The 58,717-nt window shown below is 28.5% G+C and overlaps 1 protein-coding gene across 2 annotated transcripts; it reads left to right on the forward strand.

Moving 5' to 3' along the window:
- Window positions 1-5,121: 5,121 nt before the first annotated feature.
- LOC136083510 (uncharacterized) lies at window positions 5,122-42,400 on the forward strand. 2 transcript variants are annotated; one of them, XM_065802912.1, is made up of 7 exons: window positions 5,122-5,465; window positions 27,176-27,330; window positions 31,233-31,338; window positions 33,027-33,225; window positions 33,722-33,737; window positions 40,178-40,237; window positions 41,701-42,400. In XM_065802912.1, the coding sequence occupies exons 1-7, from the start codon at window positions 5,222-5,224 to the stop codon at window positions 41,935-41,937; spliced, it is 1,017 nt and encodes a 338-aa protein (XP_065658984.1). In that variant the 5' UTR covers window positions 5,122-5,221; the 3' UTR covers window positions 41,938-42,400. The 2 variants fall into 2 exon arrangements, with proteins under 2 accessions (XP_065658984.1, XP_065658985.1); XM_065802913.1 differs by lacking the exon at window positions 40,178-40,237.
- Window positions 42,401-58,717: the final 16,317 nt, after the last annotated feature.

Raw genomic sequence — 58,717 nt, forward strand, 5'->3', positions numbered from 1 at the left:
CTTTTTTCTTACTTTAGACAACTTTAGATAAGTTTTAGCTTCATTTATCTTTTTTCTTACTTTAGACAACTTTAGATAAGTTTTACCTTCATTTATCTTTTTTCTAACTTTAGACAACTTTATCGAGGAAATGAGGGAAATAGGTAAAAAAATTATAATTGTATATTTATTTATATGTAAGTATTATTTTATCGATTATTCTGAGGTATATTTTTTTGTCTCTAGTCTTTAGAAGCATAACTGGTAGGGCTGTGTTTTATACTTTATATATTTGTATGGATAAATATAGGTGAACTTTTTTGTATGGATTAATTGTATTTTATTTATTGTATTTTATTTATGTATTGTATTTTATTTATTGTATTTTATGTAGTGTATTTTATGTATGTATTGTATATTATTTATTGTATTTTATTTATGTATTGTATACTATTTGTATGGATAAATATAGGTGAACTATTTAATAAATATGATATTTTTTAACTGTTCGCGTTTTACTCATATTTTTAATAAATTAAATTTTTCACGTTTAACTCTTTTTAATTTACTCTCATTTTTTTGTTTTTTTTTTAAATTTTTAGCATTTTCTTCATCCTGTGAAAATGGTGAGGTTATGCTTTATATTTTGATTAAATAAAATTGCAAATATTTATAATTTTTATTATATCCTTCTATATGTAATTTCAGAGTTGTTAACATTTAAGAGCTTTTATGATTTTAGATTCGTTAACATTTGAGCAGTACAGAAATTATCGCTCCCAACATCTAGGGCCTCTCTCTGAGAGGTCCTTTAAAAGGTGGTGTAGTAATGGCAGTATGGATGAGCCCTCCTTCAAATGGCTCATCCATACCGAGGTGTTGGGAGAAACCGAAGAAAAAACAGCAACCAAAAGGTTGTAAACGTCTTCTATCAGTGAAGATATTTGTATAACTTTTTTGTTGCTGTTTTTTCTTCGGTAATTTTTTATTTATTTTTTTTTTAGTTTTGTAACTTTTTTTTTTATTTTATAATTGTTTTCATTAATATATTATGTTGTATATTTGATTTGTTTTGGTCTTTTTTAACTAAAATTTTATTTGTTTTTTACCAATTAAACTTAAATATATTTAAATTGATTCATTACCCAATTATAATAATATAATGATGCTACATTCTATTGTTAAAAATAATTAATTTGTAGTTTAATTTGTTGAACTCACTGCTTTTTAAAATTTACTATAAGCCAAGACAATATATTTAGCTATATAAATGCAATTTATTTATATCTCAATTTGATTTTTTATCTTTAATGTTTATAGTTTGGCTCCTTGAAGTATATGTTATTTTGCTTTTTAATTAAAATATTTAAAATCTATTTTGATGTCTTAAAATTAAACTAAAGGTTACTATAAGCCAATATGAAATAACCTCATAAAACAACACCGACAAGCTGCATCATGATAGCAACTGAAGTATGACAACAGGTTACCGAAAGCAAGTAAATTGTTTACCAGTTTTTTTTTTTTTTTTCTTTTTTTTAATGTCTACTTATCTGTTACAATTATTATTTTAGGTTTGTCATATGACGCATTAATGCAATATAAAAGATCAAAGTTTACATATTTTTTTCAACTTGCTATACACATGTTTGGTTGTAAATTAATGTTTTTTTTGTTTGAAGCGTATTTATACTCAGTTGCTTAGTTATTTTTAATAAGTTTAACTAGTTGTGTGCATTTAACGTTTTAAAGACAATTTTCTTTTTTAAAGAAAAATGTATCAAGAGGATACCAAAAAGTTTATAACTCCTGTATAATATAAGTTAACTTCATATTAATCATATTAATTAATTAAAGTTCATGTTATAAAAAATATTACAAGAATTTAGTTGATATTCGTCAGTTTAAAGCATGATGAGGTGTTATTATTTTGTGTCAGTAACTGAAAACGTATTTTGTTGACCTATGTCAGTTGTAAATTACTCAAATAATGTTTAATTTTTTCAATTTGAAAGCGTTTTTCTAAAAGCGTATTCGTTAAGGTTTCGCAACTTTAAATTATAGAAAACAGCCACTATAAATTATGTAACAGACCGACCATAACCCTTTGTTATGGTCGGTAAACACATTGACTTTATGATTGAACCAGTACGAGTTGTAGTAGAAGTAGTAGATGAAAATAAAAATTTCATTTTCATTATTCCACTTTTTTATCTTTACGAGTTGCCTTAAGGTCAATACTCAATTTTTTTTATAAGTAACCTGAAAAATACTTATATTGACAGATTACAAAAAATAAGTCATTATCTTCTTTTTTAAAACAGAAAAATTCAGGTAAATATAATTGAAAATAAAGTCAAAAATAATCTTCAAAACAAAGTCTACAAACAGTTATCAACAATTGACAAGAAGTGTAACTTTTACTCAAACATTCCTTCCGTTAAAGTTTTTAACAGTCTCCATGACCTTATAAAACCAATTGTTCATCATTGATTTAATTTCAAAACTGAAAAAAGATAAAAAAAAATTCCAAATAAAAAGATACAAAAAAAACGTGGTAGATACAGAAAATTATGTTCACAAGATGAACATTTACCTCTTCTGTTGAAATTACACCTTGGATTGTAAAGCAATGACATAGTTGGTAGATTTAATATTTCTCTTTGTACTGTTTCGATAATGTTTAAATCATGGATAAGAGGCATGTCATAATATTTTAAATCATTTGTTTACATTCCAGATGAAGAAAAGGTTTATTTAAACTGCCCTCATTGTTTCAAAGATAATCCAAGTCTGTTAGGAATATTTTACTGCTCTGAAATTTTTATAAAAACACCAAAAGATTTAGAACTAAAAAGAACAACATGGTCTGAATACTATCACCACAATACAATGAAGCTCCTTGTATCAGTTCCCTCTAGTTATTCTATAAATTTTGTTTCAGAGGCATATACTGGAACAATGTCAAATAAAGCAATAAAATTGGATTGTGGCCTACCTTACTAAATTCACTCCTTATTCATTAATTATGGCTGATAAAGTTTTTAATATTGCTAGTGAGTGTGCTGCTTATAGGATTACTTTTATTTCCCAACTGGCAAACAAGAAACTTTTCAAATGATACCCAAAGAAGTAGTAAAAACAAGTAATATTGCTAATCATAGAAATCTCATTAAAAAGATAATTAGAAGAATAAAAATTTTTCTAATAACTGGACAAAAATTTCCAAAATCAACTCCTGACAGTCTTATTGACATTATTTTAATTTGGATGGCGTGTTCAAATTTTAAATGTTTTATCATCAAATAATACTATTTTATATAACATTATTTAATCGTTGCTTCAAAGTATATATATATATATATATATATATATATATATATATATATATATATATATATATATATATATATATATATATATATATATATATATATATATATATATAATCAAAACTTGTACTTATAGTTTTGTTTTCCAGCGACGATATATAGTTATATATATATATATATATATATATATATATATATATATATATATATATATATATATATATATATATATATATATATATATATATATATAGTATATATAGCGACAGTATATATAGTTAGTGATTATTTTGGAAAGTTGGAAAGTATTATTCAAGCATATTTGTAGTTATATTTTTGTTTTATAAAACAATAATAATAAGTTTTATATATTACAACAAAATAATTACACTGTTATTATTTTTGTTACAGTTTTGGTTGACGATTAATGTAATAGAATCTTTTTGTATCCTGTTGCTCCTAATCCTTTTTTAATATTTAGAGTTTTCTTTATAATTATATGGTGACTTTGAACTAATATAGACTATATTAGTTCAAAGTTACCATATGGTTTACTAAATAAAATAACAAGAAAGGTTATTTTATCTTCTTATAAATCTTTAATAGGCTGAGGGGTGGGGTGGAACAATAATATCCTGGGTCTAATTAGCAGGCTGGGAAGGCTATTGAAGGCTTGAAAGCAAAGCTGTATACTTATGTCTCGAGTAGCTGTCTTCTTCTTGCTGACTACACATCTCCCATTTCCTACTCAGGATATTTAATGTCCAGAAATAAAATATCCTGAATCAGATAGAATATCCCAACATATTTGAAACCAGTTTTGACCATATGTGCATCATTGCAATCATTTTTTAAGTTGTTGCTTTTTTTAATTATTTAGTCCTTTTAGAAGTTCTAACGATCTTACACCAGAGCACTGAGGAACAACACTTAACCATGTAGTTCAAACCTCATTCCTTACCAATGGATTGGTAGGTAATGAGGTTTGAACTTTCTTGTTAAGTTCTATCCAAATTATCTTAAATTCGATCCAAATGTAGATTTTTTACGTACTGGTAGAAAAGACTTTATTCCTATTACACTAGATAGTTTACATTCATCAATAGATTGTGTTTAAAGAACTAAAATCGTTATTATTACTCATTTTAATCAGATGTTTTGCGCTTGTTTTAACGGTGGTAATAGGTTTGTTTACTCGAAATTTTTTGTTCTGTATATTCTTGCGTCTATATTTAGCATAACAAAAGTTGAGTTTTAAAAATCGTGTATTAATAAATAAAAAAGGTAGAGATTTTGAGTGGTTTTATAAATTTAAAAATTTATTTAATAAATATAATTTTATAGATCATTATCTATAAGTTTAGAAATGATTTCTTTCTATAGAAATCTAACATTTTTCAAGTAATTATTATAACTATTTAAGTTTTAAAAATATGCTAAAAATAAAGTGTTTTAAAGATTTATTTCGTTTAGAATACATGCTTTTTTGTATTTTTTAATTTTACTATTTGACCGCTTAAATATTTTTACTCAATAAAAGAGGCCTGGTTGCTTAGCTTGGCGCAGTTTTGCGTTTAACTATATATCTGCGATATTTAAAATCGATAAAACTTTTTAAATCAATAAATAGTTTTTTTAACGTGTCAGTTTGACCATTATTTAAAATCTTTATAATTTAACTAATTTAAAACTATTGATTATAATTTAAAATTACATCATATTGTAAAGCACTTAGATAGTACTTAAGTTTTTTACGACAACAATGCATCAATGACGTTATTTTCCAAATTTATATCATGTTAATTTTTATATCTTTGACAACTTTAAAGATCAAATTGTTTTTTTGCTTAGATGATAGGGATTTGTTCGACATAGTCGAGTATAAATATATTTATGTTTTTGAGAACACGATGTATGCTTCATTAGCATTATTAACACTGCTTCAATTCGAAAACTCAGAACTGTTTTATGTTGAGAGGTATTCATCAAAAAATGATGGTGATTTCCTTTATTTGAATGAAAAGCAATGCAACTTTGTCACTAATAGCACGTGGGTAGCCAAATTTAATGTCTGTGTATGTTTTGCTGGAAGCACTTTTCATATTCTTAAGAACAAAATGGGGTGCTATACGTCTTCAAATGAATTTGAATCAGGTAAAATTTACTAAACAAATAGCTTAACAAATAACAATTTTTTTTGTATTTTTGTTAATTTTTTTTTTCCTTTCTTGAATTTTAATGAAAAATTAATAATTTACTGCAACAGAGCAATCAACCTACTATTATTTGTTTAGACAAAGCGTGTATATTTGATGCCTTTGCTTATTTGTTTCAAATATGTGACTATTCAATTTTTTAGCAAATCGTTATTAAAAAAATTACCGACTTATTCCATTATGAAATCATGTAAAATTTTGAAAATAATAAAAATGCATTACGAGTTTGATAAAAAAAAAAAGAGAGAAAATTTTTTTGAACTAAAGATAATTGTTAACTGTTACAGGTCTTGTCACGAGATTTTGCTGCGTAACAGGAAACCGTAGCACATTTGAAACGTCATTAATGTAACTCGGCTTTAATCTTTATTATATTAAGATAAGTTGCGTCATTGGTGTATTCTAATGTACCGCATTGTAATTAAATATATTTTAAAACCCAAGCTAAAGTGCATTAAAGCATAAGTACAATAAATAATAATAACAAAATTACAAACTGAATCTGAATTTGACATTTAAAAAAAGTCATATTTTTGTTATTGCTTATTTCTTACCTATATATTTTCTTATATACGTCATTGTTATCATATTTTCGGTTTAATCAACCTGTACAAGTTTCAAAATGAGTAAAGCACTTTATAGAAAAACACAACTTCATGGACTGTATTTAGAATATTCCAAAACTGATTTTCCGAAATTGAAACCAGAGGTTTTAAATTTAGATTATCAAAGTCGAATTCGGAACCGGAGCTGAAACTACTGGTAGAGCTTGAGTGCTAAATAAATCTCCACAACCATTACAAAGTAATAAAAAAAATAATTGATCACAAATCGTGATTTTCAATTAAAACATTTAACGCATGCGCAATCTCAACATTCTGTATTATTCAAAAAAGGTTTTATTATTTATTTAAATTTATTTTTTATTAATATTATATTAATTTATTTTAGTTAAATGGAATTTATTTTAATTTTAAACGGATGTCATATTTGATTTAAATGGAATCAAAATCCAGTTTATGTGTGTACTTAGAAAATACACTGAGAGGCTTGATGTTAAGAGATGTGTGTTTTTTAAAAAAAAAAGGGGAATGATGTCACAGCAAATATACGAGAAACAAGGTATTTAAGAAAAAGAAGTAAAATTGTCCAATTCGAGATTCGGTCCACGGTTCTTTTCGAGTATGATAAGAAAGCCTTACCCAAACCAGCTTAACGCGCAATTACTGACTCAGAGAAAATAAATATTATTATATAATAAAAAGGTGTTAATCATCATGCATGTTTTAAATGAACATCATGGTTGTTTTACCAATAAGATAAGGCCATGTAAAAAATGTGTACCTAAACGGCATGGAATAGTTGAAGCCTAATAAATATGTAAATGATGAAAAACCCGGTAAGGCGAGCACACGCCTTACCGGGTTTTTCATCCATTTAAACAAACATGGCATCCATTTAAATTTAATATAAATTCCATTAAATTAAAATAAATTAATATTATATTGATAAAAAACAAATTTAAATAAATAAATAAAACCTTTTTTTTTTGAATAATATAGAATGTTGAGATTGCGCATGCGTTAAATGTTTTAATTGAAAATCGTCATTGTTTTAATTGAAAATGACGATTGTTTTAATTGATTGTCACAATGTTTTAAATGAATGTCATGGTTGTTTTAAATGGATGTCATGTTTATTTTAAATGGATGCAAAAACCGGTATAAGAACAACTTTTATAAAAAGCATTGTTTTTTTAACGGCTACCCTACCCGTACCCGCCCGTTTGTTTGACGGGTACCCAGGCAGGTATTTTTACAATTTTTGAAAACCCTAATTGTTATTTGAAGATTGTTTGCTATTAAATTTTTGTGCCACTTGAATGGTTAAGTTTACAAAACTAAAAAGATATAAATTCGGAACACGAACAAATCGCAATTTACGAATTAAAAAAAACTCCATAAAATTATTCATCTCAATCATAAAATATTTGACAAAAAAAAAAAGGTAAAAAAAAATTGTCGAATCGTTTATGCGCGAAGAATTTTTTTTGTAAGCAACTTTAATCTTTAGTAATATCAATCAACAGAAAATTGTGGATTATCAAAAATCCTTTTATTCATAATTTTAATAAAAAAAAGAGAGACTAGAGCTGCAACTCGCTCATTTGAGAACAACCTATCTAAAGAAAAGAATAATCCAAAAAGATTTTATATCAACATTTTTAGCTAACAGACAGCCATTAATCATATCAACATACTGTGTTCACTTTCTGGTGAACTTTGTACCTATAATGCTTTGATCGCCAACACACTGAACAAGATATTCCAATATGCCTTTACTATTGAGCATCACAATTAAAATCTACCTCAATTTGCTCAACGTATTTCGTACTTCTGCTTTTCTTTTTAAAATTTTGTTTGATTATAAATTTGTACAAAAATAATTTGAGGCACTTGACTGTTATAAATCTACTAGAGAAGATAAAATAAGCCCATACGTTCTTAAACCATGCGCCAGCACAATAACAGCTCCGCTTGCCATAATTTTCCATGATGATGGAGCAAGCAATCGTACCAAAAGCATGGCGTGTTGCTAATTCTCCATTGTTCAAAAATGGATCCAGGACTGACCAAACAAACTAAAGATTAATTTCAAATACTTCAGTATTTGAAATTGTAAAATAATGAAAAAAATCGTTAAAGATAAAATAATGCATCATTTAATATCTAAAGATCTTCTCTCCCAATGTCAATACTAATTTTTTAGCAAAAATTACAAATCCTTCATTATAAATTTACTTGAAACTTTGGATCTTTTGACCTACATGGCCTAACAAAAGTTACTTTTTCATGCCCTATTTCATGATTTTGCGAAAGCATTTGACAAAGTTCCTCAAAAAGGGTTACTTACAAAGCTTGAATCGTTTGGGATTAAAGACAATGTCTTAAATTGAACTAGTGCCTTTTTTTCCGACAGAACACAACGTGTCATCCTTAGAAATGTTGCGTCCGATTCGGAATAGGTTACTAGCGACATTCCTCAGTGCTCAGTTTTTTCGTTCCATCCTATTTATAGTCTGCATTAATGATTTACCAGAACACATAAGCAGTAAAATTAATTGCAAAATATATGCAGACAATACAAATGTTCTCAGTGTAGTTAGCACTTTAAAAAGCAAACATTGTCGCAAGCTGATAATGATAACATTGTTAATTGGACCCAAATATGGCTCATGCAACTTAATGTCAAAAAATGTAAATTTATACATATCAACCAACCCAGATCTGTACCTCATATCTATTTCATCAGTGATAATAATTCCAATAGTGGAGTCAAAAGAATCTTGTTACATACAACAAATTTATAAAAAGATCTTGGCGTTCAATTCTGATGATCTAAAGTACAATAATCAAGCTTTCACTGCTGCTGCTAAGGCTAATAAAATCTTATATATGTTAAAACACACCTTTGTTAGAAAATATATAATAGTCTGGAAAAACCTCTATACAACTTACGTATGTCCACATTTATAATATGCTGTGATAGCCTGGTGCCCTTATTTTAAAAAAGATATTAGTGAAATTGAAAAAATACAACGCCGTGCAACAAAAACATCTTATGAATTAAAGCACCTTGATTTCAAGACAATATGTGGTTATTCTTATTTTAACAAATTTTTGAAAATCACCTCTACAAAAATAATTTTAAGCCCCAAAATTTTCATGTCAAATAATATTAGACGTCCAATTTGCGTAACAAACTTCAGAGGCCTGGTGGGGGCCTTAAAAATCAACTCAGAAAGCCAAATTATCTTCTATATGGTATATTTTGGACTAGTTATTAATAGTACGGTAGGACCCAAAAGAAATTGGTGGTTTTTATTCCACATGATCTGGAGAAGGTATCAAAAAACAAATTTTTACGCTTGACGCGTTAATAATGTATAACTATGTATAACTGACGCTAGTTTATTCTTCATATTTAAGCAAAATTCTGAAAGTTAGTATTAGAGCTAAGCAATATTAAACTTTATATAGAAATGGGCATGTCACTGGCTCCCCTTACCCTCACCTGATTATCGGGGATTTTATTCCCCAACCCCCCTCTTCCTTCGTTATTGTAGGGCGACGCTCCCCAAAATTATTATGAATATCTATTGTTTTATTTATTTTTAATCAAAATTCTGTTTAGACTAAAATTTTCAGAAACTAAGATGCCGAGATTGAAAAGACTGAGAACAAAGACATCTTTTTGAAGAAGATTGAAATATTTTCAACAAATAAAGACATTATTCTCCACTTTCAGTTTAGAAGATCTGGTGACAAAATAACTCCAACAAAAAAGCTAGCTGCTGGTACCATCAACATCATACAGAAAAGTGTTCTGGTCTTGATTATGTTCTTGGTCTTGATATGTCCTTAAAACTTTCTATTTGCAGTTTAGAAACATTGGATAGACGGAGAATAAAAGAATGCGATACTAACTGACCTCTTTATAAGGTAGGCCAAACAAAATCTAATTCATATTAAAGGGATAGATTACCATAAAATACACTTCAAAAGTTTAGTATAATACAATATTTTATAAACCTTTACATATACTATTACAGGTAGCCTATCACCGATCTGATCAACAGCTGGGAGAATGTAAAGAAAAGTAAGTGTAAGAACTCAAAAAAACCAGGAAAGAACTCAAAATGCTAGACAAGATTTCAAAAAGAAAACTAGAATGACATAAAGGAAACTGTTGATCTTTCTAATTTGATAAGATTTGGCACGTATTCCATTAGTAATACTTTCTTGGCAACTCAGATTGAGAATACATAACTCTCCAAACCAATTCCTGATCAGTTTCAGCATTTAGAGAAGTCAAACTTGATAAAAAAGTTGATTTTTAAACAAAAACAGCCACTAGGACTTGCACCATTAATTAGAGAGAACTCTTGGTATGTGGTGCTATGTTGAGCAGTCAAATGATTTTCCGATACTTTAAGTAAACTTAAATTAATGAACTTCTGAAAATGATAGTTCTGAAAGAGCTGTAAAACTTGTATCAGAGTTTGTGAACAATTTTCACTATGAGGTTGTCAAGAACTTCTAATAGCTGCGCATCAAAAAAGAGATCAGCTCTGTGGAACAGAATCCATGGAACAGTTGCAGCTAGCCTATTAAACAAATGACATATTATACTTATGCATGGCATTATATTATATTTACTTATTAGGATTTTAATACTTATATTGCATGGCTATATAAATATTATATAGAGATGTATTTTTTTTAAATAGCAAATAAAGCGATTTCAAATATAATTTATAAAGAAATTTCAACTATTTTGGGAGCGTGCCCACTCCAATGAATGAAGAATGGGGCGGGGAAGAAATCCCCAAATATCAGATGAAAGGAGGAGGGAGGGATGGGGGGGGGTAGCCATATTTAGTGATACATATATATATTACTATGTATAACTGACGCTGATTTATTCTTTATACTTAGGCCAAATTTTGAAAAATAATACTAATCGTTATTATGGCAATATGTCCGTCCATAAAATTAGCGCAAAAACAAATGAATATTCCAAAATATTCAGGAATCAAAATGTATTCATGATTTCAATATTTATATTGTCTTTTTTTTTAAAGAAAATATAGTAATTTTGAATAATATGATTTGTAATGAAATTTAGATAACTTTGGGGGCGTTGCCCTCCAATAAAGATGGAGGAGGATGGGGGGGGGGGGAAGGTAAATTACCCGAGAATTAGGAGCGGATGTGGGTATATCAATTTCTATATAAAGGTTATTAATGCTTAGTTCTAGTATTAACTTTTACAATTTTGCTTAAATATGAAAAATACATAGTAATGCCTCGTAAAAATTCGGATTTTTTTTACACTTTCTCCAATTTACGTGGAATAAAAACTGCCATATTTCTTTTCGGTTCTACCCTACTATTAATAATTAGTACAAAATACACCATTTAGAAGAAAAATAGGTTTTCTGATTTGATTTTAAAGGTCCCGCCAGACCTCAGAAATTTGATATGTTTATATACACAAATTGGACTGGCGGGATTTTCAAAAATCATCTAACATCAAAATTTTGGGGCTTAAAATTATTTTTGTAGTGGTGGTCAACCATTCCAGCTTGAAACAACTTGATTTTCAAAAATTGGTAAAATATGAATCACCCTAATGGTTATCGCAAACGCTTTCATCGGGAAGTTTATCGCAATTGCCTAGTTCGATTTAACTTTTTTGATAATCGGGTTGCAGATACTTGGAATGGTTTGCGAAATAATGTTGTCAACGCTTCTACTATTGACATTTTCTAAAAAAACTCGACCAGCATTTATCATAGTTACCACAGTGCCTCGTTTTCCGTGTCTGTTACTGCAGCTATACGAGCTAGCTTGCTACATAATGATGAACATACTGTTAATTCTGTTCCGTGTAACTTTAATTGTGTGTATACGTGTGTATACCGCAATTGTAATAATAATCATTGAGTATTTGTTGTTTACTCATCTTGAAAAGTAAGTGCAAGTAGCTTAAACAACACATGTTACAAAACTGAAATGCAAACTGATAAAGAAATGTCTTTGTCTTTTATTCATTCAGTGATAAAAAACAAAAAAACAAAAAAACAAATAAAATAAATCTTTTTATTGTTTTATAAAGAGGTACTACACCAGGCCTCTCTATGCTGAAAAAAATAAAAACAAAGAAGCTACAAAAAAAGCTGCAATTGTGTCTCTAAAAGTTACTTTGTTATGCTGTCTTTGAAAGCATTAATTGATGGAGTGTTCACTATTGCTTGGAAAAGCGCATTTCACATGGGACAACAACTCTATTTGAAAAAACGTTTCGTCGTTCTTCACAATTTTGTACAAGCTTGCATTATAGTTTTTGGTTATGCCCTTTATAAATATACTTGGCTTTACTGTTTGAAAGTTTTTGCGGGACGAAAAAACTGACAAGTTTGAGTTGACTTTAAAAAATTGGTTTTAAATTGTTCAATAAAGTCTGTTTTTCACGGCGTTCTTAAAATGTTGTTAGACGAGGTGTTTAATAGATAATTGTTTTTGTTTTTGTTATTCAATGTTAAATATTGTTTTTGTTGCACAATGTTGGACATGCAGCGACCAGGCTTGCACAGCAAACTCAAGGTGAGGTTGTATGTAAATATGATACATCTTACGTTTCTTAATTACAACTTTTAAGTTCTCAAATACATCTTGATAAGGTGTAGTCACCGCAATGAGTTATACTCATTACGATGTGACCAGTAAACTCGTACTTCGGCACTGGAGAAAAAAAATTCTTCTCCATTAGCAAAGTACGAGTATACTCGAAGTGCTTATTTTTTGTCAGTTATATTCAGAATAAAAAATACTATATAATTATTTTAGATAAAAATATTTTATTTATTGAAATGATGAAATCTAGCCTTGGCAATGAGAAGGAAACCGTGAAAAAACAGCCTCGGCAAAAATTTATTCATTGCAGACATTATGGCTCGGCAAAGAAAGAAAGCATAGTTTAAAATAGCTCGGCAGCGAACGTGTTAAACTCAAGAAAAACTGCCCGTAAAATAAACTTGTTTTTATTTACGCTTGGACTTTTTTTTTTTTAAACATCTTCGCTTCCAACAAGGCTGCAAGCAATCACTAATTAAAGTTAGAAGTTACTGGAAGAAAAATGATGAAGATTGTAAAACAAGATAACGATTGACAGACAACTTTAAGGATTGCAAATAATATCAATCAAGAAAGCAAGATAAAGGAAGCGAATTCCGAAGAACTGATGTTCGAGGAAAAAAAACTAGACAAATAAGAGTTTTTGGAGCACTTAGGAACAGTCACAGAAAACAGATGAGACTTAATTAAATAAAAAGTAACATGAGAATAAATTTTAGTAGACGGCACAAGAGACGCTAGCTCTTTAGAGCTGTGCCCATTACAGTATTTGTAGAAAAGAGAAAGAGAAGCAACATTACGACAATGTGATGATGATTAGAGGTTGGCTGCTAGAGCAGGTCCAACAATGTTTACAATGCGATTTTGCACCTTGTGAAAAAAGAAAGGACATTATAGAAGATCCACCCTAGATATGGCAACAGTATTCCATACAAGGCTGGATTTGAGATTTATAGAGATAGAGACTAGAATCCGGAGTAAGAAAGCTTCGAGCTTGATAAAGAAATGCAACCATAGCAGATGCTAATTTTGCAATGGATTTGATATATGGTTTCCAAGAAAGAACAGAAGAAAGAGTTAACCCTAGAAGATATAGGTTAGATGTCTCATTGAGTACATTACCGTTCATAAATATAGGAAGATCTAAATTATTGCGATAACTATTAAAAAAAAAGCTATTAGCTGAAAAAAAAAGGTTTTATCTAAATTAAAGTTCACCAGCCACTATGAGCCCCATGCTGTAGCAGAAGCAAGATTCTTTTCAAGCTCAAAGGCCCCATCCAAGCAATCAGAGAGTGTTGTCTTCTTACCATGACAAGAATAAATAGTAGTATCATCAGCGAACATTACCACCTTAAATATCAGAACATCTGGATGCTTGTTAACGTAAATTAAAAAGAGTATAGGGTCAAAGATTGAACCTTGAGGAACTCATAAAGATACAGAATAAGAAGAAGAGTGCTGTCCATCGAGGACAACTTTTATACTACGATTGGAAAGAAAGGATTCAATAATCTTAAAAATGCTACTAGATACACAGTAAAAAGAAAGCTTATGGGGAAGTCCAGCATGCCAAACTTTATCAAAAGCTTTATAAATATCGAAAGCCATAGTCTTAACCTCTCCACCTTTATCTAATGCACGATAAAATCTATCTGTTATTACCATTAACAAATCAGCTGTAGAACGAAAATATCGGAATCCATATTGATGATCAGAAAGTTATTCTAATCAAGATAAGTGTTTGTTAATTAAAGATTCAAAAACCTTGCTTATGATAGGAAGAAGACTAATGGGACGGTAGTTAGACGAATCGAATTACTCCTCAGAATTTTTGAAAATAGGGATAACAGATGCCGCTTCTAGCAGTCTGGAAAACAAGACTATGATAAGCACTTGTTGAATAGTTTTGAAAGTATAGAAGATAGCTCTGGAGAACACTTCTGCAAGACTATAACAGGTATGTTGTCCGAGCCACAAGCGGTAGAAGAGACAAAGTAGGAAATCACTTTAGATACAGAAGCTGGAGTGATACGAATATCAAGCAATGGATCAACCTGTTTCACAGTTACATCAGGTAGAACGCAACTAGTGTAATCAAGAGATGATATTGATGAAAAGTTCTTAGCAAATAATTCAGCTTTGTCTTTAGGTGAGATGACAAAGTTTGAACCATGCAAGAGAGGTGGAACTTCAGATTTGCTCTTATTATTGATACTATTAAAGACTCTCCAGAAATCACGAGAGCCCAATTTTTGAGATGAAATAAGAGATTTCATGACCTGAGAATCCCGGGCTTTGGCGTTTGACAAAATCTTTATACATTGGTTTCTATCAATGATAAACAGACGTCTGTTTTCTGGGGATTTGTTTTGCTGATAGATATGGAAGTAATGGTTTCGATTGGCAATTGCAGCAGCACAATGTGATGAAAACTATGGAGAAGAAAGAGATTGACCTGAAATTATTGAGAGGGAATAAAAGATGCTATGCCAGCCTGAACCCACGAAGTTATGTAAAAAGCACATTTGTCAACAGGAAGATGAAAGATTTCTACCCAAGGGTCATCACGAAAAAAATTACGGAAAGAGTCACAATCAGCGTTAAGGTAGTTGTAAGAAGTACGATGATAGGGGAATTCAGATGATGAAGAAGAATGAGATAATAGTTTTAGAGAGATCAAACTATGATTAGAAGCACCTAAGGGTGAATGTGGAGAAACTGAGCACTGACTAGGATCAGAAACAAGACATAAGTCGAGTAGAAAAGGTAAATGATTTGGGTTGTCTGGAAAGCGAGTTGGAAAGTTGACTACTTGAGTTAGAGATTGAAAAAGGCAAAAGTTGTGGGTTTTAATGCCTGCAGAATCACTGAAACTATAGCTAAGCCTTTCAGTGTGATGAGCATTAAAGTCACCAACAACGACAATATTGGCTGATGGATAAAGAGAGTGGGCTTATTCAATTTGATCAGAAATAACATGAAAAAGAGTGAAGTCTTGAGATGAAAGAGAGCGATATAGAACATAGAGAAAGGTGATAGAGTGAAGTGGTGCTAAACAAAAGCACACAAAAGAATAGTCTGTGGATTCAAACCTAGTTTCCCCACAAATGGGCGAATTGTTACGAATATAAATGTCCAGACTAAGCATGTGACCATTAGAGTCTTTACGAATTAAAGGAAGATAACCATTAACACTAAGATTGATAGATGAGACAGCTGAACTTAAATTAGTCTCACAAAGAGCAAGTAGGTCCGGTGAAATTTGCAAGAGATAAGACTCAACAGAAGAAAAGTTACTTCGAAGACCGCGAATATTAGTGAATGATAGGTTTAGAGAACTTGGTAATAATGGTGGTTTTTTGTGTTTTATAGTTTTTGGTACTTTATTCATTTTTAAATTTGTTAAAAAACTTGACTCAAAGCATGGATAGTACTCAGTACACTGCTTAATAGCCCAAACAATTGCCTCTTTTCTGTTAATAAATCCTAAGCTGTAACAAAGATTACAAATGCGGCCTTGGCAAAGCACACCAAAAGTACAGACAGGGACACCATCCATGCGCATCATGGCACTGTTAATATTTTAATACTTTTTAGCTGTTAATGGAATCAGCCCCTATGAGAGCTGATTCCATAAACAGCACAGAGTTCAGGAAACCTGGCTACCAGCCGTCCTCAGAACGATAAAACTGAGTTTTAGAGCTATACCCTGATTAGGAGATAATAGAATGAGTTGTCTAGTCATTAAATCAGAGACACAAGCAAAACCCATGCATTGAGTCAAGAAGTTTCAGCATTCAACATCCTAAACTGGAAACAATGTATTAAAAATTCATCTGTGCCAGCCTAATAAATGAAGAAGTGGGGTGTGAGGCTGGTCAACAGATAGAATCTGTTTACCCCTTAAATCTTTGCCTATGAGGCCTTCTACAAGACAGTAGCCGGATGCATTTAACATCTGCCCAAGATAAGTATTTTTATCGAGACATCATCTCTAGCCTTTACTCAACCAAGAGCCTCAAGTCAGGTGGTGTTTTAAGTCGGAGTTGGCATCTCCTAGCCTTTGTCTAAAAAAGCGTACCCTACAAGACAGCAGGACACGAGGCAGATTGTATTGGGTTACATGTTACCAGTAGCAGGATAATCTGACCTGACAATGGTGGATTGTGACTAATACGTGCCTATAAAGGTTTTAATTCCAAAATTGAAACTAGATGTGCCGGCTGGGTTTAGTCTTCTGTATGGAAGAAACAATGAGGCTCTAGAGATATTTTGCAAGGAGACAGTTTACCATTTTTTTCAACCATACCCATGGTATAATAAACCTCAGGTTTTACACGAGTTGTTAGTTCACTCATTAGATAGTTCCCCAAAAAAGCTATCTTTTAAGTCTGTATAATGAAGAAGCACTGGAAATCAGAAAAAAAATTGTAAAAAATTTCAAAGAATTATTTACATTTAAGGTTTCTAGAAAGGAACAAAATCTGATTCAAAAGGAAGACTTCTGGGTAGTTCAAATGAACTGACTTCTGGGTAGTTCAAATTTTAGCTAGCTGCAGAGTAAAAAGAAAAAAGATTTCCCAAAAAACTTTTTACTTGTATAAAACTTATAGAAGTAGAAAGTTTTAAACTTTAGGGAATAACCTTTTCGAGTTAAAAGTTATGACCATTTTAAATTTACAATCTCCTCATTTTGAGGATATCTTTCGAAATATAAATGATTATTAGATGAATTTAAATCCTTGGGTGAGACAGTAAAACAATTTATCTTATTAACATATTGGCATCGCATTCGTGGTGCGAGGCTTACTTTTTTACGTAATTTTGTTCCTAGGCTTTAATCGCCATAATTCTTTTTTCAAAACATCATTTGACACAATCATAAACATATTAGATGTCCAACTTTCGGGGCTTTATTGGACGAAAACCAAATAATTGACATTCGTAAGGAAAAATGCGTGAACTTCCTAGTTAACTACCTCACCGCGGTGCTCTGTAATTTGACCGTAAGTACTTCTGGTAGCACCTTAATAACCACAAAAAAAAACCGTTATTAATTTTTATAATAAGTTATTAAGGTGGTGCAAGACGACCCGATGACCTTATTACAGAGCACCGCAAAAAAGCATTTAACTCCCCATAGCACCCGATGGATGTTATGTTGCCAAAATAAGAAATAATTTAATTGTGTAAACAATATAACAGCATTGCTGCTTTTTTGATGTTTATATCTTAACTGCAATTTTCAAGTTTTTATCTGTTTCTTATCTGTCAAATCATAACTGTGGCTTGTAACTTATTATTGAATCTCCATTTTCTAAAAATCGTTTTCACGAATTAAGACAAATTAAATAGTTTACCGGGCCAATAAAGTCATAAAATAGTTCATTTATTTGGATTATAAATATTTCCAAATAATTAAAGTAGGTTTTACATTTAAAGATTTATTTGGGTCAACCCTTTTATCACTTTAAAGTTCTCCTGTCATGAGATTTGTTAATGCAACTCGCCACTCTTTAATAATAGTTTTCACCTCTAGCTCAGTATTTCTTTTTTCATAAAAAATTCTCAATACAAAATTATTGGAGAGTGGGATAAACTATTGAAAGAGACTAGCAAATGACAAAAAAATTTCTTGGCTAAAAGCTTGCTGGATAAAATTGTTCACCACGCTTATACCAAAAAAAGCAAACGCATTTAGAAAGTGACACATTAATGTTGGTGGACGTAAGATTACAAAGTTCTGGACGTGCATCTGGTACCATCAATGTTGAACACTTGAACCCAATCGTAGAAACCTCATGAAATATGAATTTATTCAATTCATTCTGCCTGTCCATTATCTCTTTTATCTTGCAATTAAAGATGACGAGGGGGCAACTAATATGGTAACTGATACTTTTGGTGACAAAGACACATATTACTTTATGTTAAAAAATGTGGTCTGAAAGGTTATGTGCGTCTAATTATCATTTATCAGTTTATTATAAATAAAAATGCATCTTTAATCAATAAAAAGTTGTTAGTTTACATAAAAACTATATGTAATAATATGTGAATCAAATATGATGACACATTGCCCTTCTGGTGGTGGAAAAAAATATCTGCACTTCAAGTCAATCGCCTCAATACATTGTCATAGCTATTTTGCATATGCCATATTTTCACTCATATATTATTTCATCGTATTTAAAATCATAAATCTTCTTTAGTTCCAAGCATATAGAATTATACAAATCACCACTAATGTTTGAAGGAAACTGTTTGTTTAGCAAGCGCTAAAAAAAGAAACTAAAATTAGATTTTTGAACTGGGTATTAGCGAATAGTAGAACGAATAGAAAATGCATTGACCAAGTTTTATAACGATCTTATACTATTCATTAAACGAATAGTACTATTTAAATTCAATAACTGGTTTTGTTAACACTGCCGACAAATCTTAATGGATGCTAGAATCAACCTATAAGGAGTGTTTTATTTGTGTTATAAAAAATATTCAACCATCAACTCAAAAAATGTGCTGTAGATACAAGTGGATAATCTTGAGATCATGAAACAAGTGTTTCAACAAACTTCATGAACTTACCATTGTAGGATTGTGTAACTGTTACAACAATTTCAACCCATAAATTACAAAAATTTTACAAGAATTAAAATTAGTATAAATGTAAGCATTTTAGTTAATTTTGTAAATCAATAAAAGTTCTTACATTTTTGTTAACTCACAAAGCACTTTAGGGGAGAAAGTAGAGAGTATACGCTCTTCTGAAAAAGCTTGTTTTGAAAAGTGCAAAGGTGTTTCTAAAATAATCTTCCATTCTAACTAATACTCTAGTTAATATTGCTCTTTAAAATGATCAGCTTTAGCAAGAGTTAAAAAATACAAAGTCTTTTAGGAAAAATATTATCAAAAAAAAGATCAGACACTCAAAAAAGTTTCATAAACATTTGATAATGAGGCTATCAATAGCGATATCAGTTTCAATAAAGGATGTTAAAGGTTCTTTATACACTAATAAAGTGATAACAATGTTAAAGGTCATTTAAATACTTATGGAGGATTTATATCAAATAATGACTTGTGTGCTGTAAGAATGAGAATAAAATATGAGAAGAAACCCGTCAGGACAATGAACTGTGGTACTGTTACAGATAGTATGCCAGGTGGACACATAAAGCTTGCACAAGTACAGATAATATTTATTTTAAATAAGTTTTTTTAAAATGAGATGTATCGGTAAAAATCTGCGCATGTTCTCATGTGGTGTTTACGGAAAATGTGAATTATTTTAAATAGCACATTGTTTTAAAATGTCATTGTATTTGTGTTATTCAAAATTGAAACAACTTTCCCAGTAAACATTGAACAGTTGGTAAATAATTGGCCCGATTCTAATAACCAACTACTAGTTACAGTTGGCTATTTAGTTGGTACCGTGAAACGTAACGCTTTTACCAACACTTAGCCAACTGTTTTATAAACTGTTGACTAAGTGTTGGGCCGTTAATGGTACATTAACGCCCAACACTAAGTCAACAGTTTATAAAACACTTAATGATTTTTTTCGCGATTTTTTAAATTCGCTTTTGCACTTTAATTTAAGTGCAAATGTTATAAATGTTTACAACTATTTTTACAACTTGAGGTGATGGTGAAAAATGAGTTGCATATTTGAAATCAAAATGAGAAATGCTATACAAAAAACAAATTGTTTGCTCGGCACCAGAAAAAAATTTTTTTGTGTTGACCTGTGTAATAATACAGTAATAATCATTGTAATAATAACAGTACTAATAACAATAACAACTACAACTATAATTATAACAGTAGAAATTTACAACAGTAGCAATAATAAAAAAAAAACTAGCAGTAAGCAACCCTTAATAGGGGTTATGAGTAATTAAATCATTAATAACAAAAACATATTAATAACTTGAGATATTATTTAAAAAATTAATTACAAATTTATCTATAAATAATATTTTATTTGACCTTAAATAATATTTATTTTTACCTTTGTTTTAATTTCCAGCATTTCTTAATTAAGCTCCAGCTTCTCTCTAACTGTTTACTAATGATTAATAGAGTAAATTTCACATTATATTAAATTTACAAAATTAAAACCATGTTTCAACAGTAAGCAAACAAATCAAGTTATAACAAAGGCAACTAAAAAAAAAAAGAACATAATTATGCTTGAAATTGTAAAAAAAGTTAAAATCATTTAAATTCAAAACTGTTATTAATTGTTACTATCAATAGTAAAACTCATACTTTGCTTTGTTCTAAATTGTCTAAAGGAAAATCAAATTAACAGACATTAACACTGCTTGACACTTAATTCTGGCAAGTAAGTTTTCTGCTCGCTGAGTAGAAAACTTACTTATTAAAATTTTTATTTCTTACATTTCCACAACGATTAATTTCAACTTGCCTAGACCTATCTCTTTTACTTAAATACAACTATTTTCAAGTTGCCTATTAATATTTACATTAATAACTTCTTTGAGCCTAATAGTATCCACTTCAATTTCACTATTATCATTTAACATATTATTAGTAACCAAATACGCCATGGCCTAGGGACCCGCAAAAAAAGGGGCCCCAAAATCAAATTGCAACAAAATTAAATTTTAATTTTTGGAAAGTGTATACATTTTCATTAGAAAGTAACAGTGTAAAAAATTTTACTTTTTTAGTTTCGTGATTAAAAAAAAAAAAATACTTTAGGAAGAAAATTAAACAAAAAGCATTTTGCAACATTTTGTTCATTAGTATAAATAATAACTTTAACGAACAATCAACTCAACAATTTTATTTAACATTTTTTTAATAACATTACGTTTTTTAATTAAAAGTTCAACCAAGAACCTTAAAAAATATTATTTTCTAGAATTACTTGGTTCAACCTATCAAACCAAGAAAATAACTATGATTAAGGCTGTTTTTCTAATTAATTAAGGTTAACAATAGCAGTAAACATTATTTATTTGCAAAACAGCCTGATTAATTTTCCAGATTGGTATTAAAAACGGCAGTTAATAAATTTTTTTTTAATTATTTGTGCATAATGTTTTAAAATATTTGATTTAAAATAAAATGAATGCGTTTATTTTAAGAAAAATTTTGCACGCTTTTAAGTAAAATATCTTAGTAATTGAAGAAAGTAATTGTTTAAATTTTAAATTGCATTAAACTTAAGCGATATTTTAGACGCTTTCAAGTAAAGTAAATTAGCGCGCTGGGAAAAAAGTAATCATAAATTTTTAACGTTTGTTTTCCTGTTTATTTTTAACAAACTTTCGCTTATTTATGTAGGCTATTTTACTTAATTTTAATAATAAAAAATAGTGGAGTGTTAATGCAAAAAACAATAACAATTAAATTAATTAAATGTGTTCATTTTCAAAACCTTTTAACAGATATGGGAAGAAGCTATGAAAGCTGCAAAAAGAAAGAAAAATAAATAAATAGAAAAAACATAAAGAAACATCGAAAACTTGATAGTTTTTTATTAAAAACAGAATGTCATGGTAATTCACCAACTTCAGCTAATCTTGCAAACTGTGGCATAAGTAAAGAGGCGAAATATTGGATTTTGTAGAGGACTCAATTAATGAAACTCAAACTTTAAACGAGCAATCAGAACTCAATAAGGAGAGAGTATGTTTCCCTATCGATTTGCCATTGAATAGGAAAAGTGATCCAGGACTTTGGGAAATTCTTTCAGCTGAGGATATACAATTTTGGATAGAGAACAGTCCGTTAAAATGTCAAAATGCAGATTATGACTTTAAATCCTTTAAAATGATGTATCAAGATCGCGATCAATATTGCTCAAAAAGCTTGTTAATGGGCTAAAAGTAAATGGTGAAACATTTAATAGAGAATGGCTCATATATTCCCCAGCATTAGGTTGTGTATTCTGTATTGTCTGCAAGCTTTTTGAAAATATGTTTTAGCTTCAACGGGATATAAAGATTGGAAAAATTCAGGGGCATCAATTCAGGGGCATGAACACTCATCAGACCACAGAAAAGCTTCATTAGCATACATTCACAGAAAAAATAACAAGGTTTTTTTAAATGATCAACTTCTCAACGAAATTTGCAAAGAAAAAAAACTACTGAAGAGAGGTTGTAAGAAGAGTTATAGCTGTAATTTGCACATTGATTGAAAGAAACTTAGCTTTTAGAGGTTCAAATGAAAAATTTGGGTCTGAAAGCAATGGGAATTTTATTGGTCTGCTTGAGTTGATTGCTCAGTTTGATCCTTTATTGGCTAAACACATAAAAAATTATGGTGACAGTGGTTCTGGAAAAACAAACTACCTCTCAAAGAATACATGTTTTGAATTAACCGTATTGATGGCAAAAAAAGTTTTGCAATCAATCAGCGACGATGTTTTAAAATCTAAGTATTATGGATTATCAGTAGATTCAACACCTGATGTGAGTCACAAAGATCAACTATGTGTGATCTTGAGGTACATTGATCAAATTTCTAATAAGCCTATTGAAAGATTTGTCAACTTCATTCACATCGATAATCACACCGGGGAAAATTTAGCTAATGCAACCGTGGACTTTTTAAACGTAAAATTGAACTTGGAAATCAGCAACTGCAGAAGCCAGTCTTATAATAACTCAAGTAATATGACTGGAAAATATAAAGAAATGTAAACTAGAACTTTATAGTTAATAAGCTAGCAAAATTCTTACCATGTTCAGGTCATTTTCTTAACTTGGTAGGAGAGGCTGCAGTAAATTGCTGCATTAAGGGAATCAATTTTTTTGGTTTTTTTCAAGAACTGCACAATTTTTTCTCTGCTTCTACAAAGTTGTGGAGTATTTTGGAACAGTTTGCAAGTAGTTCATTGAAATCACTATCGAATACTCGGTGGAGCACTCATGCTGACTTGGTCAAAACCATTCACCAGAACTACAATAAATTACTGGAAGATTTGGTCAAAATTAATGAGTGTGAAGGTTTTGAAACATAAAACAAGAGCTGCGGCTGGAAATTTACTATCGAAAATGGAAACTTTTGAATTTGCTTTACAAACAATAATATGGGATCAAATTTTGCAACGAATGAATGCTGTTTCCAAATCATTGCAAAGTGCATCTATTATTCTAGATACATGAGCTGAACTTTATTCATCTCTTGGAGATTATCTTCTTGGATTAACTAACACATTCGATTTAATAGAACAAGATGCAAAATTACTGTTACCAAACATAGATTATTTACAAAAGAGACACAGTAATAAGAAAGCGCTACTAGGTGAAAACCGATCAGAAGAACCTTAATTAAGTCCACGTGAAGAGTTTAAGACAAACGTTTTTTTAAAAACTATCATCTTACTACAAGTTTAAAAGAAAGAGCTCAATGCTATCAGAAACTAAATGACAAATTTGTATTTCTAATAGACACGAGATTCAACAAAGATAAGCTGAAGACATGCGTTAATCGTCTGGTGGAAGACTACACGGAAGATATTGATGATAATTTATATGCAGAAATTGAACATCTACATCTGTATTTGAAAGAATATTTTAATACTCAAGCTCCTGAATTGTCCCATTTGTTTTTGTACAAACTTATAAAGGAAAAACAAATGGAGGCTACATTTCTAAATACTGAAATCAATCTTAGGATTTTCAAATGTTTCATGATATCCAACTGCTCTGGAGAAAGGTCATTTTCAAAATTAAAATAAACAAAAAATGATTTGCGATCGACTATGTCACAAAAAACATTAAACAATTTTGCATTATTATCAAGCAACAAAGACAAAATGGAGTCAATTATTATAGATTTATTGATTAAAGATTTCGTTAATGAAAAATGCAGAAAAAGATTATGTAGATTTTATAAAATGAAATTGAAATTAAACTTTTAATTACGCTAAACTAAGATTATATTTTTAAACTAACATATTACTTCTAAATATGGGGCCGCAGGCTTATTTTTGGCCTAGGGCCCCTAAAACTGTAAATCCTGCTCTGCCAGTAACATTACTATTGTTAAAGCTGAATAATAAAAAAACGTAAAAGAATCTTACAAATTGTGATCTTTTCTAATCTACATTTAAACTTAAGATTTATTGAAATCCATATCTTTTTATGTTTATATACATATAAGTTGTTTATTAAAAATATTAAACAATATTTTTTTACATCAATTATTTTTAATTTAACAAAGAATCTAGACTACAATGCACAAAATTGTTTAAGTAAGTGATCAACAAATTACTGACTGTAATTTGTTGATCACTTTTGTGTCTCCAAATTACAGTCAGTTTTCCATATTAAATACATAAAATTTTTATCTAATATAAAATAAATCCAATAGAAAATAAATAAAAAAATAGTAAACTTACTCAAATCAATACCAGTTATACTGTGTGAAGTGACTAAAAAACACTTCAGTTCTTTCCAATTGCACTAAAAAATAGCTTTCAGCTCTTTCCAATTGCACTAAAAAATAAAACAAAACTTGCTTAGCTAAGTTGCCTAGTTCTTAAGAATCTAAAAACAAATAAGTAAAAAACCAAGAACAAACAAACATTTATTTATTAAAACTACTATATTTAAACAAATTAAATTAAACAAAAAACAACATCATTTCTCGTTAAAGGCTAAAAAAAATTTTCAGCTCAAATTTGCTTGCAGACCTTGCTTGTAAAACCGTGTGAATAAGAAACACATTTAGAAAAGCCTAGAAACTACTTAAAAATGACATATGCAACATTGAAGTTTAGACGTCAACTGGACTAATTATTAGTAGATGTTTTTAAAAAATTCATACAAATTTACAATACTTTGTTCTTCTATATCGCATAAATCCATCATATGATAAATATGAAATAAAAAAAGTAACGAATAAGTAAACATAAAGAAAAAAATATCATATCTATATATATATATATATATATATATATATATATATATATATATATATATATATATATATATATATATATATATATATATATATATATATATATATATATATATAAATATATATATATATATATATATATATATATAGAAATGCACACGTAAACATACTACTTTATACTCACATATACATTTCAGCTGTATTTTAACTCTTATTAATAGTTAAAATAGAGCTAAAATGTCTAATACATAATAAAATCATCATAAAGTTAAATTAAAAACTCTAACAAATGTCAAAATTTATATCTGAATGTGTAACAAATGAATAAAAGTAAAATATTTGTACTTATCAGCAAAACGGTTATATTAAAAGGTAAAGGAAAGTTTGAGTTTAAAAGTTTAATTAAAAGATAAAAAAGCGTTGGAAAGTAAAAAATTTATAAATTGCTTCATATTATTACTAACGCGACTAAACATTTACATAAAACATAATTAAAAAACTTACGGGAAACTTTTAGGATTCAAAAACACGCGGTATAGAGTCAGTTAATGGTTGGCACGGAATGCCAACAGTTAGCCAACTATAGCCAATACTGGCCCGTCAGTTGGACCAACTAAAGCGTGTTTACTGGGTTGTTATCAAAACAATTAGTTTTATTTGAAATGAATATCTGTATGTAAAATATCCTGGTGTATCAAACAAAACAGTTTCTAAAAAGTTGCGGATTGCTTTAAGAGCAGGGTAAAGCTTTATGAAACGACATAAAGACACTGGTGATTTCAAACGGTGATTATAAACGGAAATCAGGAAACGGAAGAAATAAGGTTTTTGTTTGATAAGATATTGTTAAAAATGTGAAAGCTGCCTCAGACAGATATCCGAAAATATCTGTTTCAACTTTAACGAATAAATTTGAGACTAGGACTTCCACTATACAAAGAGTAAAAAGATATTTCAATTGTATAAAAAGAAAAAGTTACTCGAAGATTTAAAAGTTGATGTCGAATGTAAAACACAAACTGCGTGAGTTCTCAGTAACACAATTTCCCAAACTTACTTAAGTGAAATTTTACATTATTAATATATATATTAATACATATATTTACTCTTATAATATGTTTATAATATTCAATATCGAAATACAATAGTTGAATAAATATCCTTTAAAATATCCACGCAGATTCTTTCTGGTCATTTCTTAAATCATTTACCGCCTTTTTTAACCATGTTTTATTTGAACAATGTTTTACAGCTTTCAAGATTACTCACTTAAGACATCGATCTTGTACTTTGAAATAATATCTCCGCTGTAATTATTAACAAAACAGATATTGATCGTGTTTATTAAAAAAAATCTAATTTTTGTGGTCCATTCAATACATTTTTCCGCCAAAAATAAATTTTACAATTGTGCTTTTTTTTTTTATTTAAGATATTATTTTATAAATTTTTTATTACATTATTTTTAAATTTTCTTGTTTTTCTAATTATTTACTTGTTTTTACTATATATAGTTATTTTGTAACTTTTTTTTCAGAATGCTCAAATAGTGATGTTTCTTTGGTTTCTTGGTATGCTAATGATCTTTTTGTCTGTATAATAATGCCTATCCTTCAGCAAAACTTATTCAACGTTTATTTATATACAAACAACTCTTGGCAACTGGTGAATAGTTATCCTAAAAAAAATCAAGTAATATTTTAATTGTTTTATAGTTGTATTTTTTGTTATCTAACTTATAATTTAGTATATACTTTAAATATATATATATATATATATATATATATATATATATATATATATATATATATATATATATATATATATATATATATATATGTATATATAAACGCGGTAGTGGTAGAGTGGTAGAGTGCTCGCCTCATAAGCGAGAATATTCCGAGTTTGATCTCCACCACGTCCCTGGTAGTACCGCGCTCAACTTGTTTACCCGTGCAGCGGCCTTGTTCGTCGACGTTTAAGTGCAGAAGTTTAAAGGTAAAATTAAAATGTTGTTTTAGTTTAAATTCAAAATATTGGAAAAAATATGCCTAAAGGTAAGCTAATAAGTGTAGAAAAAAGGGCAGCAATACTCACTTTGCTTCAAGAAAAATATACAGTTAGAAAAATAGCTGAATAATTAAACCTGAGTAAATCAACAGTTAGCTATACAATTCGTCGATATCGAGAATCTGGAAGTTTCAAAGACAGAAATTGTCCAGGCTCTTCAACAAAAACTGATGACCGACCTATAAAAGTTATCAGTAAACGTAATCGAATGTTAACTGCTCCACAAATAACAGCTATTTTCAACCGTGATCGAGAAAAAAAAGTTTCTGTCAGTACAATCAAACGAAAATTGCAAAAAGCTAATTTTCATGGTTGTGTTGCTTTCCAAAAACCATATCTACGAAAAGGTAATTAACAAAAGAGATTCCGTTGGGCACAGTTCAACAAAAATTGGACGATGGATGAATGGAAACAAGTACTCTGGACCGATGAGTCAAAATTTGAAGTTTTTTAAAATAAGTAAAGAATTTACGTTAGAAGATCTGCCAAAGAAAAAATGCTAACTAAATGTCTGGTTCCAACAGCAAAGCATGGTGGAGGCTCTAAGATGGTTTGAGGTTGTTTCTCTCTGGGTGGAGTGAGAGATTTGCGTAAAATCGATGGTATGAGAAAAGAACATTATAGAGATATCCTGGAAACAAGTGTGACCCTTTCAAGACTTTAATTAATCGGAGATAATTTTATTTTGATGCATGATAATGACCCTAAACATACTGCATTATTACCTAGAAATTGTTTAGAATCAAAAAAAGCTGAAAATGTATTACGTATAATGACCTGACCTTCCCAAAGCCCAGACCTCAACCCCGTTTAGTTACTTTAGGTTAAACTGGATAGAAAAATTAGAACTGAATGTCCAACATCAAAATCTCATTTATGGAAAATTATAGAACAGGAATGGAGTAATATTCAGAAAGAAACAATTAGAAAATTAATTGAAAGAATGTCGAGAATAGTTAAAGCAGTTATTAAATCAAAAGTTTTTTTGACGAAAACAAAATTTGATAATTATTATGGTTTTTGTAAATTTTTATTGCCTAAAACTGACTAATAATATATTTGTTGAAAATTTATAAAAAATATAACTTTTATTAATATAAATTAAAAATTCAATAACGTATTTACATATTAATATTGCTTTTTTGAAAAAATCTCCATTGTCCTAACTTCCGTGAGCGACAGTGTATATAAATAAGTTTCCATAAAAAGTACCGACTGGTTCCTAAAAGAAAAAAAAATTTCTTCAAAACTAAAATTCACTTGACTGACTAAAATCATTTTCTTTAGAGAGGGAGGGGGTGGTACAATTCCTCCCCCCCCTCCATCCTCCCTCATACACACACAACTACAACGTAAAATCGCCTCTGTATATATATAAATACATATATATATATATGTATATATATATATATATATATATATATATATATATATATATATATATATATATATATATGCATATATATATATATATATATGCATATATACATATATATATATATTTACATATATATATGCATATATATATATATATATATATATATATATGCATATATATATATATATATATATATATATATATATATATATATATATATATATATATATATATATATATATGCATACCTACAGTAGTCGCCAAAAAATTAAGGCACGTCATAAAAAATAACTCAATTTTTACAATGTAAATTTTTATTGAATAAACACAATAGAAAATGTAAAATAAATGAAAAAAAATAAATAAAAATTATCAAAAATTGTTAATGTTCAATAATATAATAATTATAGCATCAAACTATAGCAAAAGTTTAAATGACTTGAATGATATAGTTCAATACTTTGTCGGATGTCCCTTATTATCAAGCACGGCTTGTATTCTTTTTGACATACTATGTACTAATGTTTTAAAAAATTCTCGAATGATTTCATTTGTCCACATTTCTTTAAGAACTTTTTAAAGATGTTTTTCAGATTTTGGCTGATGTGCTGCAACTTTCGGCTTCATTATATTCCAGCAGTTCTCGATAACATTAAGATCGGGTGAACTTGAGGGCCAATTAGATAATAATTCAATTTTATTATCAGTAAACCACTTCTTAACTGTTTTAGCTGTATGACAAGGTGCTGAATCTTGCTGGAAAATGCTGGTTTTAGTAATTTCCATGTGCAGTTTCACTTTGTCTTTCAATACACTTAAATACTTTTGTGCATTGACTTTTTCACCTTTTTTAAAGATGTGCATCTCGCATCATCCTTGCGTGGTGATTGCTCGCCATACCATGACTGAAGGAGGATGTTTTACTGTTTTTATGGTATACTTTGGATTTAGGCGTTCTCCCACAGGTGTTCTAACATAATTATAGCCCGTGCTTCTAATTTGTTGAAACGTACTTTTGTCTGTAAACATTACGCGTTCCCACCATTCCTGTGTCTTGTCTTTTAAACTCTTACAAAATTTAATCCTGGCTTGTAATCGAGATGGAGTTAATAAAGGCTTTTTAGCTGGTCTTCTTGCAACTAGACCAAAGTCATAACACAACCTTCTTCTAATTGTTCTCAAACTAATAGTATGTCCCCTTTCCATAGCAAGTTGTCATAACCTTGCAGATGTTGTGTGGGGCTCACTATTAACAACATTCTTTAAAAACGGTCTTCTCGTGATGTACTCACACGTTTTCTACCACAATTTTTGCGATTTGAATAGTCTTGCACACGTATAGCATTTTGCTCGACACATCTTGATATTTTTAACTGTTTTGCTATACTACTTTGAGAATAGCCCTCCGAAAATAGTGCATTTATTTTACCTTTAACAAAGTTATTAAAATCACGCTTTTTACCCATAATATCACAACTATGGCAACCTGACGGTGTAAAATAAATCAAAGTATCTTTAAAAATCAAAATATAATAATAAAATTATTTGTATCCAAGGTAATGACGCCATAAATAAACAATCAGTTAAAAAAGTTTAAAAAACGTAGCCTGCCTTAATTTTTTGACCACTACTGTATATATATATATTCATATATATATATATATATATATATATATATATATATATATATATATATAGAGAGAGAGAGAGAGAGAGAGAGAGAGATATATACATATATATTTATATATTTATTTATATATATATATATATATATATATATATATATATATATATATATATATATATATATATATATATATATATATATATATATATATATATATATATGTTACACTCAAGAAAATTAATCTATAATTTTAAATTTATATATAATAAGATTCGAGCGTATAAAACTAAGAATGACGTCGCAGTAATTAAAAAAGCCTTGGCTTTAACTTAAAAAAATGCTATAAGATCCCAGCTTAATTAAGTGTAGTATATGCTACATGTTTAGCTAAGCTATTTAGCGAAATTTATTGCTTGAAATTACTCGTTTGTAGAACGTTGTATAGGCAACTTACAAACGTGTTTCAAGCTGAGTATTTACCAAATAATTGTAGATTGTTGGAAAAGCATTAATCTTTAGGTTGAACTCCTTATCAGCGACCATAACAATATTAGGGGTAAATTGATAAAGTTGGCATACAATGAAAACAAACAAAAATGCGTGGTGCTTAAAGTCATCGGGAAAGGTAATTTATGTCTTTTTTTTTTTGCTGAAATTCTTTGTACATTTTTTGTAAGAATAATTTCATATATAATTGAAACTGGTTAATTTAATTTGATATTAGTTATTGTCTTAAATACTTTGTGTTTCAAAACATTTTGAATTATCCTGTAAAGCAGATTCCCTGTGATATTATAATGCCCACAAAAGAAATTATCTCAATATTTTATTCCTAAAGTAAAAAAATCATTTTTTCCTCATAGCTAAAAGGTATTTTTTTTTTGAATTTTCCTCAAGAACTATCAAACATTAAAACCATGCATCCTCTATGTTTTAAAAAAGTTTCTTTGCCCAAAATTTTTTGAAAACTTACGAGAGGGAACCTACGAAACGTGGAAACACTCACAGAGCTCGTTTAACAATCCAGATGACATATGTGTTCCAAGTACTTAGAAGTACTAGTCACTCTCTATGTAGTTATGTTATTTACTTTCTAGCATACTTCAGAGAAGGGTTAAGGATTGAAAGATGGATATAATAAAATAGTGAGGCTTATTTTAAAGATTTTAATTTTTTTCTCACAAATATTTTGGGGAAAAATAGGAATGAAAACCTGTAAGTTGAGAATTATTATTGGAACTAAGTTGAGTACTACGATAAAGTTTCATACTCTTATGGTAAAAAAAAAACTTTTTTAAACGTAAGCATTGTGTCAATCAAAGAAGATAATAGCTTACACGTATTTTAGTAAAAGCAATATCTAACTTTATTATTGGTAGTACTATTGTTAAAATAACATGTTATTATTATGTCATTACAATTGTTTATATTATTACTATTATTAGTAGTATTGTTATCAATAATATTGTTGTCATATTTTGTTAGTTTGTCATTGTTATTTTTATTATGTTGTGAAAATAACAGTATTATTAGTATCTTTATTGTATATTATCACCATGATAGGTATTTATCTAATATTAGTTATTTTAATAGTTGTAAGTTTTCTTGAATGTATAATCTCTATTAAGAGTATATAATTGATTGATGGCTTTAAATATAAGTGAAAATAAGTAACTATTAAAAAAATATTCTTAAGGTTTTACACCTGCAAAAAAAGGACAAGCACTAATAATTTTTTTTTTTCTCTTTCGAAAATTTTGTATATACTTTATAAAGATATATATATATATATATATACATATATATATATATATATATATATATATATATATATATATATATATATATATATATATATATATATATATATATATATATATATATATATATATATATATGTATATATATATATATATATATATATATATATATATATATATATATATATATATATATATATATATATATATATATATATATATATTAAATATATATATATATATATATTAAATATATCTTTTTATTAATTTTTACACCTTTGATATGTTTTAACTTTTTTTTACTTAACAATATGCTTATGTAAAACCTCTATATTTTTGGTAAATATATTGCATTTTGTTGTTGTTGTTTTTAAAAACTAAACAAGTTAATCATATTGCGGACCGGAAAAATTGTATGTTTATATGATAACTTGCATTAAGCGCGTTGAGTACGTACTATTTTGTAAAAATATTATTGGGCGATAAAAAGAGATTTTAATATTTTAGCTTGTTTATATTAATAAACTAAGTTTTAAAAATACATTACTTTTAGCATATTATCCATTCATCCATCCATTCATAAAGAGCGTGGCTGTAAACAGAGATAATAAGTCTATGGAAAATGCGTTTTTGTCTTTCAAAACAAAAAAAGTACATTTTTCCTCAACAAAAAGAATTGCATCAGTCACTTTATTTTCATGCTTTTTGGTAATAATTGCTGGAGTTGGCATTTTTGTTTATATAAAGAAAAGGTGGTATTAATATTTGTTTTTGTTTTTATAAAGAAAAGGTGGTATTAATATTTGTTTTTGTTTTTATAAAGAAAAGGTGGCATTAATATTTGTTTTTGTTTTAATAAAGAAAAGGTGGTATTAATATTTGTTTTTGTGCATTGTTCTGCTTCTTTTGCTTAAAACGTTATAGTTTATATCTATCATAAATATATAATATCAGTTTTATGTTATATGTCTTGACACCAGTATAGAAATAAGTAAATGCGCCCACCATTACCCTTTTTACTCAACTGTCATTTTTATCGTATTAAACACTCTTTTCATATTCCAACATCTTTTGCTGTATAACTTAATTACTGTTTTAATAGAGTAATAAAGTAAACACTGTATTACTAAACTGTATTTAATAATAAACTGATTTTACTTCCATTTATTTTAACTTATTACTTGAAACTTGTTACTTTGCACCTTTATAAATTACTTTGTTGATTATTGTTATCGTTTTTTCTTATAGAAACGAAGAATTCCAGGTAAACATTTATATATTATAAATAATTTACTTTTTTTTAATTTCTTTTTTTTTTAATTTATTAAATTTCAAAGTAATGTATTTTTATATTTAAAATACTCTTCCGTAACTTAAGTTATGCAATCCGATGCCAGCTGCACTTTTAAAAACATTTTTTTAACAATTTTTATATGGTTAAAAGTTTGAAACTTATTTCTAGAAACAATTTAATCAAATTCGTGTTGTTTCTCGCTGCAGTTAAGGCGATTTAGAAATTATTCGAATTCTTTTATTTGGAATTACTATAGATTCTTACTACTATAAATTCTTGTTCTAATCTGTTCTAGTATATGTGTACTGAATATGATTGTCAAAACACAACATTTCTACCAATTTTCACAAAAAATATTAGAATTCCGAACAAGAGAGAACTTATAATTAAGAAAAGTTGCAAATAAACGATCATAACAGATCATATTATTAAACTAAAATTTCATTTCACCTAAACAACGTACTTATTTAAAATCTTATTCAAATTTGGACAAGCAATTATGGTTTTAAAAAGATTATTAAAAAAAAAGAATCTGGGTTTTTCTCTATTTTTATTTTGTTACGGCAAAATTTAGGATTATAATTTCTTTCGTCCTTTCATAATTCACAGACCTGATCATTTAACGGAAATATGTCGTAGTCAGCAAAATATCATACGGACGATTTAATATTTAAAAATCGCCTTAACTACACCTTACTACAAGTTATAAGTTGCTAAACGCCAACATTAAAAAAATCTTTTTATTCAAATAAAATTTTATTTAACTCAAATTACAAAAAGTGGAGGAAAAGGGAGAAAGGCAGTGTCTCCCTGGCCCCTCGGTGTTGTCGGCTCTGTAGGAGCCATTTACAAACTACTTTTCACAATGCAAAAGACCTATAGTGACAATACAAAAAGACCTCTATTATTTCAAAATATCAAAAGTATCAAACTTCACTGCATACCTACCCGTACTCCCTCCCCAATTGTATCATAACAGTCGATTTTATATTTTTGTAAGGAAAAATAACAGAAAAACAAAACTTTTTTTCTTCGATCAATAATTTTTAACTACCTAATATTTTCCCAAATAGGATAAAGATGTTTTATAAGGTGTTCTGCAAGATGCTTTGCAATAAAATTGAATTGACTCAATCTAGCACTATAAAAAAATCTAAAATATTTACGTCTGCCTATTCATCTATTTCAAAGTCTTAATCGTCCTCAAAGCATCATAGTACTTAATTTTTTTCCATTAAATAATCTTCTATACTTAGATTTTTAGGATTCAAACTTTTTTTCTCTTTTAGATGAAATATTTGGAAATTGTTAAGCAAAGGTAATGATGTGAAACAAATGTTGCTCGTATTAAAACAAAAACTGTTTTAATACGAACAAAATGTTGGTGAAACGGAATGTTTTTTCATATCTTTTACTTTATTTAAATAAATCCAACAAAAGCACTGAAATTCATTGAAAAGAATGCATGCTTCATACTTTAACTTCACTTCAGCCATATAGCAATTATAATCTTTTTCTCTGTCACTTTCTTTAAGCTTTTTTAATCTATTATTATCTCTGACTAAAGCGGTAAGAATATTTCGTTTAACCGGCCTTTTAAAACTTCCTAGGCAGAGTAAAGGCTCATAACTTCTAAAACTGACGTTTCTTCTCTTTCAATTATTACGATATTTACTTGAAAGACAGATATTCAGGAATGCAAAAACTAACGTTTCTACTTTTACTTGAAAGACAGATATTTAGGAATATTAAAAGTATTAAAGAATGCAAAAACCAAAAATAATCTGAAAATTCATTCTCAAAAAATGTTTTTGTAGAAACAGATGGTTGATCTACAGAACGAATGTATATTTTCAAAACATCAAGTAACCTCGCAGTCTTTTGCTGGAAACAAACTTAATCATTTGGTTTTAAAGTAATGGATTAGTTAATGATTACTAATTTTAATAATAAAATAATAAAACGTGGGGTTTACGTCAAACACCTACTAACGGTTTTTTTAAAGCTTTCTTAAATATATGAACACATTTTGACCTACTTAAATATTAATGCCTCCAAATCTTACATTAACGTTGTCTCCAGCAAAAGCAATACACTTAGAAGACAATTAATATGTTTGCAGTATTTTCAAAATGTATTTGATATAGTTTCAGTTTCAAATTTTAGTTTGGATACCTCCAGCCTTCTCGTTAAAGTATTGAATAACATGGAAACTAATTACAATAATACATTTTTAATTAAAACAAAAAAGACTTACTCAATAAATAACTTTAAAACTTATCATAAAAATTTATTTATATGAAAAACAATCAAGTCTGTATAAATTGAAAATATATCGCTAACTGGGGCTAACCTGGGATTTTTGATAATAAGTTTATTCTTAAGTTAAATTTATATTTACTAACATAATCTGAAACATAAACCAAAATTATAATGGATTAAAGTTAATACAAAAAATGATCTGTGCTTGGTCAAATTGATTGAAATTTCATTTTCAATGAATTTGACCAAGCACAGATCATGGTGAGCCACTACTTACTATGTTCGTTCGTGGTAGTACGAAGATCTTAGTGGAACTAAGATCATTTATCAGATCATAATGGAAGATCATAATGGAACTAAGATCATTTATCAGATCATAATGGAAGATCATAATGGGACTAAGATCCTTTATCAGATCATTAATGCTTTAGAAAATCAGCTAGGTGTGAGCGAGTTTATTTTTTCTCGTTTTGGCTTTTTATACAACTCGATATGTATTTATCCCAAGAGATACTGACGACAGCATCGAATCTCTTTGGGGTCTATAATGACAACCTAGATCTATGTAACGGAAACGAGCTTGTACAATTTTTGATTAATTTGATTATGCATTCAAGGATGAAAAAGATGAATTTATCAAATTGAATGAAGAAACAAGAAACTGTTTTTTATAATGACTTTACCAAGTTAGATAATTAAAAGCAATACTTAGAAACATAAGTTTTGGTGTTATCAGTTACATCAGGTTTTGATGTGCAAACCTAAATAGGAGTTTAATAAACATGGCTCAGGGCAAAATTTCGTAATCACAATTTAAACTTCAAAATACTTCTCAGGCCCGTTCCGTAAAAGTTGTTAGGTAAGGTGAGGGTCGTTTTAGAAAAAATAAGCCTTTTAGAACAATAACTGCTGATTTTATACTACTCGTTAACTTTTTTTTCATTTGCAAATGACAGTTAACAAGTAAAAATTGTATTATTATATGATTCTTTTGAGTTTCTTATAGATAAAACGTCTACATACAATAGTAGGATGTACAAAACAATTCTTATTCAAAATTATAAAAATTCCAGTATTGTACATATAACTTAAAATTTACAAAACGGTACGTTTACCATAACACGTAAGTTTTGAATTATAAACTCACGCGCTGTCTAAAATGTTATGAAAACATTTTAGACAGCGCGTGAGTTTATAATTAAAATGTTATGAAAAATAAATAAGTTATGTCATTCTGTTGATATAATATGTTAAAAGAATAACTAGGGATTGCAAGTATACGGTATACTAAAAATTTAGTTTAGCGTATACAGTAAAGTATACCGTAAAGTATACCGAAAACAACTTCTTTTTTTTGGGCAAAACCGTAAAACAAGTTTGTCAAAAAGCTTTAACGGTGAACGTAAAAAAAATGTTTTCATTTTTATTTAATGTACTTGTTTTTATTTTTTATTATACCATTAATCACTGGTCACACATTCTTACTAGTTAAATTAAAAAGTTGAAATCTTGGATCAAAATCAGCAACCACTTAAAAATGGATTGTTATTTTGCTACATTAAAATAACCAATGAAAACTAAAAACACTTTAATCATGATGTTTTATACTAAATATGGTATAGCAATGATTAAAGTAATATAGCAATAATTTAGTAATAAACTATTAAATTATCAAGTCAGTTCAAAAAAATTTACAAAAAAAGTAAATAGGTATACTAAACTGTGTTCAAACTTTTAGTATAGCAAGTACGGTAAAGTATACCGTAAAGTTACTACACCGTAAATTTTAACTGGCGATCCCTAAAAATAACGCATCTTATTAATTTAATTATAACTTTTTTAAATTACTTTTTAAATTATATTTTAAATAATATAAAGTATTTAAAAATAAATAATCAATAAAGTATTTTCCAAAATGTCAACAATAAACTGGCAATTATTATGACATCCATTATGAATCTTTCGGGGTTACCGACTTTTAATTTAACTACTTTTAAATAGCTTTCTTGTAGAAATTAAGCATTGTTGTTGCACATACAATCATTTAAACCAGTTTAAGACTTTTTCCATATTTTTGATCTGCAGTGTTAATCTCAAGATAGGTCAATAAATTCCAAATCCATATTTTGTCCTAATGTTAAAGTACACATTTTGAATTTTTAAACGAGTTTTATATTTTATTTATAAAGTCTGAAACTAAATTTTGGATTGAGCTTGAGATGAAACTTTTGGTAATCAAATTCTTTTTATCTAAAACTTCGATTTTTGATATTTGTATAATTTAAACAAGGATGATATAATAGTATGGAGTGAAAACAAAGCCTAAAATTGTTTAAAATTGCAGTTTAGTCTTTGTTGTTTGATTATTCCAGCGGCATGTCAAAATGACGATTTGCCGCTGGAATAATGCGTTGAAAAAGGAAAATTTTGAAATGTAGTGTGTAAAATTTGTTAGCTGTAATTAAAATGGATTACTCTCCTAAAAGTTGACTGGATACGTTTTTAGCAACTGCTCCATCTATCAAATAGTAATCAGAGCAAAATTTATGATCTACGTAAAGTAATCGTTTTTTGAATACCTTGATACTAGGTTTGAATATCAAAGATTTAGATCATCTCTACAACTTGGTTGAACCATATCTTTTGCTTCCCCGTTTAGCTATAGATTTTTTACGTTCTAAAAGAACGTTTTTTCGGCAAGAAACTCTCTAGGATTTTATTTTGTGTTGTAGTATTTTTGTTGAGTTATGAAACAAATTGCTATATTTTAAATAAAGAGATCTAAAATAACTTTTTGTTAATTCGGCAAAAATACTACCAATTCTTATTTAGACATTTATTAAAAAAATTTATTAAATAAACTAGAAATTAAGAGCAAGATAAAGATTAACAAACAACATAAAAGACTGCAAAGTATATGAATCAGGAAAACAAGATGAAGGAAGGGAATTCCGAAGAACTGATATTCGAGGAAAAAAACTAGACGAATAAGAATTTTAAAGCACTTAGGAACAGTCACAGTAAAAGGACGAGACTTAATTGAATGACGAGTAATACAAGAATGAATTTTAGTAGATAGCATTACTGACGCTAGCTCATTAGAGGAGTGCCCATTATAGTATTTATAGAAAAAAGAAAGCAAAGCAAAACTATGACAATGTGATAATGGTTGGAGGTTAGTTGCAAGACCAGGTCTAATTATGTTTGCAATGCGTTTTTGCATCTTGTCTAAAAGAAGAAAGGCATCATTGGTAAATCCGCCCCAGAAATGGCAACAGTATTCCATACAAGGAAGAGCTTGAGATTTATAGAAATAATAAATAAAGAATAGAATCCTGAGTAAGAAAGTGGCGAGCACGATAAAAGATGCAAACTTAGCAGGTGCTAAGTTTGCATCTTTTATCGCGCTTGTTTTTGCAATCGATTTGATATATGGTTACCAAGAAAGATCGGATGTAATAGTTATTCTAAAAGATGAAGGGTCGAGTAACTTCGTTCTCCATCCAGTCTATTATACCTCCTTGATATAAATTTACTTTCTCCAAAATATTTGAAATGACAGAAATAACTGAGATATTTAGTGTAAATAAGCCCCCGGTGTTTATTGGTATTACTTATTTAGTGTAAATAAACCCCAGTTTTTATTTGTAATACTATTGCTAATTTTGTTTTTCCGGTACGGATACTGAAATAATTGAAGATCTAAATATTTCAAGGGCAAAAATATTACAAAGACAAAAACTTTGTTTCGGTTTTAATAAATCGTGAGATTTTTTTGTTTTATATAGGCCTTGACACTTTATTGCAGTTTATAAACCGTAACACTTTATTGTTGTTTATATACCGTAACACTTTATTGCTGTTTGTGGTTTATCTTTGTAATTGTTTGTATTATTTAAAAAATAACAATCAAATTTTTTTTAATTTAATTTGTAGCTAATCAATTAAATCAATGATCTTATATAAAGTTGACTATAAATATTTAAAATTTTTAGATTTTATGCTAAGTAAGTTGCAACATTCCTACAGTTTTTTAGGCAACATTTATGTGACTTTTGTAGGAAGTCAAAAAGCTGAAATGCCTAAAGTTTAAAAATATTAAAATCTTAAAACGCTTTACACCTATAGTTCAAGTAAATTTTTTTAAGGATTTGAGTATTGTTGAAGCGAATGCAGTGGTTGAAAATCAAGAAGATCTAAAAAACAATGTAACAATTTTTTCAAGTTTGTAAGATAATATCATGACCTATTTAAAGTTTACCTAATATTTTGCATTTTTTAGAGAAAAATAGAATCAGTTTTGTAAGCGGTTTTGAATAAAAATGTAATAATTATAATACTATACTGAATACATTTAAAGCCACATCAGTGTACTTGGCACCCTTTGGTAAGGAAGGAGGAGTGAACTTTCTAGTTATATGCTTTACCGCGGTGCTTTGTGATAAGACCGTAAGGTTTTCTGGGAGCACCTTAATAACTACACAAAATTTTTTTTTACAAATAAGTGCTTGAGTTATACTCCACAATTGTTTATTTTAATATGTATTAAATCTATGAAGTTTAACAGTAATCTATTGGTTGTTTAACTCACCAGGTTCTGTAGGGTGTACGCAGATACTTTAACAACAAATCTGCTCGTTTTGTTAAGTTTTGTCAAAGTTTGTTAAGTTCGTTGTTTATGGTTATGAGCACCAAACAACTTTATTGCCAATTAACAAAGAAATAAATTTCGAAACTGAAAAAATATTTTTTTATGGCCTAGTTTTGATAAAATTCACATAACTCAACTAACACAAGGCATAAACAGCTAAGGCAAAAACCTAATTTATTTTCTAAAAAAATAAACGCGGCTAACAAAGGCGCATCAAATCCGATGCCATGCATTTTGGCGTTCATGTTGCTCTGACTGAATGAGTATTTTATACAATAGCAGCACTAAGCTAACATGTTTGCAATAATACGTCGTCGTCAATAATACGTCGTCGATTTTTGCTTTACAAATCAACTTTTTTCAGAATGTTTATATAATTTGGTAATTTTCAGTTAAGACTAAGGAATTAATCAAATAAGTTTGAAATTAAAAAAAACGGAATGGCTACTAATATATCAATTGCAAAATATTTTCGAGAAAAATATTTAAACTATAAAGGGCAAGCCAAAAAAAGTTATTTAATAAAAAGTTAAAACCAATATTCATTCAACTGTTGTAGCAATTATATAATTTTAGTACAGATGATTTAAAAATAACAATTAAAAGATAGTTACAAACCGAGGTTTGTAATATTATTGTAATAATGTAATATCTGAATGTCATCGTTTTAAAAATGGCAACGCAAAATTTGGTGTAAGTAATAAATTAACAACAAAAGATGTCTTTAATAGGTTAAATAGAATAAATGTAAGTTAAACATTATAACAATCAAGAAAGAATCTTGAACAAAACCAGTTTTAAATAAAATGCTGAATATAAAGTATTTTTAAAAAGTGTTTTTAGTTTTTTTTTGTTTTTGTTTTTTTTGTTTTAATAGCCCAAATATTCTTTTTAATAGATTTATATTATTTCGACGAAAATGCAAAACATAAGGACGTTTAAAGTACTTTAAGTAGACCATGTTAAATTAAAATGATTAATTTTAGTTTTTTAGCGTATTGTTTAATTTTTACATTTTAGAGTGATAAAAAGAATAGAAACGAGAAAAAAAATGAAAACGAGGGTATTTACACAAATTTAGTATTGACCGAAGTTTGTCAAGGCGAGTACAGCACTTTAACGTTGTCTGTTCAAAATATTCAATCAAACTTTGTTTGCCAGCATTCTTCTAGTTTAAAAGTAGATGAAAAAAGTACAGACGTAATTCAAGAGCATTTATACTTTGAAATTGAACCAGAAGTTAATATTACTACTTGAAATTATTAAAACATTTATTTTTTACCCAAGATTCTCAAAGTAAAATTAAGTGCAAAAAATCACCAAATATAATGATTGAAATCAATTAAAAGAAAGGAATAAAGTGTTTTCAAGGAAAATAATTTTTTACACAATACTAAACCTGGCTTTATTAGTAGAGTTTACAATCGAAGTTGATCCAGCAATACAAAATTTACAATCGAAGCTAGTTCACCCAGCATACAAAATTTACGATCGAAGTTGATCCAGCAATACAAAATTAGAAACAGTTATTTGTTAATCTAAACGCATGCGCTCATGCATTCTTGTAAAACTTTGAACAGGTGTTTGGCGAGGAGGAGAACTTCAAATAATTAAAACTTAAAACGCTTTCAAATTACTTATTCGGATTGGTTTTTTTTATTATGTCTATAATTTTTGAAATATTTAAATTTATTTAAAAGAATATTAAAATGTTTAAAAATTCGGAACAATAATAAATAAAACAGTAGTACAAAAATAAAGTTACCTGATAGTGGATATACTTATAAATATGTCATAAATATAGTATGTGTCTGTAGTCTATCTTGTCATTATTTAATTTTATCTAGTCATTACTTGGCGCTAATTAGTTGTCATTTAGTCGTTAACTAATTTCCAATTAATTCAATTTGTCATATTTTTTTATTTATTTTACATTTAATTTATTAATAAAATAATTTCATAATTATAAAATAAGTGGTTTTCATTTTTCACCAATTTAAACAAAAGATGTCACAAATATTTTGACAAATATTCGGTATTCGGCCGATTGCCAAGTACCAATGGTTATAAAAAAGTTGTATTAGAAATAGATTATCTCAATATACATTCTATAACATATATATTTTAGTGTGTATTGGATATAATTTATTATAACTGGCATATTGTGACAAATGAAATTTTTAAATTTCATTTATCATAATGTTATCCTAATCGTTTGCTATCAACAAATACTATATGATACCATTTGTTGGTAGCAAACAGTTGTGCTTTTTAGTTATACCTGGTTCTGAAAATAGACTCTAACTACATACATTATTACCGAAAGATAATAAATAAATCTTAGCAAACTCTGCTTAGTTTGGATATTGTTTTGAATTCACTGACCACCACCTGTAAGGGTTTGCGATCCGATCTAGGTAAACAGTTTTTATAAAACAATCAATTTCATTTGCAAATTAATTTTTCTTTTTGACATTTTCATCTATATGCATGTTTTTTATGTGACTTTTTCAGAAAAAAATTCTGCAAACTCATGTATTTTAATGGTTTTCTCATTTTAATTGCCACTTTTCGAAGCGGATTTAAAAGTCTCTGGTGCCACTTGAAGTTTCATCACACTTGTGACGTATCATTTCACTTGTGACGTATTACAGCCTGTTATCAGAGCTGCTAAAACTTTTTGTTATTATTTTTGCGTTTTAACTAATCCTAAGAAACAAATTTTGAAACGTGGGTCAAGAAAAGAAAGAAGCAAATATTGAGTTTTCAACAAAAAAAACACCTCACTTTCATTAAATATTATGTTTTCTATCTTTAACGTTACAACATGTGGAACTACCTCAAAAATATAGTAAGTATCTATTGCTAGAAAGTAACTTTGCCAGTTAATTTTGTAATCTCTTTAGACGATTTGAGGAGTTCCTTTAACTTCGATTAAGCAGAAGTTAAACTGTTCCAAGAAACATGATCAATGTACAAAGAACTCACTTTTGTTCTATTAATCACTTTATAAAACAGTATTTTATTAATTCTTTTTTTCCAACACCTTCACTTTCAACAAAGCTCCAAGCAATCACTATTAGAGTTTGAAGTTATTGGAAGAGAAAAAATTAAGTTTATTGTGCAAAATAACGATTGACAGACGACCTTAAATATTGCAAATTATATGAATCCGGAAAACATGATAAAGGAAGCGAATTCCGAAAAACTGAAGTTTGAGGAAAAGAATTAGAGACAAGTAAGAATTTTTAGAGCACTTAGGAACAGTCGCAGAAAAAAGAAGAGACTTAATTGAATGACGAGTACTACAATAATAAATTTTAATAGATGATACAAGAGACGCTAGCTCTTTAGATCAGTGCCCATTATAGTATTTATAGAAAAAAGTAAGAAAAGAAACATAACAACGATGTGATAATGGTTGGAGGTTGGCTGCAAGACCCTGTCCAGCTACGTTTACACTGTGTTTGTGCACCTTTTCTAAAAGAGAAAAGGCATCATTGGAATATCCACCCCGAATACGGCAACAGTATTCCATAAAAAGATGGATTTGAGAATTTTAGAGATAAAAAAATAGATTCCTGAGTAAGAAAATGGCGAGCAAGATAAAGAGATACAACCTTACCAGATGCTAATTTTGCAATTGATTTGATATATGGTTTCTAAGAAAGTTTGGAAGTAAGAGTTAATTCTAGAAGATAAAGGGTGGATGACTCGTTCATTAATATAGGAAGATCTAAATTATTGCAATAACAATTAGCTTAAAAAAGTTGAGTTTTATTTTAATCAAAGTTCACCAGCCACTGTGAGCCCCATACTGTAGCAGAAGTGAGATCCTTTTCAAGCTCAAATAACCCCTCCAAACAATGAGAGATTGTTGACTTCTTATTAAACACAAGAAGAAATGATAGTATCATTAGCAAACAATTGTATATTAGACTTGACAATATCTGGGAGATCATTAATGTAAATTAAAAAGAGTTAGGGTCAAGAATAGAATCTTGAGGAACCCCTGAAGTTACAGGATATGAAGAAGATTGCAGTCTATCGCAGAAAATTTTTATACTACGATTGGTAAAAAAGGATTCAATAATCTTATAGATGTTACCTGATACATCGTAAGAAAAAAGCTTATGGAGAAAACCAGCATTTTAAATTTTATCAATAGCTTTACAAACGTCAAGAGCAATGGCCTTAACCTTTCTGCATTTATCTAATTCACGATAAAACCTATCGGTTATTACTGTTGGCAAATCAGTTGTAGAAAGACAAATAGGACGGTAGTTAGACAAGTCAGATCGCTCTCCTGAGTTTTTGAAAATAGGGATAACAGATGCCACTTTCCAGCAGGCTGGAAACAAGACTCTAATAGGCATTTAAAAGTATAGATGACAGCTCCAAAGAACAATTCTGCAAGACTATAACAGGTATGTTGTCCGGACCAAATGCTGTAGAAGGTTCCAAGCAGGAAATCACTTTAGATGCAGAAGCTGAGGTGATGCGAATGTCAAATAATGGATCAAACTGTTTGTTAGCTATATCAGTTAAAACGCAACTGGTGGAATTAAAACATGATATTAATAAAAAGTTCTTAACAATTCAGTTTTGTCCTTAGGTGAGATGACAAAATCTGAACCATACAAGAGAGGTGGAACAACAGATTTACCCTTAGTATGGATATTGTTAAAGATTTTCCAGAAGTCACAAGAGTTTAATTTTTGATACGAAATATGAGATTTCATGACCTAAGAATAGCCTTTGGTGTTAGAAAAAACCTTTTTACAATGATTTTAAGAATAGTAAACAGACGTCAGTTTTCTGGAGAGTTATTTTACTGATAGATATATAAACTTAAAAAAATGACCCCAGGATAAATCCCTGTGAGACTATACACAAGTTATCGACATACCATAATTTGTTCTTTTTGATACTAAAATTGCATTTTATCCTTCTTAGGACTCTAAAACATTTTAAAAGTTTGTTTTTTTTATTTTGAATATGATTATAAAAACGTTTTTTGTAGTTTCTAGAAAGATGTTCTGATAAAATATAAACTTGTAATATTTGTTGTGTGCGGTTTTACGTGATTGCATTACTATGAAGAATACAAAACCTCTATTTCTGAAGTATGTTGTTGATTGAAATCTAATCATTTAAAAAATTTAATTATTATTGAATTGTTAATGTTGCATTGTAATAACTAATGCAGCCATATATTTCAAATTAAGGTAAGGTATCTTTTTATAAATTTGCGTTGGTAGAATTGCATTGTTTATATATTTTAATCAATAACGTATAAAAAGTAACTAGAGGTCTAACTCCGGTTTTTTTATAAACTACATCTAAAGCCTAATTTTTTTGTTTACTGTTTCAATCGGTCATTATTATATCGGTTAAAAACAGTCAATATCATATAGTAAAGAGAGTAAAGTCCTAGACTTAAATTCAACGATAAAATTTAATTTTCATAGTATTATCTTTCAGCTTTAAAAATGACCATATAAAGTTTAAAACCCCTTAATATCAGGAGTTAAAAATTTCATATGGTCACAACTTTTGAGTGCTGAATGATAATAGTACGAAACTTAAAGTTTATTGATGAGACTGTGAGTTGCCTCTCACTTTTGAGGAGGAGGGGGTTGAGAAGGGGGATGGGAAGATGAAGTAAAAGAATTTTTTCGTTCCCAGCCTCCAATCATCGCAATTTTTTGAAAAGCATCATTATTTGACATAAGTATAAATATACAAATGTTTGGAGCTTGCTCCATATCTGAAAGTTAGCAATCTCAAACACCATAATATTCTGGATCCCTCACTAATCATTATAAACCCATTTTAGAACTGAACGTTGTGCCATCAGTTTTTATATTTTCTGCAAATACATTAAAGCCAAAAAAGAAACTCTTAACAATACGAACACTACCAAAAGTTGATCCTTTGTAAAAAAAAAAAATTGATATTTATCCTGCTATAAATGATACCAACAAAGTAAATGTTTCAAGACATAATTATCGTAATTATCAATAATTATCATCTGGAAAGCACTACTTATCGTACTGACCAAACTATAGTTTGATTATAATCAATCTCCAACACTATCTGTAAAATCTATATCACCAACAAAAGAAAAAAAAGTCAAAGCTTTACAGCAAAAGTTAAAAAGAAATAAAAAGAAAATTAATTGTTTAAAAAAAATGGTTTCTCTTTTACAATTTAAAAATAGTTTGACTACAAATGCTGCAACTGTTTTAAGCGAGCATTTTTTTGGGCTCTCCTGTGAAATCATTAAAAAACAGTTTTTCAATCAAAATGTTAAATCAAAAGATCACAGATACAATGATGACGCAAAAAAATTTGCTTTAACTCTTCATTTTTGTTCTCCACGTGCATATAACTTCATAACGTGCATTTAACTTCAACCACTGTTGTGTTTTCCTGTCATCAGTTCAATATTATGTAGGACAGTATTACATCTCACTAACTCAACGAAAGTAAAAAAATTGCTGAGTAAACAAAAACATGCTTAAGGATAATTTCAAACGTAGATAGTTTCACTCACACTCGAACAATATTTAATGAACTCAATATTCTAAATGTATATAAATTAAACCTCTATCATGTTCTTATCCTCATGTTCAAACTTGATAAAAAAATATCCCCAAATTTATTTAATTCAATTTTTAAAAAATTAAGACGCATATACCCTACCAGATTTTCAAAAAACAATTATATTCAATCCAAAATATATTATTCAGTTACTAAATTCTCAATTGCAAACCAAGGTCCTAAACTGTGGAATACTATATTAAATAACAAACTGAAAATAAATTATTTTCTAAACTAATTCAAAACAAAACCTAAGCAATTGCTGATGGCAATTAAAAAAAATAAAATTTCTTCTAAAATTTTTAATTTTTCACTATATTTTACTATATTTATATATTTTTTTTTACTATATTGTTTACGAACAATACTAACAATTAACTAACTTGTAATTAAATGTTATTGCAGTTTTTCAAACTTTAGATTGTAATTTGTAATTATTGTAATTTTTTTTATCTTTTGTTGTGTTTATTAATCTTATAGTTCCACGTATAACTGCTTGTTAACTCTTATTAAAACAACATCATCATAAAGAATTGAGATTAACTCAAGTATAATTATTTGTAAATTGAACCAGCTAAAATTATATTTTTTAGCTTAAAATTTCTTACTTTACTAACCAATTCTTAAATTTAACTCTTTAAATTACTAAATATTTTGAAAGTTTAAAAGCTAAATATTGTAAAAAAATTTATATTTTATTTATTTTTTGCATTTTCTTGGAAAATGTTATTTTATAATGATGCATTTTTCGGGGCTTAATGATAAGACTAATTTTGTCTTCTTCTAGCCCCAGTCATGTAAATTTTTCTTTTAATAATTACAATTGTAAAAATTTTTTATTAACTGGCAAATACATAACATTATTATCTCAGAGCCGGAACCAGCTTTTTTTGGTCTTTGGATAGCTAACTTCCAGACATGAAGCAAACGCCAAACATTTATATGTTTATACTTATGTCTAATAAGGTTGCTTTGCAAAAAATTGCGATGATTGGAGGCTGGGAACAAAAAAGCCCCAAATTTTGTGCCCCCCTGCCCCAAACGTGAGAGCAACAAGTTGATGAAATATTTTTTGTACTGTTTCTAACTAAACTAATATTCATCGATAAATTTGAAATTTCATAGTAAAATATTTTAGCTTTCAAAAATTATGACCATATAAAGTTTAAACCCCCCTCAATTTGAGGGGGTTATAAATTTTATATGGTCATTATTTTTGAAGGCTGAAAGATTTTTTTTATTATTTTTTTTTTTTTCCGTTTAAAAATATACATTCCGTAATTTACTAACAAAATATAAATGTAGCAGGGTCGAGAAGAAGACTAATATGTCTTATCACCAAGCCCCTTTATAAATTCCGTAAATATAAAGTTTAATTTTAAAATAAGAAACTTCGTTAAATTTATAAAATAAACAAAAGTGGTAAAATAATGAATAAAACATCTATTAAAAAAAAAAAAAAAAAAAAAAAAAAGTGAAAAATTAGCTAGAAGCGCTATAGGCTTAGCAAAAAACAAAAACAATAAATATATATATATATTAGGATATAAATAAATTTAGCTCAGTCTTTTTCTAAAATTAATAAATAAAAAGATAATACTATGAAACTTAAACTTTATCAATGAATATAAGTCTAGTTGAGAACAGTACAAAAAATATTTCATCAACTTGTTGCTCTCACGTTTGGGGCAGGAAAACACAAAATTTGGGGCTTTTTTGTTCCCAGCCTCCAATCATCGCAGTTTTTTGCAAAGCATCCTTATTTGACATAAGTATAAACATATAAATGTTTGGCGTTTGCTAAATGTCCGGAAGTTAGCTATCTCAAAGACCAAAAAAAGCTGGTTCCGGCTCTGAGATGTAAACTGAGATCCTGGTTTATTCCATGATTTTTTTTTCCCATTTTAGGAATAAACAGAAAACAGGTGTTAATTATAAATATTGCGCTCTTATTATTGATCCTATGGCAATCAAAAAAAGTATAACTTACGACAAAAGTGCAGGTCACTATATTGGTTTTTGTGATTTCGATAAGAATATAACTGTATATGAACCTGATGCTCGAGCTACACAGACATTAGTTTTAGTGTTAGTTGGTTTGTAAGGACATTGGAAAACACCCATTGGTTATGTTTTGTCAAATAAAGTTAAAGCAAGTGATTTAACATGCTTTATTAATAATATTTTGAATTAGGCTTCGACAAACAAACTTTATATCAAAATTATTACATTTAATGGTATAAGTATCAATTTAAATTCTGATGTCCCCTTTGGATTACTGTCGTTTCCTTTGGATGTCAGTTTAACAAAGACATTGACAATATAGTCAGTATTTTTTTATTTAACAACCAACTGATACACATTTTCCTCTATCCATGTCATGCACAAGTTTATATTGGCTGTAGGCTCATCTCAATTATCATCTCTGAACTAATCATTTATAATTTCAACTTTAATCAAAACTTTAAAATAGCAAATTCCCTTTCATTCGACTATGATCCACTGAAAGCTTTCGCCCGATATAGTAATGGTTTCTAATGTATTACGCAATAAAAAGGGCGAAGCCCGATACCTAAGTACTTAAGCCATATATTAATTGACTTTAATAAACTATTTATAAATATGACAAAATCAAAACTGTTGATATTAGTTGTGGCTTTAAATGATTAAGTTATTATTATAATTTCAATATTATTAATTATTAATTTAAATTATTTTTTATAGAGTTTCATACGCTACTAAACGTTGTAAATAGAAGTTGTATTATCAATATTAAAAAAAACGGCAATCGACTTTTGATTTCTTCTAGTCCTTTGTAAATACACATACAACACGTCTTTTTTGCTTTTTTGTTTTTGTTTTTTTGTTTTGTTTGTTTAAAAGATAAAAGTCTTTTGAATACGTTTTATTTTTTAAAGTAATTTTGAGTATTTGGTATTTTTATGATGAACAATAAACTGATAACTTATTTTTTTATATCAATTAGAGCTACTTTAAAAGTCTCAATAAAATATTGCTTATAATATCTTTTTTAAACATATTAGTTTTTGAGTTTTTCATTTTTACATTATAAGTATGAAATTCAATAATATAGCAATGTCGAATAATTTTTTGGTTAAACAAAAAAAACGAGTTCATTAAGTTATTTTAGAGACTACATTTCAATTAGATATTTGGTTGTCATGCGCACTGCTTATTAACCACAATGCAATTTAACATTTTCTTACGGCCAAAAATATAGGGTGGAATGCAAGAAGCGAACTTGAGCAAAGTTCGACTTGAGCTTTACATTTTAGCCAATAGCGGCAGAGTATTTTTTGTTGGGAAAACCCATACTCTGCCGCTATTGGTTAAAATGTAAAGTTAAAGTCGAACTTGACTCAAGTTCGCTTCTTGCATTCCACCCTTATTCTAGCCAAATAATAGATTTAAAACTACACGCATATTCACTACTAAGTCCGGTTAATCTGCTTAGTTGTGACAACGATATATTATATAAACTAGATGTCTAACTTGCTAGATTTTATTGGACAAAAAATAAACCCACTTTTTTTTGTTGCCCGCTATTTGTAAAAAGCGCAAAAGCTGAAGCCGAAGTGTACAATAAAAGTTAAAAATGCAAGTTAAAAGTTCCCAATAAATTAAAGAAAATTCATAAACAAACTTTAATAATTATAAATAACTTATAAAAGTTTTTTTATGAGCCAATGTTTATTAAAAGGTATTTTAATTCATAAAAATGCTTTTAAAGAGTCTGTCGTTTTACTTTTCTATTCACAACTTTAATTCATTTTTAATCGAAAATAAATTAAGGAATCATAAATTATTATTTTAAAAGTATTATAATTTCCGATTAACACTTTTACGTAAGTAGTATTTAAATTTAAAATATATTTACTTCATTTAAGAAAAGAAAAATTAAAAATATTTGTTTACAAATTTAATCCGCCATTTGTAAAAAGGGAAAAAAGCGGCTTCACTTTTCGGATCGAAGTTAGACATCTAGTTATATAAGATATCATTGGTTTTGACTGTTATAGTAAACTAAACCATTTAAAATTTTAAAATACTGAGGGTTAGGGTTAGGGTTAGGGTTAGGGTTAAACCTAACCCTGAGGGGTTTAAGAACTTTAAAATCGGACCTTAAAACTCGTATTTATTTTGCCATTCGAAAATATGTACATGCGGCTTTATAATGTGTGTATTTTAGTCAAATTAGAAATTTTAAAATTCATCTGGAAAGAGTCTATTTCAAAAGAAGCAGTTTTTATTATAAAATTAATAGATACGGCAGTTTAATAGATTGTTTAACCTATGTAAAAACAATTTTTTAAAACAACATTGTTGTATTGGACTCTTTTACTTTTTAGTCCATTTCAAAAATGGACTAAAAAGTAGAAAATAAATTTCAAAAATTTATACATTTTTTGTATTCATTTTGTTTAGCAATGCGTATGCGTATATATTCTAATGATTCAGCCACCCTTGCTTTAACATATTTTTTTGTTTTGTTTTTTTGTAACCAAAAAGCTGTTTTTTTAGCTGATTTATTTGCTCTAGCTTAAGATTTTCATTTTCTTATTTAAGCATGATCAATCAGCTTCAGTTTCTAGCTTTCTTTGTTTAACATGTTAGTACGTAGAGGAAGTTGGGACAACGTGAATCGGATTTCTTTATTTTTTTAACTTTAACAAAATGTAAAATATGTGTTTTATCTTTTTCAAAGCGAAAGAATTGTGGTTCATGAAAAGAAATTGCTAAACACGAATATTTATTATCAAACGGCTCGCAGAAAAATTAAATGAGTTGTGTTAAGTGATTAACTGTACTCCAGTACTGGGGTACAGTAAATCACTACCTGGGGCACAGTGAATCAATGAACACAGTGGTGAACTAATGGTAGTGAATATAATTTATTTGCTGAGAAATACACAGTACACAATATTTTTACGATACTTAGGGTAATTAGATTAGCATAAAATATAAAAAATAGAAATTTTGAAAACTGAGAAGAAAAAAATAATTTTATTGATAAAAAAACTTATTCAACTATCTAAAATAACGACAATTTTTTTTTAAGAAATAAAATTAACAGACTGGATCATCATCATAAGCTGTTAACACAACAGGAAAGATAAAATGACGAGGAACTCAAGCATCCTTCCACGTAAAAGAGGTCTGGATATTTTCGACATGATGTAACTTTTGAAGTGACACTTCAAAAATAACATCAGCTGTTGGAAGAATAAAGGAAAATAAAGGCTTCATAAAAAAACAATATCTCAAAAGAATTTTCTCCCATGTTTTCATTGTGCTTATTGCAAACAATTTTATCAACATAAATAACTAAAAAATTTTTAATAGCAACTTTGACTAAAACTTCATCACTGGGAATCAAATTGTTTTAGTGTTGAAACAAAGTCTTGTTTGTGAAACCACTACTGCCATCCATTTCACTCAATGTTAAGTCACTACTCAAGAAAGTTGCATCACTTGCCTTACTTGACAAACTTACACAAGGTATCTTTTTGCAAGGTTTTTTGGCTACAATTCTTACCTCCAATTGCGTTTTACAATTCTGCTTGGTCTTATTTTTCTTTGTAAACTTTCTTTGTATTCTTTCTGTTTGGCAAAATCATTCTTTTACAGGATTATCTGTTAAAATTATTATTTTTCCTTTTTTTATTCCACCTCTACCTTTTCTCTGTGGCGCTTGTAATTTTTTTCTTCAGAAGGCATTTTTGAGGTTGAAGGTCCTGGCATTATGAATTATTTGAAGATAGAAATTGAAAGTTCAACATTATGAGAGTCTTTTGATTTTGAACTTTGAAATTAACATTTAATTGTTCTATTGGACGATTAGTGACATAACAGCTAAGAAAGACTTCATCCCTCAAAATTACCATATTAAATTGAAAAATTGAATTCCTGACACTATATTTTTAGGCGTAAATGCTTAAGGGAACGCAATACCAACCAAACTTGGATTGTTATAAGTTGTTATGGGTTTACCTGGATTGTTCGCCATAGAAGAAATTGCAGCATGATTATAGAAGGATTTAAGTTTTGCATAGATAATTCTTTCTAAAGGTTGTAGCTGGTGGCTGCAGTGAAGTGGCAATGTCAACATAATAATTCCTTTTTCTTTCGCTAGATCAATTGTCTTAATAGATAGGTGTGTCTCATGATTGTCTAAAATCAATAGAATCGTTTGCTCATTTGAACATTTTGATGTTTTTTTGTCCATGATTGTGGAACAATATTTCTGTTGTGGTCAGCAAAATCACAACAAATTTTTCTAACTGAGAGCGAGTCCATAATGTACCCTGGAGGCCTTCACTACATAATCTTTTAACAATATTTCTTCTTCATTAGTGAAAACAAGTCGGCATTTTTATTTAGGTGTGTACTTTACTTCATCGAGAAAATACTGTTTAGCTTTTTCCACATACCGTCGTAAACTTGGTAAAGCAATTTTAACTTTTGCTTTCAGTAGAAAAGTAATGCCTTTTTTAATTACCATAAGTACTTCATCCTTCATATTTATAGAACTAGTGTTACCAATTTTTTTTCAGTATGTTTTCGGTTTTGAACCATATTGACTAAAGAAAATAAAGCATAAAGAATCATTACTGGCTGTACTGAAACTAGGCGGACAATATTTTTTCAGAATAATATAACACATAAAATATTTATTTAGCTATTTTTATGTACTAACAAACTACATAAAAATAACTAAAGTTATTTTTATGTAGTTTGTTTGTAAAAAATGCATGAATTTAATCTTCAAGACTTTTAATGGAGCACAGTATGCAATCAATTCACTGTACCCCAATTATTTGTGCCCTGTCAAAACAAATTAAGTTCAAGTCTAATTTCTTGGGACATGACATGGCCTACTATATAACACGGCCGGATTTGTTGCCTTGAACGCAAAAAATTAGTGGGCCGAAAAAACACGAGTTTGAAGTTTACAATGAACCGATTTAACAATCTTAAATTAAACTTTTTTTAATTCAAGTAATACTTTATTTTGCAATGCCAAAAAAGTGTTGTGTTGTTGGTTGTAGAGGTAATAATAAGCGAAAGATTGAAGAATGTTCCAGTAACAGCAACCACGTAACATACAAAACTGTGTTTAGTTTTCCTGATAGCAATCAGTTAGATCTTTGAAATTGTTGGATTAAGTTTGTCAACCGAGCTGAATGGAGCCCCACAGAAAACTCAGTTATATGTATCGATCATGTGCGGCCGTGGCGCAGTGGTTAGAACGCTTGCTTTATAAGCAGGAGATCCAGGTTCGAAACGAGCTTTGGACATATTTTCGCTTCACGGTAAGGAAGGAGGCGTGAACTTCCTGGTTAAATGCACTTCCGCGGTGCTCTGTGACAAGACCGTTAGGACTTCTTGGGGCACCTAAAATAAAATTAAAAAAAAAAAAAAAAAAAAAAAATCATTTTGAAGAAAAATATTTGAAAAGAGGTAAACGTATAACATTGAATTATTGCGAAAATCCTATACCAACAATTATTACCAACCAAAACATCCTATCAAAGCCATCTTTAATTCAATCAACCTCAGCTTTACGTAAGCCCCCTGCAGTTCGTATATATTCTCATCCTTTTCTCGATGAAACATACGATTTTAGAAAACATGATACAATTAAAAGCATTATAGATCTTAATGAAAGTTTTTGTCCAGCAGGATTTTCATTTAAACTAGTTGATAACCGTGTGTTATTTCTTCGAATTTATTTCGACGACGGGGATGTTACTCCTAACATTGAGAGTATTACTATTGATAAAGACTTACATGTAAAGCTACATATGAAAGGTATCCCAGTTCCATTGCCTAAATGGTTTAGAGAAGGCAGTGTTTGTAAATTGACCAGTGCCAGTATGCTTGTTAATTTTGTTTCTTATATGCATGAAGTTGCAAAGAACGTATCAAAAAGTGTATTATCAGATTTATATAAATTATCTCTTTATAAACCACAAGGACGTCCAATCTACACAAATGAAATCATTAGATTTTCTCTAATGCACAGATATACATCAAAACAGGCTTATACTTTGCTATTAGAAGAGTTTCCACTTCCTTCGTTGTCTTATTTAAAATCACTCTAAAAGGGTGGCATTGATCCATTATCAGGATTATTATTACTTTTGGCAAATGGTAGTATTAGTGCTGACTGTGTTGTTTTAATTGATGAGATGTATTTACAAAAAGGTGTCCAATATCATGGAGGAAGTTTAATTGGTGCTGATGATGATGGTAATTTCTATTCTGGCATAGTTGTGTTCATGGTGGTTAGCTTGAAAGAATCTATCCCCTTTGTAATTAAGGCCTGTCCAGAATTTCAAATTTCTGGTTCTATGATTAGTTCACATATAGAAGAAACGTTAGATACTTTATATAAAGCATCTTTTAATGTACAAGCTATAATAACTGACAATCATGCAACAAATGTTTCAGCATTTAAAATTCTACGTTTAAAGTTTGGTGAACAAGATAATGAAATATATTTTACTTTTATGAGACACCGGGTTTACAATTTATATCACAGTGTTCATTTACTGAAAAACATTAGAAATAATTTATTAAATTCAAAACGGTTTATATTTCCACCTTTTGATTTTATTGAGTTTGATGATATTATTCATGTTGAAGCTGGAGAAATTTCTTGGAGTTTATTGCATAATGTTTATGAGAAAGATGAATTGTTACCTGCTAACTTAAAAAAAGCTTTCAAATTGTCTGCCCAAACTTTACATCCAGGAAACAACAAACAAAGTGTTCCTTTAGCTTTAAATATTTTTGATGAAACCACCTCTGCTGCAATCATCAGCTATTTTCCAAACAAAACTGCAGCTGCTGGATTTCTAAGGCTTATTAATATTTGGTGGACTATTTCTAATTCAAAGGTAATGTTTAATACAAACAATAGGATTGGTAATGCAGCTATTCCAGGTGACAAAAAGTCACAATTTTTTCGAGTTTTTGCAACATGGATTAATGAATGGAAAAACTTGCAGTTTCAAAGATGTAATAAGTATACTTTATCTGCTCAAACAACTAATGCATTAATTACAACACTGAAGGGTACTGCAAGTCTGATTGAAGATTTATTTTCAGAAGGAAATAAATATGTTTTAACTAGCAGGTTTCAAACTGATCCATTAGAAAGACATTTCAGTAAATATCGACAAATGAGCGGTGGAAGATTTTTAGTCAGTTTACGTGAAGTTCAAAGCTCTGGAAAGATATTATGCATGAAATCCTTAATTAAAGCCAATATCAATTGTTTGACGAGCAATCTTAAACTTGATACAGAAATTGACAAAAATGAACTTTTAATAAAATTGGAAAAATATAGCAATGAAATTCAAGAGAATGAGCTTTGTCATGACTCTTACGAAGTTGCAATCAATATATCTGGTTACATCACGAAAAAGATTGGGGATAAATATAATTGTTCTAACTGTCTGAAATCATTAAGTTTCAATAAAGTCTCAACAGAATATCTGGAAATTCTTTCACGTGGTGGTTTAACAAAACCTTCCAAAGAATTAGCTAACTATGTTTGTAATGGGTTTATAATTCTGGACACTGTAAAGAAAATGTTATTAAAGTATTCCCATGATATAAAAAATGCATCCTTGCTAGCGCTAGAAAAATATCAACCAAGTAATAGTGATTTTATGTGTATAGAACATGAGGAATGGGGAAGGCATTTGGTAAACACAATTATTACCAACATATATTTTAACAATGAGCAACAAATTAAAAATGGAAACATTAGAAAAAATGAAGTTGCTGCCTTTAAAGTTCGACAAACCAAAAAAGACAAATGAATAAACCCATAACAACATAGTATATGTATATTGTTTTTTTGAGAAACAAAAGAAACTTGACTTGATTAATCTTTTTGTAATATATGTAAATGCTTTCAGTAAATGTGTACATTTAAAAATTATGCTAGTTTTACTAACATTTTTGTTAATTTTAGTTGTTTGAACCAATAATTTTAAGACTAAGATTTTGTAGATTAAAATTGATGGCTAAAATAGATAGTTCATTCGGCTTAATGCAATCATGATTTATTATTAGCTAACTGTTTTAGTGTTTGAAGGTTAAGAATTTTGGTAATAGTAATAATTATAGCTAAGAGCAAATTATTTAAATATTATTAATGTCTTTATAGAATTACCTTCAGGTTTTGATTCAAAAGCTAAAAACCTAAAATCGGCCCACTAATTTTTTGCGTTCAAGGCAACAAATCCGGCCGTGTTATATAGTAGGCCATGTTTCCGTTTACTTCCATTTAAACAATGAGGTGCATACTACAAGATGAGGCTAGGTATGTATGAGTTTTTATGTCAGTTGCTTTTGATTAAAAGCGCTAAATCGATTCTAGAAAATAAATGCAAAAATATTCAAAATTAATAAAAAAAATATTCAAAATTAATCAAGCAAATAAAGCAGTAGAGTAAGAAGGAAATAAAAATTTATTTATTTAATAATATTTCAAGTATTCATATAAAATAAATTATATTATTTTATATGAGTACTTGAAGTTTATAATTTTCATGTTAACTGATTTATTTTATTTTCTGTTTAATTCAAGGAAAGTTGTACTTCTTGTGAATTTAACTAAATTCATTTATCTTTAACAGACAACCATTAAAGTGAAATAAACATTTAAAATTAAACTTTAAGACTTAAAATCATAGTAATGACCTACCAATAGGTAATTTCACTGTTACTTTTCCCTTTGAACCAACTAAATTGAACTTTGATTAAAGTCTGTTTGTCATCAGCCTTAAACATGTCAACATTTTTCTTTTTAAACTAAAAATTAGTTAAACTGATTTTCTTTACAAAACTGATTAAAGAAATGTTTTTGAAACAACTTCTAAAATATTCATTTGTTCTACATTCGTTGCTATTGTACTTTCTGACTAAGTAAATAAATAATATCTTTAATTTTTCTCCATTGCGTTATTCGTGATGACATAACAACCGAATACTTTTATTTCTATATATAAATATAATAATAATAACTGAATACTTTTATTCATATATATATATATATATATATATATATATATATATATATATATATATATATATATATATATATATATATATATATTATGTTAGTGTATTTTACAAATAGAGTGCTCAATGTTCTTAAAGAACAGAGCATATATACATATATATATATATATATAAGGTAATTCTAAAAACAACATTTTTCGAAAATTTCTGATGGCAACCCTCTAAATATGTTCTATGTAATAAATTAATAATACATTTAAAAAATTTGTGAATAAAAAAATTTTTTGGGGGTTGCTCAAACAAAAAAGTTCTTTAAAAGTTCTTCACGTTGGGTCTCAAATGAAGTGAAATTTTATAAAACTTTCACTTC

This window comes from Hydra vulgaris, chromosome 08, assembly GCF_038396675.1.
Source record: "Hydra vulgaris chromosome 08, alternate assembly HydraT2T_AEP".
Classification (NCBI taxonomy): domain Eukaryota; kingdom Metazoa; phylum Cnidaria; class Hydrozoa; order Anthoathecata; family Hydridae; genus Hydra; species Hydra vulgaris.

Excerpts from the sequence above, each read along its gene's own strand:
- LOC136083510 (XM_065802912.1), top strand. The coding sequence starts at position 5,222 with ATGTATGCTTCATTAGCATTATTAACACTGCTTCAATTCGAAAACTCA. Across the intron at positions 5,466-27,175 it reads TTCAAATGAATTTGAATCAG|AATGCTCAAATAGTGATGTT; the intron begins GTAAAATTTACT and ends CTTTTTTTTCAG. Across the intron at positions 31,339-33,026 it reads GCTTAAAGTCATCGGGAAAG|CATATTATCCATTCATCCAT; the intron begins GTAATTTATGTC and ends CATTACTTTTAG.